Consider the following 72,089-nt stretch of genomic DNA (forward strand, 5'->3'; position numbering starts at 1 on the left):
TTGTTCCCGCCATTATTACGACCCTCCTGGTGTGTATGTCGCAGTCGTGATGTCCCAAGGGAGTCCGTGAGGAGCCATCATCCAATTGAGGCCAAATTTGATTTGGCTAAAAGGCCGCCATCATTTACATCGCTCCTTGAGTGAGGAATCACAAAGATGTATCGACGCCGATACGAGCGCCGTTGTGTGCTCATTTACGCGGCCGTTAGCGCATTGCTACTCAAATGGCAGCTTTGACACAAACTAAAATGCTTCTGTCATGTGTCAAAGTGTATGTTACTTCACTGGCTCCGAAATGAGGCCGGACAACCATTGAGCAAAGACAAATCATTATAACTACACAATGTAACAAACATAAAAAGTTTGTGTGACTTTTGTGAAATTGTATTTTAAAGCCTGAATGACAAATAAATTAAATGGATTCTACATCACAGTGCAATCCGCAGAAAATTATTAGTAGAAAATGCAACTGGAAATTTGTTGTAAATTAAGGGATGATGTCATGGCAAAGCCATAATGACATCATATTAACCGACGGGTACAACGTGTATTTATACTTACAATCAAAGCAAACATGGTGAAGCTGCATTTAGCTGTTATGCTGCACCCAAATGGAAGAAGCTGCCAACTGAAGTCTACATATATAAATATAAATATAAATTGAAAGATATGAAAGCAGCTTTCAGAGAATGCTGATATTTTAGTTTGGGTGTTTAAAACAATTTACTCTTTGCCATGACTCATTTAATCCAAATGTTTGTTAGCTTTGTGTTTTTGCCGCTGTCTGTCTTGGCCTTAAGAGGTTCTTAATCTCGACGAGACTAACCTGGCTTAATAAAATGAACATTTTCATTTTGGTGCAGAATAATTTCAAATATCATCGAAAATATGTGAAATTATATACATTAATAAATAACAACAAAATTTGTCATACATATAATTTGAATAATAATTTGAACAATGCTAAATAATAAATACATCATTTCCCTGGCTCATCTGTACAGCTGGACCCATTTTTGAAAAAACACATAACCTTTTCAAAAAGAAAAAGTTACATCTTTAAAAAAAAAAAAAAAAAAAAAAATTGGGTCGGGCTAAATTAATTAAAAGTAAAGGGCACATTAATTTTTATGTACGCCGCTCTGGCTGTCATGCTCTGCACTGCTAAAGGCGAGTTGTGTCACGTTTGTGTGTTACCGGCTATGACAGTGCAAGACCTTTAGGTGGCATGGTATCTTAGAATAAAACTGCACAGTGGACTGGAACGGAAGAACATCAATGAAATGGTCCAAATGAAGGAAATTTAGTCCTAATAACCCTAATCATAATGGGGCTGTAACCCAATATTTGTCATGTCTGGAGTCACACAAGGGTTAAGTTTGAGTTCATGACCTTTTAAGGTGGGTTCATGACCGTGAGGTCAAGTGTCTGTTTTGAACTGATGTAACCAGCATCTAGTTTCAACTGGTTTTAGGCTATGTGATGTCAATCTTTACCTTTACCTGGTCAACAGCCAATCAGATAATTCCATTTCAGTCCTGTTACCCACATGTCTAGCTACAACCAATCAGATCGATTCCTTGTCTAAATAAGCTTTCTTAGTGTGTGTCTTTGTCGGATTACTACTTTTGTTCCCACTGTCTCTCTGTGCAACTCTCTTCATTTCTCGTCTAGTCAAGTTTGTTCGACGCCTCTCGATGTGAATAAATAGTTAGAACCTTATTTGTTTCTGCGCTTTGGGATCCAACCCCAGCACATAACAATACTAACCGCCAAACATCAACCCGAACCTTACCCAACTCAGTCTTAACCCTATCTTAAGGTGGGGTAACATACTCAGTATTTTCTGGTCAGTCCATTCTTTTTGTGATCAGAGGTCAGAATCCTCCACACCCTCCGCCATAATTAGCCAATTCACAGGGTGCATCTAGACAGCAACAGCTGGCACAGACTAATGAATAGTTTAAAAATGAACTTTGCGTAAGATGAATGGCGTTTCTGCGGGAAACAAAGAGCAAAACACCTGCCAGGACCTGCGACTCAGGCCCTCGTACGTTACGAGCTCTTGATGAGCGCTGCCATCTTTGATTTACGCCGCCGCCAACTCATCCTCTTTTTAAGCTCGGCTCGCTCCTCTCGATCCCCCCATCAACCTTCACGCCGCGATTCTGCTTTTGAAAACGACTCGAGTCATTCGCTGCATTTAATTACCTTGCAAGTTCTTATTAGACGCCACTTAGGCCATCGCTCTCTTGGCGCGTTTTGATTTTTTTTTTTTTGGGCACATAGATCCTGTTAAGTCACTTAATCCGTCTGAGTAGAACAGAGGAATCTATTAATTCTGAAAAGTGCCTTCTGAAAGAGTATTCCTGTGCAGGAAAAGGTCATCGAGAAGGGTAACCTGTCCAAGATGGTGTCAAGATATCACATCCAACGGACCTTTGTCTACGTTTGTATCCCAGGGGATGATTGGGATGAACTGCAAAAACCTGGTTTGGGTTCATTTAAAGAATTTATTAGATCCCGACCGACATTGAGGTTTTTTTGTTTGTTTGTTTTGTTTTGTTTTTTTAGGCCCATGCAAATTTGGATTTTTGGCAGAATAGAACAACAAAAGATATGAATTAAGGCAGAACACCTATATTATAATCGTTAAGTTTATGTATTTATTAGGGATGTAACAATAACGGCAATATCGTGATATCGCGATATTAAAACTGTCACAATATATCGTCGTCGTCATGTCACAATATTAAAAGCAACACGTCTATGAAAAAAGTCTGGTTGATTTCCATTTGTGCATTTCTAGCACCCTCTGGTGGCTAGTTTTTTAGTGCAGTTGAATTTTCACGAGGCATGTTTTGGTCCTTCCATGTTTAAAATCCATGCTAATCATCAAATGAAGGTGAACGTAACATGCTTGTAAACCGAGTTAATATTTGGAGGAATGTATGTGCATTAGCAAGTATGTGCCTCAATATTAAGTCTTATTAGAAATTGTAGGTTGTTTATATGCATTGCTTTACAATGCACAACATTGTGGTTTTCTTTTTTTAGTATGAGCCCTTTTTTTTTTTTTTTTGAAATACAATATTGTGACCTTTTCTTGTATCAACAACCTCCTAAACAATATTGTGAGAATTATCATATCGTGACCTTCATATCGTGATGATATCGTATTGTGATGTTAGAATATCGTTACATTACTAGTATTTATAACAGAGAAAAATCAACAAAAATCTGATGATTTTATTTTTTATTTCTTTTACATTTTTTGGGAGGACTATTTGAATCTTGAATCTTAGTCTTAGGTTGCATAGGTTATAATGGGTTAATGTCTAAAAAAAATAATAAAAAATTGTCACCAAAAAATGCTGATTTTTTGTAGATTAGAAGAGTTATCGGTTATCGTTTTATTATGTTATGAGTTGTACAAAACTTAGAAATTCAATCCAGTTTTTATATGTGCTCATGAGAACAAGCACTGTAGAAAATGTATTTTGTTTTGCTTTGTTTTTTTTTATTAAGATGACATATTCTAAAGTTTACCTACTACGCAAAACATGGTGTTTATGTCGCAAAATAACCCTAATCTCAACCCTTCCCCTGAATCCCAACCTCACTCCCAGTTACGCATAACAACTTCAATTTCGAGGTTCCATGTACAAATGTGTGGTTCAAAACATTGTTTACAATTCTGTTCAACCCCTTCACCTGTGCTTTACTTTTTAAAAGGTAATAGCTTTTTGCTTTTTCCAATTGTTGACTTTGGGAGTGTTAGTTTGCCGCGTGTCGGTTTGTTTGGCTCTCAGACAGGAACTTTTAAAAGCAACCAAGAGTGCTCGGGGTTGAAGAAGGTGCACACAAGATTGCAGGCAGTTTGACAAACTTCAAACTTTGGGTCAAATTTCTTCATCATTCCCATATCGACAGGATGTGTGGCATAACAATCACGTTTGTGGAATATCACTAATATTAAAACATTGTATCTATATACAGAAGATGTCATGATGTCATATGGCGATGGTCAGCATGCTAGTCAAAACATTAAAAGGATACTTCACTTATTTAGCCCATTATAGCAATGAAAAGTTAATATTTTGTCCCCAGCTGTTTGACTGTATTTTGACTGATTTTGCAAGGCCTACAGAATATTGTGTTCTATTGCTATAAAAACATGGACCTACCAAAAGAAAGATTATATTCTCTTCATTCACCAGGAAGAAAAATACATTTGTATCTGTTTCAGTTTTGCAGCAATTAGCATTAGAATATAGCTAAGTTCCACCAATATTCACATTCCTGGTGAAAACACTGACAAAAAGAGCTTGTTGATACATGGCTGATCTCTTATAATCTGCTGCCACCCGCTGGACATTTTTTTTTTTAAATAACTAGCATTGCTTTAAGTCACCTCTTCATGTCAGAAACTGCATCAAAGCCTTCTGTATGCTCTTGCATTAACAAAACAAAACAAACATTTAAACGTGTTTTTTTTGGGGGGGGGGGCGGGGGGAGAAGGACAAAGTATTAAGAAAACTGTTTTACACGTTTTTGGGATTGAATGAGTTCATTTGATACTTTCATCATTATTCACGTACAATTAGTACCTTTTAAAAACATATTTTGCAACTTGCTGTCGACTGAAAATGATATCACAAGGGCTCCAGTAACCAATCATAGCTCACCTGTTTTCTCGGTTTGGACATGTGACATTCACATGTGTTTTTAAAGGTACTAATTGTATGTGAAAAATAATCAAAGTATCAAATTAATTATAGACAAAATATTCATGTTTGACTGCCAAAAATGGCTAAATAAGTAAAGTATCCCTTTAATGTTACACGTGCCATATTTGGTTATGTGAAGCATAGTTTATTCATATAATACTTTTCAAATTACTCTTTAAAGTACAGACTAGCAATCCACAAAAGGGAATTAAAACACAGTAAGATTTTGAAGTCATATTTAGCTTAAATGGACACGTGTTTTTCACATCGCCGCGATGTTATGCAGGGCATGTGTCATAACAATCACATTCTTGCATAGTCATGACAATCACTCCCAGAGCTACGTGAGGTTAAAAAAAAAATAATAATTAAAAAAAAACATGAACCGTTGTGGAACATCTGTGTGTAACCGAATGATCAGATCAGTCACTGTTATTCTACTGTACATGGCATAACAATCACATCTCATCACAACACAATAGATCACTTTAACAGCAGCCACGTGACGAATCAATGCAAAAAAAAAAAGAAAAATGCTGTCTGGTTTTGTTTATACCAAATAACAACATGGGGAAAAGTCGCACTGTGCAGCCTGGACGGACTGTTTTGTAAAATGGGCTGATCTTTTTCTGAGATTGTCGTCGCTTAGGCCATATTGTGCTGAGCAGCCATGACAGAGACGCTTGTGCTGCTCGCCATTGTAACAAAATAACAGCGGTGCAATCTTCCCTTGCTCGTGGTCCGTGGAACATCGCTAAGCCTTAAACAGCAAGCGGCCACGTTTCATCTCTTATCTCCAAACAATGAGAGGGAGCGAGAGAGCGAAATAGAGAGAGACGGAAAGAGCAAACACAAACACCCGAGCTGCTTCTAACCTTTTGGCTGTTTAGGCTAACGCACAAAACCCGCCGTCCGCACCATCCACCCTTAGAGATTGGGATGACTTTGATATTCCCTGGGCACAGGAACCAAGGTGGCGGGATTAAAAGGCTTTTATTGACCGTGACCTTTCACCGGCCATCTTCCCTCAGAGAAATCCCCCCTGCCTCCCGCACCCCAGACCCCCATGTCCATCTCCTTTCACAGAGTGACAGGCCATTCCCACCAAAAATAAAAGGCCAAGTGGGTCAGCTGACACAAAGTCAATACGGGCCTCAAGCTCGGTGTTTGGAAACAGAAGAAACTCTTTTTGCTGCTGTTGTTTATATGGCGGAAACGACAAGAGGCTTTTTGAAGACGAAATGTTGATTAATCTTGGTTAAAGGGGAAGTCAACCGAAAAAAATAAATACAGAAATTTAAAAAAATCACAATAATACATTCTATTGCGTTACTGGAATATGGGTCAAGCAAGCAAAATCCAGCAGTTTTTATCTATATCACAAGGCAGCCATTTTTGCCACTTGCTGTCATGTGAAAATGACAACACAGTTGCTCAGGTCTCAGGTAACCAATCACAGCTCTGCTTGAGAATTCAGGTGAGCTATGATTGGTTGTTGCCCGAGCAACTGTGATGTCAGTCGACAGCAACTGGCAAAAAGGCTGGACTTTGCTTCATAACTCATATTCCACAAAGGTAAAAATAATCAGGATGTTATAATTAGACGAGTGAGATCACATATAACACGTTTTTGTCAAGAAATGTTAAAGGTTGAATTCCCTTTTAAAACTCATTCACTCCCAGCCATTTTCACAGAAGCAATCACGTTCGCTCCCGGCTGTTTTACTGGATTTTGACTGATTTTGCAATGCCCACAGAATATTTTGTTCTATTGCTATAAAAACATGGAACCTATCAAAAGAAAGATTAAAATTTCTTCTTTCATCAGGGGAAAAAAAAGTATATTTCTGTGTTTCTGGTTTGCAGCAATTAGAATTAGAATATAGCTAAGTTTCATTATTATTCACAAATCTATTTAGAATTGTGAGTAATTTAGATTTTTTTCAACATGGCCCTGGTTGATCTCCTTTGCTCTGCTGCCACCTGCTGGCCATTTCTTCTGTATGCTGTAGCATAAAAGAACAAAACAAAAAAAAACGTATAAATATGTCTTTGGGACACTTAAAACATTAAAAAAACAAAAAAACAAAACAAAACATATTTAGAAGTTATTGGGAGCAAATGAGTTAATGACTTTCAGCACACATAATGCCCATTATTTCTGGACGGGGACTATTTTGGAGAAACAGGAAGTTACTGGTTATCTCGTCGTGATGGTAAAATGAAGCTTCATGAAGCACATGAAGCGATATTTTTACTCCTCTAGATGGTGCTCTGAGTTTAAAGATAAAGCCCAGTGCAATGAAAATTGATTACATTTGCAACAGCATCTTTAAAACAAGAGCACCATCTAGTGGAGTAAATAAAATATTGCACGTGTTTCATGAAGCTTCAGTGGAAAATAACTGTTACCGTACATCGCGACTTTTCATTGCCATCTGCTGCCTTGTCTTGTCAGAGCGCACGATTGCAGAAACTGTCACACACCGTGCTTAATCTTTTATTGTAGTCGCCTTGAAAGCGTGTTATCTTTTTGCCTTTGTAATTGCCCATTTGGCCACTAGTATATTTATCTGTCCAGCCCAGCTCTCTCAATCCACTGTGACCAATCTACCTCCACCAGCCACAAAGACTCCCAAGCACCCCCACCCCTCACCCCCCATGCCCTATCATTCCTTTTCATTAAGCCAACTGCAGCTAAATAGCGGCGGCTTTGTTTACAAGGCGACCTCGGCATTCCGCGCACGGAGCCGCCTTTGACTTTGCAGCCAGTCGCCGGTTTATCTCTTCGTTTACGTGCGCGTGCGATGTAGCCACGACTTATTTCCATATCTGCCTTCGCACAGGAGGAGAAGGCGTATCAACCGCATTGACTTTAAAAACGTTGCACTACTCCAAGTCCATGCAATATAAACTAACAGGCAGGCAGCAACAGATTCGGATTTGAGAGAGCAACAGAGGCCATATAATGCCCCAGAGAGCATTTTTAGCCAGGAAAAATCTCATCTAATAATTTCTTAGATTATTTTTTTTTCATTTTTTTTTTTTTAAGTATGTATTATCTGACATGTCATTTTGTATCATTGTGTCATTTTGATTATTTTAATTTTCTTTTATGGAATGTCTGACATTACTCTTCTTTTTCAAAAATTTTGTTGTCAAAGTCATATTTATCAAAAACATCTACCCAGAAAAAACAAAAAAAACAAAAAAAAACAACAGTTCATAGGTGGGTGCTATCTTCTTTTCTTGTGACGACTGTGGCCTAAGAGGACAGTTAAGAAACAGCACCATCTGGTGGTGGTCAGCTGGTCACCACACGCTAAACACACATGCACACGCCCACAGTGCATTTTTGTGCAATGCCAAAAGGCAATGCAAAACATTTCATTCCTCATAAACACATGCACACTTAAAAGGCGCTTGGATTTCAAAACCAAAGCTCCATATGACTCATAACAGAAGTTACGCAAAGAGCCACATGCAGCTTCACCCAGACATTAATGCAAACATGGAAAATGGATGAACAAATTAGATGTCGAGGCTGCTCAGTACAAACATGTCAGCGTATAATTGACAGCAATTAAAAAGACGCAGTTCTGTTTCTTTGCAACAAATTTTCACCCAGTGCATCCTTTTCAGACTTCCACTGTTACAGTCATGTTTACTTGCACATTCATTGGGTACCTCTTTCTCAGGTGTTTGAACAGCCCGCCTTATTTTATTATTGTAAAATTCTCAATCTGCGCATTTTTTCAGGCCTTTGTGCAATCTTGTTTATTTTAACAAATTCTCACCGTTTCATTTCCAGGCTTTTTGAAGTTTCCCCACACTTCAACAGCTTTGTGAAAAAGAATGACAATATATCCATAAAGTCATAATCACTTTATTCATGTCATTTTTATTTAAAAAACAAAAAACAAAAAACATTGTGCATTTGGTCAGTGCCCTCATTGAGAGTTGGTCCCAATTCTTCAAAATGGAGGGAGAAAATAGTAGATATCATACACTTGTACAACAAAAGATACAGACATTACATACAAAGGTTGGGAAATATGGTGAAGATACATTGATCCTGCAATTCTTCTATGATACATATTGAGACAGGATGTGATGATGTCAGCAGCAGCACGATTGAACTTCATATAGACAGTTAAAACAAAAGTAGGAAATCAAACGGTTTCATTTTAAAACATTAAGAACGATAATAGTGAGTCATCGCTTCTCCATATATTGCACAAATACTCAAGTGGCGATTTGTACTGGCCCTTTATGATCCACATTCACACACAGAACACACAAAAACATGCAAATAGGAGGGGCGGAGCCTCATAGCTGCATTGAGGAAAAATCCAACCAATCAAGACAGTCCAATGAATTTTTTTTTTTTCCAATGACTTAGTAGTTGTTTTTGTTTTTTTTGTTTCTTTTTTTTTGGGGGGGGGGGGGGATATTTAAAAATGGAAAAGTATAACGGTTTTTCAAGGGAAGACAACTTTTTTTTTTTCCCTTGAAAACAAACTTTCTTTTTCAAGCAACAACAAACGAGTGACTTTCTTTTTTTTGGATAAATAATATGATAAAATTATTTTTCCAAGATAAAGCAACAAATATGACTTTCCTTTGTGTTTCGCATAAAACAAAACAAAAAATAAATAAATTTGTGGGGGAATAACAAGCAGTTTAGGTTTGGTTTGTCGCATAAACAAATACTTGGACTTTTGTTTGTTTTTCAGGTAGGAAAGCATGACTTGTTTGTTTTTAAGATACAATTTTCCCCTTTTAAAAATAAATTCGTTTTTTTTTTTTCTATTAATTTTTCTGCAAAAATAACTTTTCTTTCAAATTGGGAAAAAAAAATCAACTGAATTTGCTATTTTTCAAAAAAAAAAAAAAAAAAAAGTATATTTTGTCTTGTCTGTTCTTGAAAGAAAACATGATTTTTGTTGTTGTTGTTTTTTAACATAGAAGTACAGGAAAAACATCGGAGAAGCGTGCTTTTCATTGGAGAGATGATTAATTGGACACAAAATTCAGTGTTGTTATGGAAACTACCGATCAGATCATAGATTAGGGACCGTGAATTGTTGAAAGAAACCAGCTGGAAATCACTGCTTACATCCATTAAATGAACACATTAAAATCATGTAACAGTAATAGGCAGTGATAACTTATTTTTTCTTTTTTACATTGCCTGCAATTATGCATTTTTTTTTTTTGTACTACAGGAATTGTGAGAGGTTTAACATACATTTACACCAATCCGGTTCGCAGCTTCTGTCCAGCAGTTGACTTTGAGGCAACGTCAATGTTCTGTCCTTGTGCTATAATGACAATGCTACATTTCCTAACGTTGTCTAACAGTTTGCTACCTTCGGAGCATCCAGACTCCTTCAGTCTTTGTTTTTTTGTTTTTCGGCAGGAAATGCTAAATTCAGAACTGTTAGTGGTGGCAACGGAGAATATGACAGTCTTGGGTGAATATTCTTCGCAATGCTAACTGACGTTTGCTAACTCTTTGGATGCAGTTAGTTTATTTTCCACGTCTGGCTTTTCGCTTCATCTCTCGTCCCCCGGAAAGCTAATCAAAGAGTTTACAGTTAGCATCCAATCTGTCATAAAGGGCAACAGAAAATATGAAGACATTTGCGTCTTTCACAGTGTTTGAGATATTTTGCTACCTGTTTATATGCAGCTATCTAACGTTTTCAAATCTGTCTTTACGTCATATCACTTTTCCCCTGATAAGCTAATGCAGAGCTGTTATCGTTTGGTGTCAAATTTATTGAAAAGAACGGCAGGAAATACAGATACTGATACCTCTTTCAGTGACAATTGTAGATGTTGAACTCAACTAGCTAGATTTTTTTTGTCTCCCCATTAGCTAATATAAGAGCAGTTTGTGCTTAATGTCACATTTGACAAAGGGAACTATGGAGGCATACACAAATACCTCTTTCAGGAAGCAGAGGTGGCAAATCCAAGTACAGAAAGTAAAAAAAACTGCCACAGTTTAGCTTTAGCCCCTTGTGCTAGCTAGCTAGTAGCTAGCTCCCTAGTAGAAAACCGAGCACTTGCGGAGCTAGCTCGGGTTTTTACTTTTTGGACCTGGATTTGCAACCTGTGCCAGGGAGTTTTGAAAACCTTTGGCTAACTGTTTTGACGCAGCCAGCTAGCTTTTTTTCCCCACATTTGTCTTTTTAGCCTACTTCTTTTCCTACAGAATAGCCAATATAAGATCTATACTTCTTTCTGGAAGCATTTGAAACATTTTGCTAACTTTTTGGACACAGTAGAAAAGCATGTTTAGAGTTTGTCTCTTCAACCAACATCTCAAACATAATAGCATAACAGCATTATAATTAGCATCAAAATTGTTTTAACGGTTCACTGTGACTCTAGAGGCACACTTTTAGGGAGCATATTGCAAGTACAGTTACACTAACTGATAGGATGCAGCTAGTAAAAGTATTTTTTTTTCCATGTTGGTCTTTTCACGATCTCCCATCTAGGTGTTCGTTGTTGTTAGCATCAAAGAAGTCATGGAAGATGACGGCAAATCCGGAGACAGAAAACGGTTTCAGGGTTTCGCTAACCGTTTGGACGCAGCCAGCTAGCCTTTTTCCCGCACGCTATTTGCTCCATCTCCCGCCGTCCCGACTTTGATTGCGCCGGCGATCGCAACCGTCACAATTGGTGGAGGAATGCGGTGAATTTCCTGCTGGCTCTCAGGGGGGGACAGGGTTTGTTTTTCCTGTTGCTGTGAGCCAATTTGTTTTTCTTTTCCTCTTGCCCTCTTTAACTTCCTGTCTGGAAGCCGCACTTTAAAAGGCTGACCGCAGAGGTGAGCGTCACACGCCATCCATTAGACACCGCCTCCAACCGACAATGCAAACAGCACGACTGCATCAATTCCAGGCTTGTATGTCAAAGATGGCCAGTTTTAATTCTAAAAAAATAATAAAAGGGGATGATCTCTTAAATGGGGGACATAAACTTTAAGAGGTGGGGCGATAATGTCTCTGCTGGTGGTGGTGGTCCGCTCGCCCTAATCTCACGCCATGCTGCTGGTGGGGGTGCTCTGGGTGCTTCCGATGCTCGCGTTAGCGCTGCTGTTCTCCGAGGCAGAGGGGTTCGATGACATGGGCTGCTGCTTGGCTCCCGTGCAGGGACAGCCGGAAGACAGAGAGGAGGCCATGTCTAGTCCGGTCGGGTAGCCTGAATCGAGCAGAACGACGTTATAACCTCGGCCAAGCATGGAAAATGTGGGAGTGTTCATAAATGCTGTTAACGTAAAGAACAGGAAACAGTGTTCCCTGTATACTGGTGATTCATGCAAATTCATCTATTTGGGGATATTTCTGGAGAACCTATCCTCCATTATGCACTGAAAAAATACAAAATAAATCGCATGCTGTTTTTGTGCTCGGACCAAAGCCAGGAAACTATTTTGAAATGAGGGTAGTAGCTTTATTTAGTCAGGCCATCGCCCCTCATAATAGAATAGAAACCATTTAGTGGCAATCTTTAGGCACCTTTCAGGATGGCGTCAATTACGTTAGTGAATAATTTCTCCATTCGCAGCAGAACCTGGTCCCTATCCTCCGTGAATAGCAGTGGAACAACATATGACTGGTTGGCTGATTAATAAAATGCTACAACAACAAACGCAAATCCATTATGTATTTTTGATGTACTAGTAGCACAAACACCAGAACAAGTACAACGCTTTAATATGGTCACTATGGTAACGGTCATGAATGATGTAACACAAAAATTGGGTTAATTTGCAGATATACTGTAACGATACACGTGAGGCCACATTTTTATTTAACTCATTAGCTCCCAAAAACGTATAAATACGTCATATTTTAAATGTTTTAAGTGTCCCAAAGACGTATTTATAAATTTTTTGTTTTTTTATGCCAGAGCATAGAGAAGGCTTTTATGCAGTCTCTCTACTGTAGAAAATGGTTGAGTGGCAGCAGAGTATAAGAGATCAACCAGGCCATGTTAAAACTCCCACAGTTTTCCCACAGTTCTAAGCAGAAAAACGATGAAACTTAGCCATGTTCTATTGCTAATTGCTGCACAGTGGAAACGGATAGGAATATACTTTTTTTTATCTGATAATAGAAGAGACTCTAATCTCTCTATTGGTATGTTCCATATTTTTATAGCTATAGAACATAATATTTCACGGGCTTTGAAAAATTAGTCAAAATCCAGGAAAACACTTAAGTGAAAATGGTTGGGAGTGAATGAGTTAACCACATAAGCCGTGTCCTCCTGAAATGTACCAACGTGAGGCACTGCAGAACAAGTATAAAGTTCATGAATAACTCACCAGAACGCTAAATCAAGAGCCGCTCAATCCACATTTCAAGTAGTTCGCTTGCTATTTTCTGTGAATGCAACTTCCTCTTTCTTCTTGGTCATAGGCTCTTGTGTTGTCTCATCACTGGGCCTTTTCCCCATTGCAAAGAAACTTTCCACGTAAGTACTCATTTTTCTAGTTTGTGGATTTAGCCCAATCTAAAGTGGCCCACAGACCACTGGTTGAGAACCAAAGTATTGCTTGCTAACAAAAGGTTATTTCAGTTAACTAAAATCAACGACATACAGGGTTTTTGCATCCATCCATCTTCTTCAGACTAAGTTAAATTGTACACCTTTTTTTAAGACCTATTTCAACCATTATTAGAAAAATTTTAGACCAACTTTGTTTCAGCACTTTGTCCCCTCTCATACGACATGAACATTAAATTAACACTTCCTGTAGTATCTACAAAATAAAAGTAGATACATATTCCAGACAGCTTTATTGTGACAGCAGCAGTACATGCAGCTGTCCACATATGACATTTTCGCCTGTCAAAATCGCATGTTTATTTTCTCAGAATGGACGGAGCAGATGTAAATTTTTAGACTAGGGTAAATCAAATTTTAGACCTGGGATGAAAATATGGGTGTGTTTTTTTTTTTTAAAAGACATTTAAGTTTCTGAATTTCAGACTTTTTAAGACTTTTTTTGTAAGACCCCACGGGAACTCTGGACATAACTAAAACTAAAATTCAACAATGCATCTTTGTTAATAAAATAAACTAAAAATGAATAAAAAACAAAAAACAAAACGAAAACTAAAACTAACAATAATATCCTTAGTTTTCGTCTTTGGTAATTAATTTACATTCGCCTTCTAAATCTGATTTAAGGAAATTTATTTACATTTTTAAAAACAAAAACTAATACTAAAACTAACTAAAATTAAGCATTTTTGAACTAATAATAACTAACAGAGCGGTCCTGAAAACTAAAACTTAAAAAAAAAAAAAAAAAAAAAAAAAAAAAAAAACTATTATGAAAATTTAAAAACTATAATAACCCGAGCTAACATATAAGCAAACAAGCGAACACTCTCTCCACAAGTCAAACAAACTATTTATGTATTGTTATGGTTATGAAACATAGACCTACCTGTTTTAATTTTGATAAACCACAGCGCTCCAATTAGTAAGACTCCTATCAGGAAGCCTCCGAAGGCGATGCCCAGGATGGCGGGGAGGCCAAAATCAAAGCAGGGAGTGTCTGAAACATACAAGAAAAAAAAAAAGAAAAGAAGACATGATGCAACCTTCAACAATGACAGCACTGAACCTTTCCCCACATGTCTTCTGCTCGATTGGTACACACAGTAGTCAACTATGTTGACAGTCGCAGTGAACACCCTGGAGGCAAAATGTGGCAAACATGATGTCAGGCTGCCAAAGTGAGTTTTATTCCAGCTGCTTCAATGCAGCTGAATGGATTCACACAACCCGAGAAGACTAAATTGGGAAAGTCAGACTAAATTAGCCTGGATGCAATACAGACTTTGCTATTGAGAGTATGTATTGGTTGGTGCGTCAAGCTTCTTTTTTTTTTTCTTTTTTTTTTCCTCCATTGTCAACTACTGGCCCGGCATGTGCAGTCTTTGAAATAGTTATTGTTGACCTGTGTGGAAAAAGGATCTTTATGACAATGTTGAAATCTACAGGTAAAGCTTCCCGCAAACCACATTACGGAATATTTGTTCTCAGTTTGAATAAGAATCATCAAAGAACCTACACACCAGCTAGTGACCAAAACAGTGGCTTCCTGTGGATGCTTGATGTTACTGCACCCAGGGAGACGAGTCAGGAGAAAGGAAATCGTACCAAATTGGGCCACAGTGACATCAATCGTCTGGAAATTGGTCGCTGGTGTCAGTTGGTGCACTTTGGTTGCAAAGCTGAACAAACAGCAGCAGGAAGCAGGAGCAGGTGGAAAAGGATGACGAGACAGCGGGCCAGCACAGTCACGCCAACGACAGCATTTCTTTGCCGTCTCTGTGTATGTGTGTGTATGTGTAACAATATTTTTTCGGGGAAAACAATACGACGGCTTCATTTTTTGTGGGAAAACAAAACAAATAGTTTGCTTTTGTTAACAGCTATAATATTTCATTAGTTTTTAGAAAAACTACTGGACTTGTTTCTCTTAGTTTTCAGGGAAAAATAGTTTTTCCTGAAAACAAAACAAAACACTTATTTGTTTTCTGAAAAACAGTAAGTACATGATTTTTTTGGTGGGAGTGGGACTCCAAGAAGAGGATTTCTTTGGCTTTTTTTATTTTTATTTTTTTTTAAATAAAACAAAACGATGAATTTTTATCACTTTTAAGAAAAACTACCAAAAAAATGAAAAAATATAGATAGTTTATTAAAGAGCTTAATTTTGTTATTCTACCAGTTGTTATTCGTTGAGAGGGAAAAAAAACACTTATTTTATTAAATCTAAATTTATTAAAGTATTGCTTTAGATTTTTTTTTTTTCTGGGGTCGGGACAACTACGATGTCTGTTTTCAGAAAATCTTTAAGTATCACATAGTGCTTATTTAGAAAAATACCTGACTTTTGACATGTTTTTAAGTAAAAAATAAATAAATAAAAATATCATAAAAAAAGAAAAATTATGTTTTTTTTCTAATAAAAAGACAGATTTCAGTATGTCGTTTAAAAAAAATGAAGAAAAAAATGCTATTTTCTTAGCTGTCACGCAGGCATTGCATTTTTTAAGGCTTTTTTTTTAATTATTATTTAAAAAAATGGCTGTAATACATGGAAAGTATGGAGGAACAGAATTTCCAAGTAAGTTGTAAAACAAGTGGCTGTGCCTGTATTTGGATTAATTAAACAAATATAATTAAGATACTGAAATTAATATTCTACAAAAATAACAAAATTGTTCTAAATCCTTGCGAAACCACTGTGGTATGTGCCCCATAGGAAAGAAGATAAGGGGGAAAAGCAAAAAAAAAAAAAAACCCTGCAGTTTCCCCTCCTTTTAATCAACCTGCACTTCCTCGCGTGATTCCACCGCTGGAATCATCCAAGTGTTTCTGCGTGCTTGAGTAATGGCCATCCAATGGGTCGACAATAGCTGGAGGCCCAGCGCCTGTGTTTGGACAGCGGCGCAGTCAAAAAACCCCGTGGAAAACACAAAGAGCTACGGGCCGCGTCCCCTGAGGGCCGTTACTTGTGATTGTGGCCACAAGGTCAAGCTGCAGTCCTTCCTCGAGGACGAGCCCCCCGCCCCCCTCGGCTCCGCACCCTCTTGCAAGGCGGCATCCTGAGTTCACTGCTATGACAACCGCCTGCACGCCATTTCTGCCGCACACAAAGAAACAATAGCTACCCAAACTACATCCAGCAGTGAGGACACAGAGCGAGAAGACCACATTGACCATTTGGGAACAAAATAGTTGACTATTCCTTCAGTTCTGTCGCAACAGCTAAAAGAGTGTATTTCTACACTGTACTGGTGTTATGTAAAAATGGAGAAATGTGAAAAAAATAAAGAAAGCAAATTTTTACAATTGCAAGAATAATAATAATTATTATTATTATTATTTAAAAAAAATATGTATTGGTATTTTGCAGTTTTTGAAGAGTGAACATTAGAAAAAGTAATAGTATTTTTTTCTTTTTTACCATGGGGAAAAAGATGAATAATTACATTATATTTATGAATAATTTCAAATAGATAATACTAATATTTGATCCATTCAGAAAAAAATTAAAAAGTAAAGTTTAAATGTCAAAATAAAAAGAAACAAATTGAATAATAAAATATATCATTAGGATTTAAATTATTTGAAATTAGTTTGTAAATGTAAAATATTCAATATATATATATATATATATATATATATATATATAAAGATAAAAAAAAATAACAAGCAGCACCCCTAATGCTTGCTTCATATCAATCCCATAATAAACTGTTTGCAAAAAAGAGTTTTGACAATGTAAAAATAAAACAAACAATACAAACACAATATTTCTTTTTTACGTAATTAAATGAGTGTAGTTTAAAAAAATAAATGATTATAATGGAGAAATGAAGAGAAGCGGTAAAGAGTGAGGCTAAGTTGCACAATTCCCCGTCACATAAAGACACATGGATGCCCACATGTCCGCGTCTCCTGGAACGCCAACTGGAGCAAAATATCATCTTTGATAATGTGTAATGAAAGCAGCGAGTAGAACAAATGTTGGAGATCAAGCTGAACTCACTGAGTGTTTGTTGACAAGGCTGGGTGACCTCCAAGTTCCTTTTCACTCGTCCTCCGTCGCCACATTTCTGGTGAGCAGCAAAAGGCAAACATTTCACCAAGTTGCTCGGCGTTTGAGCCTTTAATGAGCCCAAATCCTGCCCTGGCATCCTCCATGTTCGCCAGTTATTTATCAGACGGTGGGTGATGCGATACATTTCTCACTCGATTTAATGAGCTGTCACGTCCTTTGCGTTGCTTGTGGTTCTAAAAAGTGGAGCGTGTTTTGAGTCGTTACCTCGCTGTAGCACAGTTTGACAGAACATTCCAGGTCCCAAGTGGCGGAGCTGAGCTCCTGTAGCTGATCCAAGGAGAAGCTCAGTCGTGTGCTGTTGGGGCACGAATTCGAGGAGCAGAACTCTGGAATGAAGCGGAGCTCCTGCACTACCGGACAGGAGCCCTTGGAGCGCACGACGCAGCTCATCACTTTGATTGTCAGGACAATGTCGCCCAGAGTGTGCCCCGAAATCTGACAAAACATCAATAAAATAAAAGATCCTTATGAAACTAAACAAGGGAACCATCTCATAATTCTTACTCTAAATTAATTACAATTCCGCACTCCTCTGGGTGCCATTGTAGCTCTTATTGCAACCTACAACTTCATTCAGACTGTCTGGGACGTGTTGTTATTCCTACCTCGGCATAGATTTTCTTGTCGCACTGCACCTTGGTATTGAGGTCCAGGGGTGAGCGGTAATCAGGCGACGTGTAAAGCTGCATCAGCAGAGGCATCTGATGAGGCTCCGCCGTGGTTGACAGCACGGCTTCTGTTACAGTTTCTGTCACTGAAGCACAAAGAAAGAATGCATAACACATTATATTCATAAAAAAGCAGTCCATTTACCATTTACGGGACCAAATGTTGCTAGTTTCTCCTTTGTATGGGGTAGACAAAAACTTAACCTGAAGGGCGTTGACAAAACCGCATTAGACTTGTAATAAATTTTCATTTAAAAAAAAAAAAAAAAGGCACGACTCTCCAAATGTCATTGATTTAACACTATTCCAGTGGGTTTTCTGCACTAAAAAAAAAAACCTTCAAAATATTAGGTACAGTACATATTATCGAGGTATCAACGTGCTAACTAACCAAATAAATTAGCTCTCAAGGTATTGAGCTACTTTGTTAGCTTGTTGGTTGGTTTATTTTTTCTGTTAGTTCATTCAGTAATTTAGCTAGCAAGCTAGGTAGCCTGTTCGGTCGTTTATACATTACAGTACTTTCCTTAGTTGGTTAGTCAGTTAGCTAGTTAGCTGGCAGGCTAATTCCCTAGTTTATTTATTGTCAGTTACCTTGTACAGTTGAAGTGAGGCATTTTTCAATTATGACCATATTTTTCAATTTGTATGCAATTTTATTTTTTTTCCAGCTAAGTGCATTCCATTCAGATTTCTGAGCAACCTAGAAATGTATGCACAACTAAGTGGCGTGACTCATTGAAGTCTGAAGTAGGCTGTAAATCATGCGAGTTTTGCTAAGAAATTCATTCGGAAAATAGAACACACTACAAATATGAAAATGCCTTCCCGTAACTGATGGGCCTTCACCAGTGAGACCTGTGTGCCGCTCCGCATAACACGCTATACTTTCTGCAGACTACTGGTGATCTGAAAACTTCATTGTGGCCCAGACTGTGCGAGTCACTTTCATGTATTTGGCAACTGACATACAAGTGAATAACTACAAATGACTCAATATCTAACTCACCATTGCACCATTACGATGTAGTGGGAGTTCTGCTATTCCACTCCAACAGATTTGAAGTGGAATAACTCCTCACAGGTGAAAAAACGTCCGCAGGCACTTATTTTTGGCAACTAATATGAAAAATATTATGATGTGTGTGTGGTATAGACACAATATGGCAATTGGGCAACCAATGTGTGTCGGTGAGCGTTACGCGCCAGGCGTGTATCGCACCACCAGCATGAGTTTGCTGTCGTCCTGACACAAAATGGGCCATCTGAAGTTTCACCTTCATGGGGCGCTGTGGGGACTGCAACCTACGCGTTATATGAATTGCGTATTCCGCTTACCTGCCGGGCTGTCTCGACCGAGCACCAGTAACAACTGGGAGCCCTCGGGCCTCATTTCGGTGTAGCTGGTGAAGGCGTCAGCCTTAAAATAATCCAGAGCCTTCCCCTGCACGTCCTCGGCCCGGTCGCTGCTCAGCTCAAACATGGGCTGAATTCTGTGGGCCATGGCAGGCAGCACAATCTCATTGTTGGACTGGAGAGGTGTGGAGGACAGGCCCAGTGAATTAGTCATGACACTGGGACAGGTAGTGTAAATAATGCAAGGTGGCGAGACCTACGCAGAACTTGGTGTGCTGAGGGTTGAGGAAAGTCCACGTGGTGCCCCGGGGACCCCTCAGGAACACGCTGGACTTCTTTGTGTCCACGCGAACTGACAAGTTGCTGAAACACCAACAATGAAAGATTGAAGACATTTACTGTACACTTCAGGAGGCGCAGAGCAATATATTATTTTGACAGCTACCGAATATTGGCGTCCTCTGGGATATTGATGATATGAAGCTCCGGTGTGGCGTCCTCGTTGGTGGCAGGGGGGCCGCGCACTCTCTGTTTCTCCGGCTCCGGTGGTGGGGAGCAGGACATGAATGAAGATGTCAAGGGTGCGGTTTCAATCTTCATGAAGTGCTTCTCTGAAGAATCTTCGTTTTGGAGGATGCATTCTTGAGAACCACCTTTTATTCCTGCGCAAGTAGCTTGTTTTGAAATTCATGTGCACTTACTGACATTGCAACAAGCAAAAACGACCAGACAAGAAAAATAATAATGTTCACTTTTTGATTGACACCCAGAAGGGTTTTCTTATGGGTGGTATTTTATTTTTGAAGTAGCCTGGTCAGAACCATCAAAAAGCCCAAAATGTGTTTTTTTTCCTTTTTTTTTTTTTTTTCAAATAGCTGTCTTATTATTAAAGTGTTAACTAATTCATTAATCACAAAAGAATTATCGCATTAATCATGTATTAACGCAGATTAATCAGAATATTAATTTTGATCTGTTAAAGATAGCACAGGTTGTGTTTGAGCAATAAATATAACCACATGCATTAAAGTAAAGCCTAAAGTAAAGTATTTTTTTTTCTCCATTTTAAGTTACGCAAGTAATTAACTGATTAGAAAAAAAGGAGCATGAGCGTGTGCAGCAGATCAAAAAGTTTGAAGACGTCCTCATAACATTAAATGTCGGGAGAAAAAAAATAACACATAACAGATGCCCTTTAAATTTGGCAGGTAAAAAATGTTGATTTAAAAAAAGCCTTTTTAATTCAGCGATTAATCGTAATTAATCACAAAAAAAATCTAAGATTTTAAAAATTTAATCGTTTGACAGCTCTAATATTTATATATTAATACAATTTTTCCGGACGTGTTTAAGAAGAGCCACTGTATATTGTGTACACTGTATATTATGTACACACGTGGACAATTGTTGGTACCTCACTATTAACAGAAGAAAAAGCCACAGTGGTCACAGAAATAATTTGAATCTGAGAAAAGTAATAATGAATGAAAATTTGATGAAAATTTACCACTAAATATCACACATTGCTTTTTGAATTGAGGGTCAACAAAATTATGTAAATAAAATAAATAAATAAAAACTCATGAAACAGGCATGTACAAAAATGATGGTACCCTTAACTTAATATTTGGTTGCACAACCTTTTGAGGTATTCACTGCAAACAAATTATTTCTGCAACTTTTTGCAAGCAGTGCCTGTATGAAAATCACTTTTTTTTTTTTGCAAACACAAATGTACATTATGCGCATAATAAACAGCTTTTAACAGCAACCTCAGTCTCGAGGAGGTGAGAGTGTCAGCTACTACAAAGATTCCAATAATCACTTACATCTCCTTTAAGATTCAGTCAGACTGTCTAGGAACGAAGGCATTGAGAATTTTAATGCCCACAGCTGCTTATTATGTATTTTCCTGTTGCTACCATGCATGGCATGAATTCTGAACCTCTCTCGCTCTCTCTGGGGGAACTTGAATTTTCTACTCTACCCAGCATTCAAATGCACACACACAAGACAGCAACAGCACCAACAACACCCACACACAGGTCATGGAACATTAGAACTTGTCGCTGCTGCTTGAATTTTCCAAATCCTTATGAAATATAAATCAAAATCACTGTATAGCTAAAGAAAACCCAATAGATGGGATGAGTATAGAATAGCATACCAGTAATTTGGAATATGTGCTTTTCTTAAAAAATATATTTTAAAAAAGCAAGTGGAAGTTAAAATAAGATTACAGGAGTTGCACTAATGACTGTAAATCCCCAAAACCTTGAGTAGGTAAAAATCAGATTATAGCGAAGAAAAAAAAAAAAGTTAGCCCCTAAGTCAAGTTAAAATAAGGCTACTGTTGTGTGGAGATTAAAATGCGATGTAGCAGAATGAATCTTCATTATAAAGGCCAATTATTTGAGAACATGTTTTTTTCCCCCGAGATGTTTCCACACACAAGAATCTACGGTATTTGTTGCAAGGAATATAACAACTACATTAATCATCTAATAGAAAGATCATATTTTTCACTGCGTTTAAAGGGATTACACTACAGTACTTTAAACTCTTCCAAAAGTTAACTATAGGCATATAATGATTAAATGTTACCTTTGACACCATGGCGATGACATTTTTTTATGAAATTTTACGTGTTTTGCTGGTTAGATTTGTAACGCAGAAGCAAAACGGCCAGTTGACGGTTGACGTCTCCCCTTCTGATTGATGCGCCAATTCTTCAATAAACATTTGAAACAAAACTGCTCCTTGTTGCAAGAAATCATGGAGGAGGAGGAGAGGAGAGAGAAGATGAGAAAGGAAAGAAGGGGGTGGAGGGTGTTGAACGCTGGGCTGGTTTCAAACCTGGCGCAGACACTAACCATTACACTAGTCGTTCAGTTAGGTTGAACAATGCAAAAAGTCTTGTAGTTTACACAAGTGTCAGCCAGAAGACATTTTAAGACAGCCAATTGTCATTGCACTTTGGCATTGCAAATGTGAAGGAAAATTGATTACTTTGAATTCATTTGGACAGAATGTTTACTGATAAAGGCTACTTTTGTCACTATCCCATGGAGGTCTCAGAGAAAGTGGGCGTGCGTTTAGTCCGCAGAGGCGGTGCGGGGGTGGGTCCACACTTTATGATGTCATAAAGTGAGCCCTCGCTTGTTTTCTCAGGTTGGGAGGGGCTGGTGTTGGACAGCAGGAAGACACCACTGATGTCATATTTTTGGTGAGGAATTAGCATTTTAACACGGCTAAAAGCTCCAAAAAGTTGATTTCTCACGTTGCTGTCCCTTTAAATCGAGGTGGGGAATCATGTAAGGTGATGTAGTGGAGGGGGAAAAAAGGGCAATGTAGTGGAGGGGGAAAAAATGGAAGTGGATGAAAAAGCAGCCGCCAGCATCACCAGCATCCACCTTGATCCGTGTCGGATCTCTTCTGTGGCTCAACGCGCCTTAAGGAGGATTTGTTGTGGAAATGATTGTGTTCACACGTGTGAGGGCAATCCAGTTCTCTTCGCTTTTTATTCACCTTGCTGTAATGGGAAAACGACACACTCACTACGACTGGCGTACTCACCTTCTGTGGGCCTGAAGAGCAGCAGTTTCAGATTTTCCACAGTGGTGAAGGAAGTGACGCCTCCGAACTTGCGCGTGGCCCACCTCACCAGTTCCTCATCCTCACCGGGGAAGTCGACGGCGTGGACGTTGTTGTGATGCTCGTTGGTGTGCAAGAGCATTGTAGAGGTGTTACTTTTCTGGAAGGTGAATATGAGATACGTGATTTATTTATTTTTTTTTAATGGCAAAAACTCAAACAGCTCTATGAGCATCTAAGGCAGCTGTGGGAAAACTCCTGCAGTCAAGGGACAGTTTATTTACAGATGAGGTAATAATAAGAAATCAGAGAATGTGAAAGAGAAAGTTTGGCTATTTTGAGGGGCTTTTGGCAGACATGGTTCAATGTGAACTTTAATAGATACATAGTATTTTTTACTGTTTTTACCATGTAATATTACTGCCTTTTATGAACAATTTAATGCATAAATGTTAATTTTTTTCTTCTTTAGACTCAATTCAATGAGACCAATCAACAAAATTGATCAAGACAAAATCAACCGAATCTCAATGTTTGATTTGTCGATTATTATGCCCATCCATTATTACTGAATGACGTGTGACGAAAAAACCTCGTGTTTTGATTGCAAAAACAATAGCAAGAATGCTGAGGTCATAGTTGAAAGCCAAAGAACAGGCAGCGGAGTGTCACCATTGTTTCTATTTCTATTTGCCTCCAGCATTCCCAGACTTCTTTCCATATCAAATATGTTTGTCTGCCCCTCTCTCATTCACTTATTCCTCGCCTCCGCCCAGCTCTCCTTCGCGTCTATTCTCCCGTTAGAAAAGACGTGTTTATTATGGTTAAGCGTCCACGGGCCCGGTTGCACAACCCCCTTTGGAGCCAAGGTCTTTCCTTCGCTTCCTGACTGGGGCCAGGAAATGGGACCTTTTTTAGCTTTGTGCGTCACCATGGCCGGCTGGAATCTTTCTCCATACAAGGTATAAATATATACATACAGGCCGCGGACGAGACACTGCTACTTCCACGTCTGACCCGATGGGAAATAATGGACTTTCTCTCTACATGAGAGTGGCTGTGTATGCATGAACACGTTTATGCAAAGAGATCTACACAATAAATAATGAATATGTTGGCCATTAATAACCTTTGGATTTGAGAATAATTCATATAATATGTATGCAACAAACTTATCAGTAAATGCAACGAAAGCATTCCTCATCTAAGAATAATAATAATAATAATAATAATAATAATAATAATAATAAAAAAAATAAAATAAAATGGAATGGCCCCTCATAGGGAAAAGCTCCTCCCCCATTACATTGTTTTCTGTAGTATAACAAGTTCATTGTACTCTGAAATGTACTTTTTCATATAATCACTTTTTACTTGCAATATTACAACTACTATTACAAGGCAGTAATCACTTGATTAAAAAGAAGCAAAAATAAACAGTGGGCTTGGCGCCACCACGCGTTACAGGAGCCGTGCGCTTCCACGGCATCAAAATCATTCACCACCAAAAACGAAAAAGCGCTACACATGCACACAAAAACTAAGACTCGCCACCCAATGGCACGGTGCCACACTGCCGATTATTACGCCTTATATCTCGTCATCATATTTATTTTATCCTATGGGACCTCAGGGTTGTATATTGCGCCATGCCATGTGGAAATGCGTGCTAGTATATTTGGATATTTGTATCCTTGAATTTTGAGGATCGGAAAATTCATTGAATCCTTTAAAATTAAAGTACAAATCTATATTTTACAAGTGAATAATGAAATGCGTGTATTTTTTCATATTTTTCGTTTTACAGTAAACTTCAATTGGGGTTTCATTTAACAGCTCAAAAGACACAGAGATGGCGGTTACAACGCAAGCAGCATGAGGCAACCACGCGTCGCATTTTGATGATGTAATCGCCTTGGCAGCCGGATTGTCAGATAAATGGCCTTTCCCTCCGGATTAAGGCTTGTTTACGGTGTCCTTGTAACAAGAGAATATTAACTGCATTCAAAACGGTTCATTGGCTCCAGAATGAGCTCGTTCCACAGACGGCACGATCTTTATATTTAAGACACAAAGTGACTTCTTTGTTTTTGGGTGGGGGACAGACAGAGCACAAATGATAACCCGGTCAGCACTTGATCCCGAAAGGAGCAAAAAGTGCTGACTCTCCCAAATGACTTATCTTTTTGGGGCTTTTGTGTCAGTGCAAGTCACAGAGGTCGCACGTACACTCTCACACAGCTGCTTATTCGAGTGCTTCGCACAGAAAAAGAAAGTGCGCTGAAAGGCGAGGCAGCCTGCAGGGAGTCATTGGTTCTTGCACCAAAAATAGTACGTATGACGGGAAATCTACCAAAAATAAAAATGGGGAACTCCAGTCATGCTGGAATTCTAAAGAAGTGAATGTTTTTAAATAATGACACCCCAGCGTATTTCAGCCTTAGATTTGAATGAGTGTGAGATACCGTATTAAAGGTTGGTGCTGTGTAAAAGGATCTCAGGGCAGTTTAAAACGAACACTGGTGAGAACCCCTTCTCTAAATTAGTCTGTTTCATAAAAAGTAGGAATTAAGTCCAGTTTTGTATCATGCCCGCTACATATATTTGAAAGCCAGTTGAACACCAATCCGTGCTACACATTCAGCACAGTGTGAAATATGCATTTGCCACTTGCTTGGACCAAAGTGCGGTGTTAATGTCCCGGCGTTAGCTGCGAGGGTGACCCTGAGCCAATCTGTCACAGCCGTGTCCTCTGATGCAGAGCAGCTGCCGTTTTCTCTGACACTGCACTTTAACAATATTATCCCCCAGTGATGCGGCTCATCCCTCAAAACGAAAACAAACGTTTGAACAAAACATCCCGGGGAAACGTTGTCCAGACCCTTCAGTGAGCCACGATAACAGTCATGCTATCACACCGCTGTCAGCATATCTGACAGACATGACATTTGTTCCAGAATACGCAACCTTTTTCAATGGAAAGCTGCTTTTGTAATGTGAAAAATAAATAAATAAATAAATGAAGCTGATATGTTGAACTTCCACGGTTGTGGCAATATTTTCTACATTACAGGTAACCATTGCTTTATCGTGGTTCATCTTTCACAGCCCCACTTTAACAGACATTTTTAAACCTTTTTTTTTTTTTTTATGTGTTTTTACATTTGCGCAGCACCATGTTTTGTTGCAACATGTTGAGTAGTACTGACATCTACTTGAAAAGACGCAGTGCAGTTAACAGCAAGAAAGAGCGAGAGAGAAAGGGACACAAACAAACATATACCAGTAGTTTTAAAAAAATGTAAGAAAAAAAATTTCTTCTGCTGGCCTTATTTTAGTTGGTTTCTCATTCAATGAATTTACTTTTTTATAGGGTGTCAGGTGATTAAAATTTTTAATGGTAATTATTCACATGACTTCAAATAGTAAACTCATGATTAATTGCAAATTTTATATCTGTTCTAAATGTACAATGAATTTTTTTTTCTAAGTTTCCATACTCTTGTTAACATAAAAGTGGAAAAAAATTTAAACATATAAATATGGCTGCATATTTTAGTCATTGATACAGTAATTTCATAATAATTCATAAAATTAAGTTAAAATTAAAAAGATTTACTGTAGTAGAAACAAAAAATTATATATTTTTAATTGTAAAATACAACTTGACCACAGTGTCTACAAATATATGCATTATTTATTATTAAACTTATTACTGCTAAATTTTATTGTGGACGTGTCTGCTGTGTTGCAACTGGAATTCCCCCAGTACAGGCTTTCCAAATAAGGGGTGAACCCTAATCGTGTCGTTAAAAGAACTATAAATGAACTCAAAATTAACACACTAAATTAGACACCCCTAAATTTTAAATTCAATTTTGTCGCTCTATAAAAGTTTCTTCTTCGCCACTGCAGCTTCACCAAATGCAGCATCCCCCACCACCTCCAAGTCAAAAAAAAGTTTTGTGTGTGTGTGTGTGTGTGAATTTCCACAAAATGTATGTTTCCTGGACAACTTATTTTTATTATCTATGATGCAGACAGTTTGACCCCAGATGAATTCTATTATTATTCATTTTTGGACGATAAATCTGACCAAACTATGTGTCAGGCCTTCCAAGGGTAAAATGGATCTTTAAAACAATTCTTGATTGCTAATGTTTATGCAAGAGGCAAGAGCTTCAAATCTAAATCCTGCTTTCAGGCTGCGTCGTTGATCGGGGCCGACACCAGTAGCAGGATATGAGGTGGCAAAAAGCACATTTGTCAATCAAGAAAACACTTAGCGGTGCAGACAAAGTTCAAGTCCACAAAAGAAAAGTGCTACGTGTGCAATAGTGGAGGAAAGTACAACAGTGCTACACGACAGCACAGGGACTTAGAGCTGCTTCGCGGGCCAACAAACTTTGGATAAAGCGCTGCAATGAACAGTTGGGCTGGCAACCGGAACTTTATTATGACGGGGATAAACTAGGATGCTGTTTTTGCCATCGCTAACTTACTTGCAGTGAGTTAGTTAGGAACGTAACATATGACAATTTTGATATTGTGAAAATATTGTTCAGATATTGCACTGACCAAAAATAAATTTTTGATGATACAAGGTGTAGGAGCTATATTACCTGTTATATTTTTGGATTATCCCTGTAATCTGCCTCTATACAAGGTATGATTTTGTTGTAAAATTACTACTTGGAAAAAAAAATATTATTACAACTTCTTAAAAGATCATCTTGTTCTTTTTATTACATATTGAAAAGTTATAAGACAAACAGTTATTGTCACAAGATTCAAGAAAATCTTGTAACATTAGAACTTTAGCCTAAATATGACTTTTCCAGTAAAAACATTTTATTTTAAATGAAGAAAATTTTCTTAGTGTAAACATGACCATTATGTGCATAAAATTACAAACTTGCTCTGTTAAAAACACAACTTCTCCCAATAAAATTAGAGCTTTATTCATCTAAAAAAAAAAGGTATACAACTATTTATTAAATTGTATTTTTAAAAATAAATATATGTAAAAATTATCAATTATTTAAAAAAAAAAAAAAGTAGAATATTTATCATTAAAAAAAAAAATCTCAAGTGTGTATGCAGAATTAACTTCTTATTAAAGTCTGCTTGCATTAGGTTTGAGTGAGGCAGTGATCCACCAGATTCAGGAAACGTGTGGTCGTTATTGTCCAGGTTATGTTACGCTTTTTAATCATAATTTATTACACTGTAGCATTACAAACCAAAACAAAAAACGCTACTCACATAAATGTTGACACCAGCGTTGATCCTGTAGAGACCATAGGCCGTGTCCTGTGATGTGATGATCAAGTTCATGGGTCTGGCCTCGGTCATCTCCAGAGAGAACATCTTGGCGTCCTGATAGAGAATTGAACGCAGTTAACATTAATGAAAAAAAAAAAAAAAAAAAAAATAGTCATTGTGCACCTTGTTGTATCACCATGAATAATTAAGCTGAGCAGGATCGAGCAATGCGTGACTTTTATATGAAAATGTTCCACTGCTTAAGCATAAGAATGAGATAATAACCCGTAATGCTTATATGAGAGCGTCATAATACGGTGCTAACAGTTCTGTTGCGGGGGAGGTTTGGCAGTAGATGAAAAGGCGCCCCGTGATTAGGGAAAGACGTTCCAGCGAAGCGGCGTAAATATTTCCCCCCCGCGCTGTCAAAGCGTCCCGATGAGAGTTACGGAGGAGCCAAGTAATGAGGCTCGCCGAGTGTACGCCGTGTTGCACAAACAAAACACAACCTTGTGGGATGGCACACCATCTTCTCAGGGATCAATACGATGAATAGGCCGGCAAAACATACAGTGGTGATGTGACGTTTTAAGGACACTTTACACATTTTCACAAAATGCAAGTAATGCGTTTCCTCAAACAAACGCCTACCTGTTCCTCAATGAGGAAAAACTATAATGATAGACAGTTCATGAATGTTATTGTTCACACAATGACTTGAAAGAGAGACGATAAGTGCTGCTAAGATGAGTGAACTTCCTTTCAAACCGACAAAATCTATCAAAGCAGTATCCGATAAATGAACGACTAACGATTATCATTCCAAGCGACAATGACATTACTTTAATGCAACTGTTGCTAACTAGCTATGAATACAAAATATGTTCTAAAATAAAAGTCAAAAACATAGACCATGGATAAGAACAAGTGCCTGTACTTTGCACTTTCATAGGATTAATGCTAATTATAATAATAATCCTCTCGCCAGTTACTCATAAAAATGGCCACCGAAACAAAACAATACTTGGCCAGATGTATGTGTGCGCAATATAGTTGCATATAATTCAAGCAACAGCGCCTCTCACCAATGGTTCCTGATACTCATCATCATCATCATGCAACATAGAAATAAACGGAATGACTACAAATTGTCCCCAGAGTCAAAAAAAAAAAAAAAAAAAAAAGTCTACATGTTCAATGCTCTATGCAACCACTGCTGTCATCAACTGGAAATAATACACATATTAAAAAAAGACACAAAAAGCACCAGCATAATGTACTGCTTTATGTAGGTAATGAATTCAACAGCTCCTTTGACCAGTTACTCATGGTAACCTTGCACAATCGAAATAAACTAGAAATAATCCACAGAGTCAAAAAATAAATAAATTCTTACATGCTTGCTCACGTGTGTAATGCACTATCACATATATAATGCAATAGCTCCTCTTGTCAGTTATGCGTAAATTACCCACCTGTTATACAACAGAAATAAACCACAAGGTAAACAAAAAGTCCAATCCACACAGTCACATGGAAATAAATAGAAATAGAAATAATCCACAGAATCAAAACAACAAAATTTCAAAACCTATTGCCCCTGTTGCCAGTTATTCATGATAACACAATCATACACAATTGAAATAAAAAAACTAGACCAAAGAGAACAAAAAACATGGCATGCTGAGTCATGCACAATAAATACAGTATGAATGCTCCTATCGCAGTTATAACCAAAACTAGACCAGAAATAATCCACAAAGTGTAAATTGTCTGTGACAATTTGAATCTATAGTGTGATATTGTTAATGTAGCAGAACTTTAGTGATACTCATACATTGCACATGGGATCCAAATTGTAATCAAGCCAATTCCCTCCTCTCCTCCCGCATCCTGACAGCTTTGACTCAATTAACAAGGCTTCTAATTGGCTTGGAGGAGTGAGACGCTCGTTTGAAGTGTTAAAAATAACTTCCAGCTGCAGTCGAATTTGACTTACACTTCTTTGCCTATTGCGTAATCAGCTAAGGGTGTGACAGCGATGCAATGTCAACATGTCTCCGGAACAAACGGCGTGCCAGTCAGTCTCTCGTTGCGGACGCTAACAAGGTAAAATGTGCTTGCTATTTTTAACATTGTTATACCGTGCAGAAATTGTCAAACACAAACGAGAAGTGGAGAGGTGCTCTTTGCTGCAGTTTAGGGCTACATGGTTCTGCAACATTGACATAATGTCCAAATCAGATGTAGATGATGTCACGTTTTTTTTGCAAAGGATGTTTTCCCCAAATACTGCTGGCTGGGGTCATTTGTTTACTCAACAGCAGGTGAGGGCGGTGTGAAGAGATTCTGAATTGTCTTAAAGTACCATAAATCAGGTCTTTCATAAATGTAAGAAAATACTTTTATATTCATCCATTTTTCTTTACCGCTTATTCCTCACAAATGTCAATAAAAACAGAATACAAAAAAATTGGCCCTTAAAATTCTCTTCTTTTAATTTATGGGGAAAAGATATTTCAATAATCAATTTGAAAAGGAAAATCGATTCAATATCGATTATTCATTTTTTTTTAATAAATATGGATGGATACAACACTGTGGCGCGACTGCACCTCAGCGTCTACTGGAACAGTAGTCACCGTTAACGACACCATTTTGAGCCATCATTAATATTGCAGAGCAAAGTCATTTCCAACCTCTTGCAGTATAAATATGGTTGCACACAACATTGTGGAGCGATCACAGGTCAGTCAACAGTACTTTCTCTAAATAGGATACGGTAATATTGTGGCGATGCGGTAAATGATGAGATGACTGAGGTGAGTTATGACATTTGACTCTCCACAACTACACTGACTATTTACACAAAAAGCAGCAATTGTATTTAATACAGAACTCGCTTAGGAAGTTTTTTGTAGTCTAAACCTGGACGACCACAACATTGTGGTAGTCTACAGAAAGTCAAATTGCCATTAAAGATGTTGTCTCTATACAAGCTTAAGACCACAGTTAATAATGTGCAATGCTTACAATGAGAAATTGTTTTGCCTCTGCTGGCGCTGCTGAACAAGAGTTCAAAGAGTTCAGCAGTGTTTGATGTCCACTGAACAATACTTTTTTTTTTTTTTCGGTTAGAAAATGGATACATCTATTTGGGGGAGGAGTTATACACACACACACACACACACACACACAATACGCACTTTAAGGTGGCAGTAACTTAAGATTTGTAGTTTTGAATCGGCCCTAATGAGCATTTGTGTGTCACACTACCAATCAAAAGTTTAATAGCACGAAGCAAGTGTGTCCTGTAGCGAGCAGTGACGGGAGTCGGAGGCAGAGTGTTGAAGTCCGGAGCCAAAGACCGGCGGTTTATTGATATCAGCTTCTCATCGTTTAACAGCAACAACCACTCACTCTGTGCGAGGCTCACAGACCTACCAACATTTTGTTCTTTTATCCTTTCATCCTTTCATCCCAACAAACTCCCCCTTCGTCCCAACGTTCCGTGGGTGAATTATGTTCTGATCACTACAGTCCAAACTTTTGACTGGTAGTGTTCATTTACACTGTACAAGTTATTGGAAATAAACACAGCACAGGAACATCCCTCCAGTGAGGATTTAATGTTCATAGAAACTCATTTAGGTTGATCTTTTTTTTGTGGGGGGGGTGAGTAAGATTGTTTTCTGGGCTGCGTCCAACAGGGAGACGATGTGCAGGTCTAACGCTAAATTAATTTTCTTTCCACCCGATTTTGAGCGGGATCCAAGAGAATAGTGATGAGCCTGGGCCAAGGAAAATTTGCAGACCTTGTGCTGAACAAATTAAGTCCGAGGAGACATCCGAAAGTAATTGTCCACCAGCGTAAACACAGATGCTTCACATATACAACAAAAATATATTAAACAAAATGAGGAATAGATTTTGCACACTGGCTACTAGATATTGGTCAAATGACTGCAATCTTGCTGGCAATGTTTCAACTAACATGTTTCTTAATGGTCATAAGTGTAGTAAGTTCATTGTTGTTATTTTCATTTTCTGTTTATGGTTATCACATTTTTCTCTTCCTGGGTCAAACTATAGCTATTAAAAGACAATTTATCAACTGTACAGGTAATATTTTAAGTAACATTATAAATGGGCATATCAGCTTAAAAACAAGTTCAACTTTGTTGTTTCATTTCCTGTTCTATTATCATATTTTTAAAGCGAAAGTCAACCCCACCCGCAACTGTGATGTCATCTACAGGTGACAGCAAGTGACAAAATGGCCGCCCCATGAGATGGCTCTAAGCAGCTGGATTTTGCTTCATAATTCCTAATCCACAAATGCAATATTAATCAAAATGTCATGCTAAGGCTAGTGAGGTCACATTTAACATATTATTGTCAAGAAATGTTGAAGTTTGACTTCTCTTTAACCATTCCTGGGTAAAGCTATGGCCATTATAAAACCGTTAACAAATGTATAGGCAATTATTTAAGTACCTTGTAGCTAACTAATTACAGGTATCCTTCAGTGGTGAAATTCAGGGAACTGTGTGGAAATGCTCACAACTCGTCATGACTTTTAAATGTGACTCACTTCCCCATTTGTGAAGGATGATTACTGATGCCGTTTCCAGTTATTCTTTTGTTCTATTCTCAAAAACGCAATTGGCTCCGCTGGTCTTCTCTCAGCCTACTGCCAGCAAGCCTGACTAAACCAGCCCGTGCGGGACATCAGACAAACTCCTCCCTATGAATTCTTCCGGTTTTCGAACTACCACCACCAAAGAAAGAAGAAAAAAAAAATCAATTCTTGCCAATTGGGTGGGGTGTTGTAAATCATTATGAAAACAAAGAGACGGAGAAGGAGGTGAAAATGTGGAGGGCAAAAAGGTCCCGTCTGACTGGAAAGCTTGGCGAGGGATGAAGTTAGTCCACTTTCTTCATTAATAATTGGTTTGTGTTAACCCAAGATAAGTGACTACAACCATTTATTAATATAGTACAGGGAAACCGTTCCATTGTGTCGTGGGGCAGAGTGAGGACAAATCTAATATGAGTCAAAAAGCAGGAGAAAAAAAAAAAGACCAAACTAAATACCGTACTACAATTTTATTCTTGGACATTTTGGTGCGCTAATTTGTTTGATTCATTCATCAAATATAAAATAAAGAAGCGGTAACATTTTTTATTCTGGTGGTGGATTTTCTTCACCCAAACAGCCAAAATCCACACGCTATCCAAATACGAGCATGAAACAGGTGAAGCATGAGTGCTATGTCATTTTTCATGCATGAAATGCTAGACAGCAGCGGATGAATCACACAGGCACCCAAACTAATTTTTTTTGTATCGCAAAATCCACGTTGGTTTGTGGTATTTCATGACACAATTCGCACTAGCCTGCCTTGCTGCTACCTCAAAGATTACATCTTTTTACAACTTGACTGAGTGATTACAAAAAGACGCCGGCGTTATCGTCATGATGAACATATGAGGAGGATGGAAGAAACAGAGAAGCTTATAAGAGAGCAAACAGAAGAAGAGTGAGCATGAACACACTGATAAGGTCGTGACAAATGTCGACTGCGTCGGTGAAATATGGAGTCAGGAACAGCGATAAGAAGGTGTTAAAGATTCCAGAGTTCCTTTTGCTGCTAAGTGAATCGCAGTTCCTTGAAAGACGAAGGGCACTATTGGAGTGCAGTGTCAGGGTGCTGTACCAATACACCAGAATACGATATCAATAACGGCGCTGTGGAATTTTTAACGCAGTATTGTCAAAACCACTTTGGAAGTTTCAGCAAACATCTCTATTGGTTTTCGGGTGCTTCTGTAAATTTTTAATCCTCAGATATTATAGGGGTGCCAATTGAGCTAGCTCCATACAGTAAATGGTACGAGATATTTATTACAAAATAAATAAAGAAATAAAGAAATAAATAAATAAAAAGTGATGGGCAGGTTTATTGATTATGGTAATTAGTTCATTTGTTAGAGCAGGATTTTTATTTATTTTTTTTGTTTGCCGAAGTAATTCAAAGCACTCTGTGTTGACGTGCCCCGCTTACACCAACAACATGGCTATGAACAGGGTGGAGGTAGTTTACAAAAGCAGTCACTGTTGCCAAAATAGCCACTTTGTCAACTATATTTTCAACATGTTTGACCCTTGAAGTTACAAAAAATATACATACAATTTCAGTTCCTGCGAAGAAACAAGAACGTTATTTTTCGTGTGATATTAAGAAGCCTGGTGGAAGGTAATCACATATTGTGCTGAACGTTGGTGACTTCCTGCCCATTTACTTTGGAAAAATTTGCATTATTGACGTTAGAAATGTTTGACCCAAGGTATGTGCTTCAAAGCTGCAAATATTTTACATAGGTCGCCTTGCCTCACCTGTACAACATTACATGAGGGAAAAATACCTTGAGAGAACTGGTGGAGGTGCAACATTATTCTTCAACAAAAGACAACTGATCAGGCAAGCCAGGCAGTTCAGTTCTGATTTTAAATGTTATGTTAAATTATAATCATTGAACATTTTAAAAATGAATTCGTGAAGGAACATTCTTTAGAATTGCAATAACACAAAACAACTAAAAATAAGTATTCCATTTATATTGGTGGAAAATCTCTGCAGCAACAAAGCAAACTCCTAAAGAGGGGAAGCAACAACAACAAAAACTAACATTTGTTTTTTGTATCAAAACAAATAATTTTATCAAAATGACATCATTAACTTTATGCTAGTATATTTTGTGCTTTGTCTTAAACGACAACAAAACACGCCGTCTCTGCAGTTATAAACAGATTTGCTGACAGGACATTTGTGAATGGCAGATCCCATTAGAGCAGAAGATATGGCGAAAATTTATTTTGATGATGACCCACCACCGCTCATTTAGAGGGAGAAACCGGCCTTGACATGCTGTATTGTCCTGTCAGCTGAAGATAATCATCAGGCAGTGATGTCGGACGTGTGACAGAGCGCGGTGCAATGGATATAAATATCAAATAAGCAATGTATGACATCTTGACACTTGGCAGTGATGATGGGTGTGATTGCAAAACTGGCTGCCGCACTTTTATGTGTGGCTAGGAAAGTTAACTTAACTGCAGTTGAGTGGGGATGAAATAATATGTCTATTAAAAAAGGTATGAAAAACAAAGCAACACCTACCATAATCCATAATCTAACATGGAACCCGTTACTCCAAAAGGTGCACTTTTTCCAATAACGACTTTTTTTTTTTTTTTTTTTTTTCCAGCCACATTATGATCAGTTCAACATTCTTACCGTGGCAGCAAAGTTGAGCTTGAGGATGTGGACCTCAGCCTTGTCCTGTCCCACGAAGCTGGTCCAGCAGCCGAGTTGCATTTCCCTCACGTATATCCAGGAATTGTCGCTTACCTCCACGGGATCACACATCGGACGTGAGGCTGGAATACAGTGCAAAGTGTAAGCAGTGGAATGCTGAAAATTGCCATGTGCAATTTCTGCCCGTCACTATATGGCGCTGGCATGGATAGATTACAGACACCAAATGTTTTGTAAATAATCATTTTTGGAACAATTAAGTGAAATTTGATTATTTCCATGAACTCTCAGGGCACCCAAATGTGCCACAGGACAATGAGGGCACTAACCTACCGTTACACAGAAATATAGTCATTTTGTGGAGGAAAAAAACTATGCCATAAATAGAAAGCAATCTAATTAAATTAATAATAATAATAATAATTTATTATTATTATTATTATTATTATTATTATTATTATTATTTTATAAAAAAACATAAGCACGGTGGTAACTGAGCATACATTTTTGTACTATATAACCACCTACTCCTACACCGTGCAAACTACTTTATTGCATGCCAGTTCCTCAGTTAATATTATTTGGGGAAAATGTGTATCGACGTCGACCTTGAAGGTTTCATTGCATCTACCACAATTTAATTGTTTGCCCTTAGTAGAGAGGTTTGTGCGCTACTGAGGGCACATTTTTGTTTAACTGATAAATTGAGCTCAGGTATATACATCAAACTCATGGGTCAAAACAGTTTGAACTCATTGTAGTCGCTGTGTGAGCACCCCTCAGTGTGCGACTCGTTTAAAAACGAATCATCTATGACGCGTTTATCAAACATGTCAGGATAAGCAGCCACAGTCATCCATCAATCTACTTGTTTAACCCCAGAGGGACCCGTGTCTCTGGAGGAGGAATCAATCTGGACCGACCCGTCTGGTCATGGATGAGGCGTGGAGGGGTTAAATGAATGCTGTGACCTGGGCAGCACATGTCCATGCTATTATGTTACACAGGCAGTTACGCTGTCAACACGCAACATGCTCTCCTCTGACCAGCGGCAGGAGAGGTAAAATATCCCCAAGAGAATGTCCTGTTTCTTCAAAACAAAACGCATTGAGAAAAAGCAGTGATAAGATCACTTGAGTGTTCAAAGCCAATCAGGATCAGTACTTCTTTCCTGAGCCAGGTCCCATGAAAAGGGTATGACTCTCGACTTAGAGAACTACTGTACTACCGTGAGGTATGCAAGTGATTCTCCTCAGTTTGGGTCTGGGACTCTCCCTCAAGTTATCTTCTCTCTGATTGTTCTGAATGACTACTTCAATATCTCGTATTAGTTATCGAGTAAAGCAGTGTTGCGACAGTCTCATTAGTCATTACTTTAATGATTAACTGCTTTAAAAACTAACTTAGTTACTTTACTTATTACTTGCTTTAATTAAAGTTAAGTAATTTAGCAGATACTGACCACTGCTTAAAATAAAAATGACACCTGCCTTGCCACTTAATTGGAGTTTGTTTTTAACAGTGATGTTAAAGAACAAAGTTTGGTTTTTATTAGAAATCAAATAAAGACAGCAACCGTTTTGACTTACCAATAATGATTTTAATTAAATAAATAAAAAATAATAATAATAATGAGGCTTTTCAGGATTTCACAAAAATTTGATAGTTGTTTTTAATTAATAAAATAAGATTTAAAAAAAACAGCTTGTCTAGACTTCACTTAATACATGTTTTAATTTCTAAAATGAAGGTACAACTTGTTTAATTGAACTTTTTTAAATGATTAATGTTGTGAAGGCAAAAACTAAACTTTTATAATATACGTTGTTTATAAATATAACTATATAATTAAATTTGGGGGTGTCTCAGTTACACAATCTGGTGTGACTGAATGCATACAGCCCTGTGATTCCATTTTTTTGTGGTGATTGGGGCACAGTGTAAATAAAGCTATGTACGTAACACTGTTGACTGTACAATAAACCTTAACATTTTTATTTAAAAAAAACATGACTTTACCTGCTTCCATCTTGCAAACATGCAAACATCGCTTTTTATGGACACGCGAGTCTCAATGCACTGAATATGATGTCACTCCCTCAGACGGCAATGTTAGTTTGAATACTCACAATGCATTTCACCATGCTCAATATCAGATTCCGTATTTTATGTGTTTTATAATTTATAGATGTTTGTTTATGAGTACAATGGTGTTAGGAATCAGGCGCTTTTCTGTTTTATTATTCATTAGTTTGACATGATTGCACCATGGGTGAGAACAGTCTGAAGTTCATTTAAGTCTTGTCAATTCTTTTTGACTGGCGCCTCTTCCAGCCGGTTAACCTGTAGTAGTAAAAGGTGCTACACTTTCAAGGGCTGATGATACTTACATTTTGAAACAAATATATTTATCAAAGTAACTATTGTCTGTTTACTGGACTAGAAATAGCAATGTGTTACTGTAGTCGCTAATTGAAAATGCACACAATCCGGAGTAACGCGTTTCTAGGTTATTGGCAGGTAAATGGCATTACTGGAGTTGGAGAGTGATGATGAATACAACGGGTGTGCACCACTGACATGGCATGGTCAGAAGAGCTGTTGCATCATGTTGACTTTTTATGTAGACTACAATGAGATTGCAATGGTTTCGTAGACGCTGACAAGTTTAAAGCTATCCTTGTCATAAAATACAAGAGCAAAGTCCAGCTAAAGCCGCTTCTAACATGCTTTGATTTGAACAGAAAGAGGCATGAAGGGCAGTTATGTCATTCGTGGAACAACTTCTTCACGCCTTCCCGGTCTGTACTGCAAGCTTGTCTTTGTCCATCCCCATCACGCCATCCCTCCCCTCACCCTGGAGGTCAAGGCCAGCTTCCTGTTATTCTGCCTCTCTGCGTTCATGTCTCTAGCTCAATAGCCACCGCGGTCATAAAAGCATTTTTCTCTTGTTCTGCTGTGACGGAATCAACTTTCCATGACAGTCACCCCAAGAGGTCTCACTCATAAATCGTGTTGATTGCAGATTGCATTTGTAAGTGTGTGTGCGGGCATGTGTCACATTTTTACAAGGCGCCATAGGATATGAACAACATTCATTTTGCCCTTGTGACCCAGGAAATGCCAATGGCCTCGCTAAGCGGTTTGCTGGTAAATGAGGTATGGAGGACTATTCCATTCCGTGTCCTCTTTATCCACTTATATCAGCCGCCTCCATTTCCCATTTCATAAGAGGGGGGGGGGGGGGAATGTTTACGGCAGCTTGCTTATTTCCAGTTTGATGTTTGGGCTATAGCAGGGGGCGAACAGACGACAAATTAACCGAATTCCACCAATTCATGTCTCGGCGTATCAGCGATACGGACAAGTGAGCGAACGATTTGAGGGGTGATTGTGTTTTTTTTAAAAACCAGGTCCACAAAATAGCTGTTAAGTAAGCCCATGGGACATTCGTGTTTGGCACAGCTTTCACGATGAAGGATGCCAAGGACCAGAGATAAACCTTTGTGTTCATGTCGTACTTTTTTAATACACAAGTTTGAGCAAATGGCCAGGGATGTGGTTTTACAATAACAGTACACAATAACCTTTAGCTCAGTGGCTCAGATCTCTGACTCTCAAGAAATAACGGTTTTCTTTGGGAAATCCAGAAAAGGACTGTTTGTGTTGTACTTCTTCCAGGCCGAAGAGCACACAATTCCTTTAGCTAATGACTTCATTGCCACCCTCCAACTACTCTTGGGAAAAACTGTTTGCATTGAAGATCCAGAGAAAAACCTTGTTCAAGTGAAAAGCGTTGTGGCTCTAAAAGAAGAGTATACAATACATTTTGCTAACAACAACAGCTCTACTCCTCACCATCTGTCGGAATACATTTTTCTTCAGAGATAAATGTTTTATGAGAAAACCATTATCTAATGACATCAGCTCTACTCTCCAACTCTTCTCAAAATAACTGTTTTCTGGGCAATATCCGGAGATTAAAATTTGCGTTGATGGCGCACTTGGCCTGATGACCTGCTTCGTGGCTTTTACGAGAAAAGTACATAATAGATTTAGCAAAGGACTGACTCTCACAGACGCAGGTTAGCACATGTGACAAGCTTTGTTGCTTTTACAAGGACAGCGCCATAATACCTTCAGCTAACCACATTGGCTTCACTCTCCAACTTCTCTCAGAATCATGCTTATCTCGGAAAGAGTGCTTCACTGAAGGGCTTCTGGTTTGATTGGCAGTCATCTAAAAAGATGCTTGCTAACTTTTCATGTATGGGTGCAATAGACGGCCACTGCAAACATTGCAAAGTAGGGCATCATTTTTTTATTTTGTTTGGGGCAGCACAAACACCAGTTACTGCTTAGATTTTCCAATAACTATATATATAAATATTGTTTCTACAGCACATCTCTCGAGCTCCCACTCATTTTCTACACTTCCTGCAACAACTCACCTCCCACCAGATTTCACAGTGCAACTTCTCCTTGAGCGAGGCTTTCCGTTTGACAGATTTATTCGGGAAAGGATCCCTGCGGAGACTGACTTGCATCTGACAAGATAAAACATCAGTGCACGTCGGCGGCAAAAAAACAACCGCTGTTCAGGAGGATGCAGACAAATGCCCCCATTGCAACGGTTGCCGGTGTTTTTCACACCATGTCGGACTTACATGGCCCCATGGTGGTTTTAAAATGCAGGAATTGGTTTATTTGCTGTATTTGCTGCAAGGTATCAATGCTTTATCATTATTTATCATTGACTCTTTCAGATTATTTCTCGCCTAACTGAACCATTTGCATGCTCCGATGGAAAGTCAAAGCTAGCACCTTAAGTGTAAAACTGTAGGCTGTAACACTTAAGACCCGTAGGTGTCAATATCTCATTTCAAACTGTGGCAGACTGTCAGACTGTCGTAAACAACCTGCATTCTACGCTGCCAATAAGACTTGAAATCGGCCGAGGTTCAAAGTGACACTTCTAATCAGACTTTAAATGAGCTTTACTTTGCACAGCCATGAACATCATTATGATTTGTATAGCTACTACATTTGAATAGCTACTGTGTACCACTGTGTTCAGTTCTACACTTGTTTCTTTAACAATGTAAAGACTAGGAAGCCAACATAATCATCTTGCCTGTAATGGACTGTCCATGTGAGTCTATTTCCCTCAGGGAGTATTCCTCTCATTTGTTTCCAGGATTAAATGAAAACACTCTTATTATTCCGAAGGCCGAGCCGGGCCTCCTTAAATGAAAGCTCACCGTCCGCGTAGGACCAATATAATTATGCGGAGTGCACTCGAGCTGCACTAAGGGCTACCGGTGACTGTGTTTGGGCGTTCCTGGAGACTTTGAGGTGATTTATCTTCTTTGGGGATCAATGCAGTCCAACATAGAGCTGGCTGCTGGCTGGTTGGCATCCTGTAGTTCGAATTATTCCCTTTTGCTCCACAGAAGCACCTAAATCCCTGACAAAAAGTGTCTCGACTTGTCTGACTTAGCATACATACAGCACAAACCATGACTAAAATATGCATTTCGGCCAGATGGGTAGAATTATGCAATGCTTTAAGAAAAAATAGTTATTAAGCAGCACTATCAAAGCTAGTGATGCATTGCCGGGTGTACTGTATTTGTGCACCGTATTATTCTAACTGCCCATAATCCTCCCTTTAGAGTAACACATTGCTCAACGCTCTGTTAAACATCAGGGCGATAAAGAAAATTTTATCTGTCGAGGTTCAACCTGAATAAAGGAAACTGAAGGGAGTTGTTATTTTTGTGGGAGAGGAGTGAAAGTGAAGATACCCATATTAGAAATGTTGGAGGAGTTCTTCACTAAATTCCAGTTGCGGATTACAAACTACTAAAAACTACAATTCACCAATACTTAACGATTAATCTTTGAAACTGAAGTCCAAACAAAAAACGTTAATGTCAAGACTACACGCAAATTGGGAAAAATCTGTAAATTGACGTCCCCCACAAAAGATTTATGATAAACTATACTACAGTTGCAACAATTAATCGACAACTAATCGATCAAATTAATCAATAATTTGTCAGGCGCCTCAGTCTCATTGTAAAAGTGAATAAAATGCTTTAGTTTGGGGAAAGAATCACATCGAGAAAGGGGAGGGGCCAAAGTTTTTTAGTATTAGCTATGGCGGGAAAAGGTGAACGTCAAGGCTACAACACACCATATAGCCCCCCCCTACCCACATACACACACATCGACACACAGACACACGTACAAGCACACACGCATACACCTATTGTCCCAGCGTTTCCGCAGCTGCAGATTGAGGCCTGACCATCCACAGGAAGGTAAACAAGCTCTTATCAGTACTCTGCAGGGGCATGCACTGTCCCTTGGCCTCTCACCCCTGTGCTTGCTACACACCACCACACAAGCTTCCTGAGCATCTTACTTCCTCAACCACCTGAAATGCTATCCATAAAAACACACGCAAGACGGTGATTAGTGGTGTCAAAGTTTTGACAGCTTAAAAAGGCCGCGAGCCAAACGGGTGCTCCAGCCAGGCCACGCTTGGAAAGGAAGCCAGGACGTGATCGCGGAGCCTGGAGACAGCCTGTCTTCACACTAGCGCTGTTTACACCTCGGGGAGCCATTCGTCCGTCGCCTCATCGTTGTCGGAAGCCGGCGGAACAGCGAGTACAGCCGTGGCGTATGGAAGGTCTATGGCTCGCTTCCTCTGTGCTCGCTTTATGCCCGTAATGAGACGTTCCATATTCAAGCAGGCATGTTTGCGTCTACGCTGTGCTCTATCACTTTTATGTCCACGCTCATACTGTATCGTATATAAGGCATTACCGCAAATTTAATTACTCAACTACAAAATGGGGAGATGTTTATTTTTAATAATATACAACAGGTATAGGTGCCGTTTGCCCATATGTGCCCTGTAAGTATGCAGAAAAGTGTCAAGAACCAAACAACACAAACATGGGCGTAAACAAGGTACCCATATGCAACATACAGCAAGACTGAAAACTTTAATTCACTGTTGAGATTCTTTATGTGTAGTTCCTCTACTTTAATGTCCATAAGTGAACAAGAATGTCGACAAACTGAAATAATTGTACTGACTCCTCTACTACTACTTTTTTTTTCCTGATGGTAAAAGGATGAATCTATTTCGGGGGAAATGTTAATAGAGGGATTTCAGTTTCTACAGCGCCGACGTAACCCAAATTTGTACACAAGTCAGAATGTGTGACTGACCTACATTGAAACAGTAGTAAAGTCATAACTATATTAAATATGTGTTGTAAATACTTAGGCATCATGCCATATACTGGGACTGGTGTTTGTCTTAAGTTGTTGACGTACCCTGAAACAAAGTTGGCAATTTGCATTTTTATTACAGCCCATATATTGCATTTATGTTTTTCCTCATAACGTTGACAGACCTCATAAACATAACATCACATTATCATCATATCACTACATATATACACAACTAATATTAATACCAGATGTAAAATAATTTGCTCAATTTAGTTTAAAAAGGGATTTAATCACCAAAAATTGTGTATTCCTCAACATTATTAAAAGTAAAGAAGACTATTTGCAATTTTGGTACGGATTTTAGTTAGAAACACAAAGTAGACAAATAATTTATGCAAACGGTAAAATGAAGTGCCGGTCTGGCCCCTGGGCCTTGAGGTTGACATCTGTGTTTTAGAGCACTTTTTTCTTCCCCCTCTAGTGTGGCATATAAAATACGACTGCTTTCAACACAACTGGCAAAGAAAAGTGAGCTTGTGTGTATAAGGTCATACCTCTGTCACTGGGTCCCAAAAAAAAAAAAAAAAAAAAAAAAAAAAACTTTACTGAGATGCTGATATTAACTGTGAAGGTAGAAAATTGTCAGGTCGACGTCATTACCCTCATACAGGTTGTACAAGCGGTGATACGGGGGGCTTATGTTTACTATATCTATACAGTGAGCTTAACCAAGTGCTAATAAGTGAAGCAAACTGAATCAAATGACTCCTGAAAATGTAGAGCACTCAAAACAATTATCTAGTTATCAAAATACCTATTGACTAGCTAATACTAGATAATTACACAGCGTCGTAAGTCGATAACGTGGACAAAAGACCCTTCTACCAAGGTAATTACGGCTACCTAGTAGCACGACCTGAGACGTGCATTTGGAGAGAGGCGCTTAATTGCGGCGTGGCATCTTTTCCAATGAAGTCCAATATTTGAGGCTATGCGGTACTATAGCTCCCTGGTATCACCAAAGATTGATTGTGTAACATAATCATTCATCTGCGTGTTAGATGAACACAAAGACTAAATTAAAAAGTTCCATGCTAATTAAGCGCAACTGAAAGCGGAGACAAATGCCACCGTGTCTGTTTCCAATCGCTGGAGATTGATGTAGCTGCAACAACCGATGCATCATCCCCAACAAGCCAAGATTAGCTTGTTGTTGTGCTTTTTTTTTTTTTTTTTCCATTTTTGACTGATTCTTTCCAGCGGATATGGATGACTTCCAAATTTGAAGGCAGGAACGGAACGAAGGCTGCGATATTTGAATAAAGACGCAAGCCAAGTGGAAACAACAAGGGGAAATGCACAGTGCTTATGAGACGAGAGAGGTTATCACTCTCAGATAGCTCGTTTAATACTCCCGCAACACATTACGAGCTAATTAAAATGTTGCAGCAGTTAGGAGTTTGACTTCCAGTGATGAGGAAAAGTTGGAAATGTTAACGACATCAAGGTTTCCGTATCAGCAGAATCTTAAACGGATTTGCGAGGCAGCTTTCAACCCAAGCCAAACGCAAATGCTACAAAGGTTGTTTGAGTCTAAACCAAACCAAAGGTTCGAGCCAAAGGGAAAATTTAAGAGTTCAAATTGCCATCATCATGAGTGAAGTTACGTGAGACATTTGCATCTGGAAGATGAAGAGGCACAACATCAATCTGTGATTGTGTGCATATAAATAGCAAAGTTAGGCCTGACCACCAATTCATCGAAAAATTAAACAAGTAAGGTTTATCTGCCTTATTTCTGACAATCTGTCCATGAATGATAATTTATGTAATATCACCCGTACAATTTCTCCACCCATCACATCAACTTGACTGGCCGAAACGGTTTTCAAGCAGCAGATCCATTATACTAACTGGCAAAGTGTAATTTAGCTAATTGGTGATGAAGTGCTGCCTCCATGAGTGAAAATACAATACAACATTTCTGAGTGTTCACTGTATGGAGTGGCACCATTCCTTTGACAGAACAGCAGAGTGATTTGAAATATAACGTGATTCTTTATCCTTTGTGCATTTTGACGTCCACATTTTATTAAGATACCTGGGAACATTGTTTTGTTTTTACCTGCATAATATTCAATCATAGTTTTGTCTGATTATAAAAATCTCACTAATGTCTTTCTGGGACGTAAATAAAACACCATTTGTTTTAATCCACTCAGGATTTTCTTATTGCGTCATCACGCGCACATACACATTGTCACACACAGTTATGAAGATGTGATAAGAGATCTCAGGTCTATAAATACAGATTGAGCGGCATGGCACCTGAATCAACAGGAAGACTACCCGCCCAGTGCTCGAATCAAGAGGCTTGCAAACACCTCTTTGGGAATGAGCCTGTTCACAATCTCTCACGAGGATTTAAAATTTCAAAAAAAAAAAAAAAAAAGTCTAGGATTAGGAACATGAACAAGAATGTTGCTCTGTAGTTTTACACTTGATCGCGGTTTTCGAGGGCACATTTTGAAGGTCTTAGTCTTGTCGGGGTCTCGACTTCTAAAAGTCTTGGTCTTGCCTGGCCAGACTTTGGATTTTTGATCAAGACCAGCACTGATCTGGTATTCTTTAAGTTCATTGATGTTATGATAAGGTATAAGAGCAAATACTTTCAAATCAACCAAAACACAATACTCGTATTGTCTGCAATACTTTATGATGTTAGTTTAGAAGTACAAAAAGAAAAGAAAAAGAAAAAAAAAAAAAACGTAAATTTTATACTGTGTTCCGGATGCAACGATTATTTAGACAAATCCAAAGTCTCAATGCTAAATGATTTGGGCGAAGCATATAAAAAATTAAAAAAAATCACAGCACAGTACATCTGCGTAGAGATCATTTTATTCGTGATTAATCTGCCGGGTACATTTAAAGCGCTTACGCTCACCCGCATAGCATTACCCTCATTAATTCACGTCCCGAGTGAATGATTGAGTGAAATTAAGATAAGACTCATCCTTGACGACAAATGAGCTAGCCAGAGCCTTCCACTCTTTTGAGTACTTTAGGTCACTGGTCGGTCAAGACAACCAATGACTTTGCACCCTCAAAAAATCCATCCAAATGTACGTACTTCCTGCGAGAGCCTTTGGGTCTGCCCGTGGGCACAAACGGTCAAGAGATAACAGCGCATAAAATGCCCGGTCTTATCAGCGCAGACAGCAGGCATGTTGACATGGGCACAAGTGGTCGCCATGCTGACGAGGCATTTATCTCGATGACGACTAATGAGCCGTTCAGGCCAAACTGCAGAATAAGAGCACTGGGCCAGACGTCACAATGAGATCCAACGTTTATAGTATTATTTTGAATAGCCCCTCCGTGTGCGTGTGTTGGAAAGCAGGTAACTGTTAAACGCTTCATATGCACGAAACCTTGCCGTTCAACATACCACACAAAAAGAGTGTTTTGCATTTTCTTTGTGCCTTTTCTTGAAAAACTCACTCCAGAAGATTGACTACCGTAGTTTAAAAAACACAAAGATACCAATTTCAGAGACTCATATGCCATCATTATACACATTGCCACATGTCATCAAAGGTTAAAGCAGGTTATGATTATCGGGGTGATTTTGAGCATTTTTCTTTATTAATAAAGTTTAAAAAAAAAAAAAAAAAAAAAAAAAGGTCCAATTAGCTGATGCCTGTATAAGACTATCCTGACTGACCATCTTGTGGTGCGGGAGTATTACAGATTTTTTTTTTTATGATTATTATTATTCTCCCTGGTCTGCTGGGAACATGGTCAGGCTGACAATCGTCGTTTAATATTTATGATGGCAAATCTTTATGCGTGTGTTCACATTGAGTTGGTGTAAGACATGGACTCTGTGATTATGATTTGAAGCACAACAGCCAATTAGGAAGCGACCTGAAGCTTGTGTTGTTATTGGAAACAAAAACAAAAGCAACTAGTTGTGTTGAATGATCGTTTATCACGTCTCACAATTCCCGAGTAAAAATAACGAGGTGAATAGTTTGCTACCACACTGTAGTAACCAGATAAACCATAAATTAGCTTCTTCTATCACTTCTTTTTTGTATTTTCCAGCAGTCTTGATGTCATGTGGCACAATGCCGCCTCACAGAGGTCAGTCTTGGTACTACAACACACATCTGTTTTTGGTCAGCGACTGTGATTGTCTATGGCAATATTGTTGTATGTTGTGTTGGTCATCTGGAGAATTCCACACACATACAAAAAAAACACATTAAGAAAATAAGCGATTATTGGTCAAAAATCTTTTTGAAAAACCAAAATAAAAATAAAAAACACTTGCGGAATGAAATTAAATTGCAATTCATTGTATGTATTGTATTGTATTAATTATGATTATAATTCTGTTGGACTACCTAAATAAAATTGTCTACTCGCCGCTGTGCGAGCTAACACTCTCAGCAGCTTTTGAAACCAGTTTTGACAATTTGGTTCAAATGTGTCCCCATCAGGTCTTCAGAAGCACACGCAATTCTTTTTCTCATTTGTGAGCGCTAATAATAGCCAAGTAGCATTAATGCTAGCCACGCAATGGCTAACAGCTATCGTCTTCGGTCCTTCTTTTTTTTTTTTTTTTTTTTTTTAACCATTTTATTGCTGGTTTATGCACCATTGGTTCTGTGAACATTCGTTAGGTCCACCAGGAGCTTGATTGGCGACGGGCCTTTTGTGACCCATTTTGGTCAATTTTGGCACTCAAAATTCAGCATAAATAAAATAAAAATAAATGATACTATGTTTATTGCGATAGTTAGTGGGAAAAATATATCATCTGGAAAAATCTGTTATCGTGATAGGCCTAACTATGTCTAATATTTATTCCATAATTTTTCTATATTAATATTTGATGACTTTTGTTCATTTCAAGATATTTTTTTTGTTTTTCTTCCCTAACCAATAATTTTGTCCATGAAGTTAGTATTTCTGGCCGGTCAAGAGTAAGCGATTATACATGAAGAATAGAGAAGATTGGCACAGGAGCCTTCTTTGCAGTGCACGGGGAGTTGAAAGAGAGGAAAAGCAAGGCAGGCAGAAATGGATTGTTATTTGGGAGGGGCAAAACACTGAAGGAGATTGAAATCGGTCTGGGCCAGCGACAAGTGGTCGCGTCTGTCTCCCTGCCACCCAGTCTGACGGCCGCCCGGGGCTGGCTCACGCCGCATTAAAACACAGGAAGTGGCCTGTTTTGACTCGCCACGCCACTTTTTCGCATGACATCGGCCTCCTTTCGTCTGAGAAAACCCTCTCGTGTCTCATCATCGCTTTTTATAGTTCCACTTTGTAAAACATAACAGCTTCACATCCAATATACTCAGCAAAAAGGGAAGCCTCCACTTCCTGGATGTCTTATGGTTACTGCTCTCTCAATTTGTACGATCTATTTCCCTATAAAGTCGTTTTAACCACCCCTCCCTTTTTCTCCAGGCGCTGGATAATTCGCTTTTGTAGTTTTCCTTCAGCCCGTGGAGGGATACTCCAGGGTGGGCACGACCACAGCAGGAGGTCCACAAGCTCCAAATGGGATGTTAGCTACAGTACAATAGCATATTCTGCACCATTTCCCTTCTGACAAAATGCTCCGTAGAACTCAATAAATCCTACATTTTAGAATCAATACCTCAGGTCGGTGCAACGACAACTATGTAAATTTAAACTGAAAGTGTCAGTCAAATCTGTGTATCATTAGAAAGAAGAAAATTCCGTCGATTGCGTGGAATTGATTGTTGACTCGCGTCTTGAAGCAATCGATGCAAAATGTGCCGCTTTATTTGGCTGCAAACCCAATCCGACTTGTTATTAATGGAGTTTACACTGGTCAACATTTTAGAAAATGTTTTAATCAGCAATATAACTTTTCTAGACATTTATTTTGCGCTATAAAAATAATAAAAATGCAGCTTGCTCAGAAAAAGTAGTGAAATAGAAGAAAGAAAAATCATTTTAAATTTTAATTCTATGGGGGAAAAATCATTTATGATAACGCCATTTCAAGAAATAATCATCATAAAAAAATTCTCTTCACTCTGTGAATTTGACAGTTGATTGACAAACTTGGAGTGCACTACTTGGCCAACAAAGGTACTGATAAAGAAAAAAAAAAAAAAAAAAAAAAAAAAAAAAAAAAAGTAAAATTAGGGGAAAATAATTTATTAATAACATAAAATTTAAGAAAATTCTTAATTATTTGAAAACATTCAATGAAATGATGAAAGTATAGTTATTATAAAGTAGGGATAGACCGATTATCTGCCGGGCCGATTATCGGTGCCGATATTTGGCAGTTTCACAAATATCGGTATCGGCCTTTTGACCAATCTGACGGCCAATAAAGCGGATATTTTGAACACATTATGATAATTTTTCACCTTCTGCAAAAATCTTTTGAAACTTTTTATGAATCCTGTTGAAAACCCCAAATTTGCTACGTTTACATTCATTTTTTGCACAGTGAAATACAGGAACTTTTCATTCATGGATCTATTTCAATTTCCACTTTATAAATAATGATGCTGACACTGGGAATTCCCTACAAAAAGTAAATAAAAAAAAAAATGTTGAAACTCCCTGCATTTTTTTAAAATATATTTTTTAAACAAAGCTGTCAATATTGTTTAAAATTAAAAGAAAAAGTACTTTTTAATTTTTACACTAATATTTTCTCTTCTACAGCAAATAAATATCGGCTTGAAATATCGGTTATCGTTCTCCTTGACTACTAATAATCGGTATCAGTATCGACCTTGAAAAAGCCATATCGGTCTATCACTATTATAAAGTGCTCAAGTTATGAATGAGACATAAACATTTATGTTCAGATAAAGTGGCAATATTACCAGAATAAGAAAAGTCATACAAAACTAGAGTAACTGCAACAGAGTGGAGTTTTACAAATATATGTTTAAAACACAAACTTAAATGTGTTTACAGTCAAAGAATGTGCAAAAAAAAAAAAAAAAAAAAAAAAAAAAAAAGTTCAAATAATTAAAGTAACTTATTCACTGCCATTGACGGAAAAAGACGTCAAATGATGCATTTTTGCTGGGCTGGCAGTGAATGTGCTAATGGGTTCCGATGGGTTTTGAAGGCTTGGGGTTTCAATATGACTCAGTGGTTATATTTTAATGAAAGCAGGGTATTCAATTGAGTGTCTCAAACCCAATGTTTTGTTCACATATTTAAAACTAAATTCTCTAATTGATTTCCATGGGCTGATAGATGTGATGTGATTGATGGAATTCTGAAGTCTTCTAGTTAAAATATGATGCAGTAGCCTACTACTCATTATTTTATTATTTTTCATGTTATTTTATGTTTTTATTAGGATGGATGGATGATAGATAGATAGATAGATAGATAGATAGATAGATAGAAACTCAAACATAATGTTTTCATCACATACATTATTTGAGACTACAATCGCTCACCCATTGTTATGTGTGGGTGGACGGGATTTTGCAAGTTTGGAGTTAAAACATAATGTACTGTACGAATTACCGTATATTTTAATGAAGGTAGGCCATTAAGTTAAGTGCCTCAATGATAAACAGTATTTTTATTTATTTATTATACATATTTAAAGCGACCATCCCTCACCGACAGCTGATTGATGTGATTTTGCAGGGTTGTAGTTTATTAAATATACGGCACATAGATAGAATTAAATCGTATATTTTGATGAAGGTGGGATATTAAATCAAGAGACTCACCCGAGACAACCATAGCAAGGCAAAGAGAACTGAGCAACTTCATGATGCACTCCGTTTGACGTTTCCAGGAATTTGGATTTGCAGAATTTCGGGGATCTCCTGGAGCTGGACAGGTCAGTTAAATTAACTCTCAGTGCCTGGAAAAGACGAGATTTTGATAGAAATTTTGAAGGACAAAAAAAAACAACAATGGGCTTTATTTACAACAGTAATATTCCGAGGAAATTCAGGGACGAAGAAATATATAATTTTATTACAAAATGAGTCGATTGCACAACTCACACGACAGCTGCACAAAAACAAAGCAGATATCAGGATTTTGCACAATCACCTGGCATCTTCTCCCCGGCTTCCTTGATGCACAATCGGAAACTGGAGGGTTATCGTCTCTAGACTCTGTACTGGGAATGTTTCAGGAAGCGCTTATACGCAAGGCTTTTTGCTTTAAATAAAATCACAATGCGGGATCAGATAAGGAGCAGTAGGCTGACTCCTGTTATGTGATTCACATTGAAGGGGGAAAGGAAGAGTCTTTGTAAACTGTTTGTTCAACTAACTTGTGGAAAACCCAAAGGGGAGTGGGGGGGGCAGCAAAAGTGAGATTGGGCCGTCAAGTGAAAGTTGCGAAAGTGTTGATGATGTTGGCATGTTAGCAACGAGTCCAAGGTTAATATTTATCAATAATACGGCGTTGATATCAAATAAAACCGAATTTGGATGAAATTCAAATTAGAAAGTTAGCGAATATTAGGAAATGCTGGAGGTAAAACTGGAATAAGTTAAATGTGACGAAAGTGGCGTTAAGAGTTCTATTTACAAAAACGAGCTTCAACATGTTAACGAATATGGAAAAACACTCGAATTTGGTCAAAAGGGCTTCATAAAGTTAACAAAGGTAAAACTGTTTTTTTTATAAACGTACCTTCTCAAAGAGGCGTGCGGCGAGTTAAAGGGAAGCGACGGGGGTTTTAGTCCACGCGTAGAGGATGCGGCTTCACTCAGCGTTGTGAGCGAGTCAGACTTGTCCAAAAGTTTGGTCGCTCATCTGGGCGGTGCACTTGGAAGTTGCTACGCCCCCCACGGAGCCTCCCCTGCCGCCGAATATAAACTCAAATGCGGTTGCCCCACAAACTGGTCACACATCCACGCCGCTTCTTCTGTTACTCCAAACAATCCTAAAATGTACCATAAATGTGCTTAATTTAGGTGAATATGAAATAAAATAATATTTCCTGAAATCAGACTCTGTTGCTTGAAATGTGCCTGCGAAAAACAGCTATAGCATCTCCGTTTAACTTAAAAAACAGATTAGTAGCTAAAATCTTTTCTTAAAAATTTAATGAGATTCTAGTGTCAATTTGAATGTCAATTAAAAAAAAAAAATAATAATATTAAACGCTAGAGTAACTGCAACAAATATATGTTTAAAACGCCAACTTAAATGTGTTTACAATAAAAGCATATGCAAAAAAGAATGTATACTACTTGACTCATTGAGCCATTTTAAGCAGTGAAAAGTTAACATTTTGTCTATAATTAATGTGGTAACTTCATTATTTTCATGCACAATTAATACCTTTAAAAAGTAATTTTTCTACTTGCTGTCAACTGATGATGACATCACCTGTGCTGAGGAAATAGGTAACGACCAATCATGGCTCAGTTTACTGACCAAACCCAGAAAACAGGTGAGCCATGATTGGCCGTCACCTACTTCCTCAGTACAGGTGATGTCATCGTCAGTCGACAGCAAGTAGAAAAAATACTTTTTAAAGGTATTAATTGTATATAAAAAATAATAAACTTATCAAATTAATTCTTGATGAAATATTAACCTTTCACTGCTGAAAATTGTTCAATGTCAAGTATCCCTTTAAGTACAAAGTCGCATACTCTGCTACTTGAAAGTTAACAGCTAAAATTAGCTACCAACTTTTTAAGCGTATAACATTAAAGGGGAAAAAAAGGTAGCTATTAACTAAGTTGTGAGAAGTGTGTTGAAATTTGAATGGAGAGTTTGCTAACAGATAGTCACAGGCAGAAACAATACAATAGGCCTACATCGTTTTAACCATGTAAAAGCATTTGCATTGTGGAAATATCATAAATGCCCGGATGTTTGGAATTGTCCATACATGTTAAAACCTTTGAATCACATTAACTCATTCACTGCCAATGACAACTATAGACGTCAAAAATCCAAGCAAACAGCCAGTGTTAATTTTGAAAAAAAATAATAATAATAATAATTAAATTAAATTAAAATTTTAATTAAAAAAAAAAAGAAATTTCAATTTAGTTTTAGTTATAGTCTTCTGACTAAATATAATTAAAGCCTTAGTCATAACTTAGTCACCTGATTGTATTTGAGTTTTAATCCAACCTTTAGTCGACAAAAATAAGGAGCAATTTTAGTCGACTAAATTCTGGAGGTCGAGACCCAGTTTGTGGTCTCAGTAAGACCAAGACCGATCACTGCACGATGGTAGCACTTAGCAATGAAATTGTTGTCATTGTTGTTATTAATAACAATGGGTATTACTAACTATGAATGAAAACAATGAATAAATAAAACTAAATTCAAATTTCTTGTCAAAATTTGCACTGGCTGTTTGCTTGGATTTTTGACGTCTATAGTCGTCATTGGCAGTGAATGAGTTAAACGTTAAGTGGCAAAATCCACACGTTTTTGTCTATCTCATGGGGTGGCCATTTTGCCACTGTTGACTGAAAATGACATCACATTTGCTCATGGCTCAGGTAACGACCAATCGTGACTCAGCTTGCTAATGTCACTTTACCAAATTCACAAAAAAAGGTGAGCCATGATTGGTTGTTATCCGAGCACTGAGCAGCTGTGAAGTCACTTTCAGTCGACGATTTGCAAAATGGCCGCCACCAGAGATAGGTAAAAACGGGCGGATTTTGCTGTTTTTGTTTTTAATTAGGCTAGGGTGTTAGCTTTACCTCCAGTAGGCTTACAATTCACATCTGAAGCAAAAATTAAAACAAAACATTTTTCTTACCCGTTTTGTTTTTGTCAATGAATGTAGTGTGTGCAGGAGGATGACTTGACTCATTGTGTTAGTCGAGATAGGATGTTGTGTCTACTTACAGTCCCCCCCCCCTCACCCTCACCAGTCTGTTTCTGTTTCTGTTAAATGTCATTGTAATGGGAAATGTACCGGAGCAGACTGCCATGTGTGATCAGATAATCATGTCTTGGTGAAGCAGCATGCGGTTCATTGTTTGAGGTTATTCCCGTACATTCTGTTCCAAGTAACCACAAACAATTGTACGTTTGTTATCATGACGCGGCTCCAGAAGTGTGTGTACTGTATATTGCAATAATGTGGTATCCGCCTTAATTAAGGTGGAAATCAGCATTGGGCATCAGCCCTTGTAGACTTTTGCTTGTATGCACATGCGTAGTTTGCTTACACTGCTTCCATTTTTCTCCACCACCCCCCTCCCCTAGCCCACCCCAATATTTCAATAACAGGAAACAATCGGCCGACATCTTTCATCGCAGCTTGACGTCGGTTCCCGCACGGTGCCACCGGGTCTCTGCGGTGCCAGCCGGGCCCGCCACCACGCCACAGGGCATTGAAGGTGAGGGGCAGGGGGTGGCGAGTGCGAGTGTGAGCCAGCTGACTCGTTTCCTTGCGGTCCTCTGAGGGAACATCTGACGCATGCGGGGCTTGACTGCGCATTCTAATAACAGCCGATACAAAATGGAGAGAAATTGCATCTTATTGGGCCTCTGTCAGACATGTATGCCTTTCGTTATTGATCTTAAAATAGCCACAAGAGGGCAGCCAATAGTGGTATCGGCAACCTCCACAAATACCAATACTTTAAAATACAGCTTGTCTCGGCACTGGTACTGGAAATTTCAGTCTTTGTTGAAAATGAATTGAAATGACAAATTATACAGCTTAAATGTTTACTTCACTATATAAGTTGGGGACTGAATAATACACAAGTCAAAGTTTTGAGTTTCCTGAATGACATTCAGCAGGAAAAATAATTCAATAATAATGATTAAATGAATAAAAGTACACTAATATATTAGTGGTTAGTGTGCACAAATAATGTAATTATATACAACATTCATTATAATGTATGTTAACCTTTTAAACATGTCAAATTATAAAAAATAAAATAAAAAAAACTCTCTCTGAGTAAAATTTACTTGTTTTTAGCACTTCTAAAATTAAACACATTAACTGAGTAAATGTTTTTAATTTAATTTGAAATATATTACAAAATTTGCTCTAAACACAGAAGAAAACAAGTCGCACATTAAAATATACCTAATGTTTTTAATTAACTGTGAATACTTGAAAAAAAAAATAGTAAATATATTTTATGAAACTAAGGTAATATCTACAAGGGCAAAAAAATATATATTTTTTTCAGTTCAGGAATGTTCACGGTACAGTTTGATATAAACACCATTGATATTATATCATCATCATATGATAATGCTATATGAACAACTGAAGATGAAAATTAATCCCCGGCTCATGGGTATGACATTGGCATTAACACAGCTAAAGTGGTTTGCCCAGATGGTCAACCCAGAGGGTTGATAATGTTTGTGCTGTTGTTATGGTCCATCTTGTCCGGCTCTCAACATCGAAAATGACGGCTTGCCCTTTTTCTGTAAAGCGCTTTGTGACAGCTAAGGCTGTTTGAAAGAGCTATTTAAATAAAGATGACTTGACTTAATAAATAAATGTCTGAATTTAATTCAATTCTGTATTATATTTAAATGTTTTTATATCAAGGTGAAAAAATAAATTAATTTTGCTTCAAATATTGCTATGTCAAGGTGAGTCGATTTTGCTTCAGATTATGTATTAATATTGCATTACATTGAAAATTTAAAATACATTTTGTATGTATCAAGGTACAGGGTGAATTACTTTTAAAATCAACTTTTTTCAAGGTGGAAAAACTCTTAATTTTGCTTGAAATTGCATATTAAACTAAATCTGTTATATTGAAAACATGACCAATTTAATTTAACATTTAGTACAAAACTTTTTTTGACAACTTAAAAATGCATAAAAATTAAAATATTTTAGCTTGTTTATATTTTATCGCCGTAATTATAATTTCGCTTTATGGTAGAAACAAAAATATTATATAGTGCCACAAGGGGGCGTTAAAGCACGGGTGACGATGAAGCCGGTCTCCGTTTTACAGTTAAATTTGCATGTCTGGAATGCTCTCAATGTGTCATCCACGTGCAACACTTCCTACCCCATTGTCAATTTTAGCGGCGTACGTGATTTATCGCATGGCCCCCTTGTCTTTTGTCCACATATTTACTTTTTTTTTTTTTTTAAATCAGCGGCATTCCACGCATGACTTTAGTTGTGAAAGTGCTTACAGACGTCTTTTCTTGTCTGGACTTTCCGACAAGGATGCATCCTGTGCACACCCCACACACAGAGATTTCTTTCCTCCTCCTCATCCCGACAGTCTCCTTGGAGGATAGTCCGGATACCTGCTGGAAGTGTGCGTGTTATGAACTGTTGACTTGATGGCAAAGTTGCAGCAACAAACACAAACCGTGATGTCCGACATCCTGTTGTGTCTCTGATATTTCTGAAGAGGAGCACTTCCTGTTCCCTTGAGTCATTTGAAGACTTGATGCCACAAGGAACCATAAATCATATTGTGGAAAAATGACCATTTACAGCCTCCTCTGGCATACTACCAAGATCATAGGGCAACCAAACTGCAGTAAAACACAAAGAAGTAATCAAAGCTACACTTGCAAAATCAAGACGAAATGGTCGCCTTTGTAAATATTGAAAAACCTTCAAATGTATGATCATTTTCCAAGCAAATCGAGTAGGTAAAATCTCTTAACACAGCCCGTACTATGGATATCAATAATGTGTGCACCCCGCTTAAATATTAAACTACAAAGCCATCAATCACCTTACAGATTTTATTAGACTTTTGCACTTTATGTACATAATGGTTTATTAATGATGGAAACCTGCTAATAGGAATATTCTTTTGATTATACTTTTTTATCATACAGTGGAAAGAGGAAGACAGCCCTGAAAATGTTGAGCTTTCCAGAAATATATGCCATAGTTAAGAAAATGATTCATTAACTCATTCAACCCCAGAAACATATACATTTTTTTTTATATACTTTGTCCTTTACTCTCAATACGTTTTTGTTTGTTTTCGATGTTTTTTTTTTATGCTGTAGCATACAGAAGGCTTTGTGATGTAGCTTCTGATCTGAAGAGGTGGCTTAAAGCAATGGTAGCTATTACAAAAACGGCCAGCAGGTGGCAGCAGAATATCAAGAGATCAACCAGGGCCATGTTGCAACAAGCTCTTTTTCCCAGTGTTTTCAACAAGTTTGGGAATAATGATGAAACTTTACTATATTATAATACAAATTGCTGCAAAACGGAAACAGATACAAACGTAGTTTTTCCTGATGAAAGAAGAGACTGTTATCTTTCTTTTGGTAGGTTCCATGTTTTCATAGCAATAGAACACAATATTCTGTGGGCCATGCAAAATCAGTCAAAATCCAGTAAAACAGCCGGGAGCGAAGGGGCTTGCTTCAATGAAAATACCTGGAAGTGAATGAGTTAACAAGAGGAATGAATGTCTATCTAATTAGCATATTAGCTAATAGAAGAAAAGCACCTATTGGGCCACCTTAAATGGTGAACAATTTGAAGTTTAACTTTGAATTAGTGTTGACTTATTACTTTGTTGCTAATTTCAGGTTTGGAGGCACATGAGTGTGTAAACGTGTTCTGTTATTATATCTGCCAAGGAAGTTTTTGTTTGTGAGAAGAACTGACTTGTTGATAGCATTTCTACTCATCATATTTCCACACTGTCACACTTCCAGTGAAATTTCACATTCTTACCTCTTTCCTTCCAATCTATTGACACTTGGAGGTGGTATCAAAGTTGGAGTGAGTTTAAGCCCCCTTTACACTGCCAGTAAAGTGAGACAAGTTTATTCTCTTCTCTTGCTTCTTTGGTTGCACCTACTTACAACGAAGGTGGAGAACCGTCAAACTAAACAAGAAGATTCAAACCCAAAACCTCAAAGCTGTGATACAGGTGAGCTAAGCCCACTGGTGGTGGCAATGTCGATAATAGGACTGTTAAATGTTGGCGGACGTAACAAGAAAGGCAAAGCAACCAACAAGAGTGTTGTTATTGGGTTTTTTTTGCTTTGTTTTGTTTTGTTTACTACAGTGCATCAATAGCTTTGGCAACCTGGCTGAAGACCTCCTCCACCGGAAGTTCAGAGTCCACCTAGGTAGGGTGAGAAAATGATGTCATCAGACAGTCAGAATATTACAGCGGTAACCAGGTTAAATTAGGGTAAATTGTAGAATTTGTTAGCCTTTTGTGTTCCCCTATGATGCTTCATTTGTGTAATATCTAAATATGGTTGACCTGTTTTCATGTGAAATGTCTATTTTTTTTTTTGTATTATACTATCCTTAAAATGTACAAAGATTTTGTCAGGTATCTATCTATGCAAGATATGTTTTTGAATGTAAATTTGTGTTGAACTTTGTCAATAAAAGATTAATAAAAAAAATAAATAAATAAAAAAAATTTTAAAAAAAAGAAACCTCCTTCCAGTGTGTACTTTGGCCACCAGAGGGCAGTATAACATATATGATACGCAGTACATGAATTCTCTGATCCACGAACATCTTACAATGACGCAGCACAATTAAGTTGCAATAATATATATTTTTTGAAGAGCATAAATAATATTTGAGTATGAGTATTTTTAAACACTTTGTATGTGTCTTTTGTTGCGCTGTTTGTATTCCAATATCAGTTGTTTAAATGTTTATAACTACCACCTATTCACATTTTTTTTCTTTAGCATTACGCTAGCGAACTTTAGCAAGACCAATTTTTGTGGTATAATAAACAACTTGAGCAAGCATTATTCCTTATGCACCCTCATCTGCTTCTTCTCAGCACTTTCTTAGAACCCAGACTAAATAAAAACTCACCTATATAGTTTTTGCTTGTAAAAACTTGCGGGCACTCATAAGTCAAGGGACCATTGCGCTAACATACTGACCTTCCTGACGATGCCTCGCTTCTCGTAGAAGGCGATGACGGGCTCGGTGGCCTTGTAGTAGAGGTCCAGTCGCTTCTTGATGGTCTCCTCGTTGTCGTCCGAGCGGCCGCTGGTCTCGCCGCGCTTCAGCAGCCTCTTGACCATGGTCTCGGACCTGGCGTCCACGTACAGCAGCAGGCACGGTTTGCCGATCTGGGACCGCACAGGATGTCACCGAGGTTTGTATGCTGCTGTTTTTGTTAGCAAAATCAGTTCTCAAGTTTTTTTTTTTACCTTCTTCTCAAACTCCTCGCCCTGCTTCAGCTCGCGGGGGTAGCCGTCGATGAGGAAGCCCTTGGACACATCGGCCTTGGCGATCATGGCGTCCTTGATCATGTCCAGCACTGTGTCCTGAACACACAACAGCACGTTCACAAAAAGTCCAACGTTTTTTTTGATAAGATGGAAGGTGTGCTCCTCTCACCAGTGGCACCAGCTCTCCCTTCTGCATGATGGCGTGCAGCTGCTTGCCCCTCTCGGAGCCCGAGTCCACCTCGGCGCGGAGCAGGTCTCCGGACGACAGGTGGGTGAAGCCATACTTTTTCACCACCATCGCGCACTGGGTGCCCTTGCCGGACCCGGGCCCGCCTGGAAATGACAGCGTGTTTAAAAATGTGTGCGCGAGCCAAAATTCACACGCGTGCATTATACTTACCAACCACAAAGATGATTTTAGCGTCTTTTATCTTGTCTGGAAATGGAAGAAAAAAAAAAGTTGAAAAAAAGATTTTATTATGAATATATATATATATATATATATATATATATTTTTTTATCACAATACACAATCACAGTAGTGGTCTAATATATTTCTAAAATAATTACAAAAAAATAATTACTAGGGAAAAGAAGGCTGTTACATGAATGCAACCAGTAAAAAAAAATAGTAAAAGTACATTTTAAGATTTTGAAAATATGTAAACAAAAACGCTCCCAATGGCACCATTAGCTTTCTAAAATACATCAAGAAAAGGCAGTTTATGGGTGCATGAATGCAATAAAATATCTAAATGGATGTGTGTCACAACTAATGTCAAGAGTATAACATAATAGTAAAATATCTAAATAAATAATACTGTATATATATATATATATATATACAGGGGAAAAAAATCTGAATAGTTAAGTGTTCCAACCCATGGGAGGATGCTAATAAACATTTTTAAAATTAAAGATTTCTTATTGATGTCAAGAAAAAAAAAAATAGAAAAAAAGGCTGTTCATTGGTGCTTAAAAATAAACATAAAATGAATGCTACTGACCATGTCGATTGGAAAAGACTTGCGAGGTGCATAAATTCCCCATGTCTGTAACATTCTCTTACGATTGTGTTGGATTGGTTACCATGTCAACGGCTGGTCACTATGTAAAACTAAACAGCAAATACTTTTTTTTTTTTTTTTTTTTGCAACGCACATAAATTGGGGTAGATTTTAGCTTTATTTTCCCACGAGTTCAATATTGTTTATAATAAAAATGTGAGTTTTAGATTATACTCGATCGCCGTATTTTCCAAAATGGCCACAAGATGTCGGCAGATGTCTCAAAAACAAACAAGCCGGTACTTTCCACTCATCGCCATATAAGGACAACAACAACACTTCCACGCGTCATAAAGAGTGACAACAACATTAGGTCATTAGATTAGACGTTTAGGGCGTCATTTACCTGCCATTGTGTTGACTTCAGCTCTTCAACTCCTTTTCAACTAAAAAAAAACAAAAAACAAAAGAACTTATTGGCACGTCAACTAAGGAAATGAAATACACATGACTGGAAGTCGTGCACTTGGTCTTGTGAAATTTGAAGGATCGTGTTGTGTCGATTTCCAAGACCCAAATGCAAAAACTAAATAATGTCTTATATTTGGACAGGAACTCTCGTTCATTTGTGCGCTCTTCAATCCAAATGAATCCAATCTAAATAGCCCAGCAAACCCATTGTTTTGCTCGTTCTGCTGGTTTTTGTCCCCCCCAGAAGACTTTGAAGAATGAGGAAGGAGGAGGGCCAACATTGATTGACAAGTCCAATCCTGCCCAATGAGCATGAGTTTTTATGACATTCAGTATTTATACTTTTTGCCAGCATTAATGGCACCACGACTTTTCCAAATATGATAAATATAGTGACTCTTAATATTATTTAAAAATCCATAAATAAATTATACACAATATTTTTTTTTAATCAAAGCTGTCAGTTGTATTTTTCTAAAATTAATAATACATTAATACAATTTGTCACCAACAGTGACTCCATTGTTCTTCCAAATAAAATTAAAACAAAAATAATTGGCACCAGAAATGTTGACCATATTTTTCTAAAATAAAATAATTATAAAAAAAAAAAAAAAAAAAAAAAAAAAAAAAACTATAAAGAAAAATAATGACAGTAATAGTGAAACGTTTTTCAAATATTTTTCAAACTGACACCAGTACAGGTTATTAGCTTTCCATTATTTTTCTAAAATATTAATTTTTAAAAATTGCATTTTGCCACCAATAGTGACTTCCGGATCTTTCTAAAATAAAAACTATTTAAAAAAAAAAAAAAAAAAAAAAAAAAAAAACATGTTTACAGCAGTAGTGCCTTTTAATTTTCTAAATTAAACATAAACATAAAGGAAGAAAAAAGTAAAAACTATATTTAATTTTGTCTGGTTCAATACAGAATGGTCTCATAACAATTTTTTTTGTTTTTTAATACTTTTGCATTTATTTTAGAAAACCTGATCTACCTCCAAAACACGGCAACAAGACAAAAATGCATTATTGGCAATGACAAATGGCAAAGACATTATGCAAATATGAAGGGCGTCATGATCATGTCCATCAAGTCAAACGTTTTGAAAATGATCAAATTATAAATATGAGCACTGCAAATTACAGTGGAAAAACTTCAAAGGTTAGCTTGTCGCTAGCTATCCTCGTCAGTTGTCTAGGGTGTCCATTTTTATGCCTGCGCACGTTGACCCCGTGGCGCGCTAAAGGTCACTCGGAGGCCTGCGTCTGAGTCAAGCACCTTGCCTATTTGGGAACGGACCTTTTATAGCATGTCAGACATGTTCACATCTGATTCTGATTGCAAAAAGAAGAAAAAAATCCTTATAATCAAAGTGCATCTTTCTTCGGCTAAATATTTGCATGTCTAAAAGCTACAAGGCACCTTAAAGTCATCCTGTCACCTCAATAATGTCCTAATCCTATTTTTTAACTCTCTAAAAAAAGAGCAGGTCGCAGCTGTTTGGTGAAGGGATAGTGTGTCAGGCGGGCGAGGACTTCATTGACTCCCAAGGCGCGTAAAAGGCGAGAGGCGCATTCCGCCTTCGGTTGCTGTGGAGAGGTGCTCTTGTGATTCAACGGGGCCGAGTACTTGCTGGCCCTTTAAGGCAGGCTGGCAGGCGGCGTGGAGGACCCTTTGACGTCAGTGCGGTGGGCGACCTGTTCGCCGGTGGAGATCATGTCAGTGCACGCAGCCTGGCTTCCACAAAACCCACTCGCGGAAATCAATAGGCTGCTGTCAAATTGCCATTACCGACATGTTTAATTATACAACAGATGGATGCTAATGGACGCAGATGGGAAACATGTTTCAGAATGGTGCATTGCACATACTGACATTGTTACTGAACATCCAAACATCAATTCGGTTATGGAATACATTAAGTCAAACCTGCCTTCACTCTAGTGTTTTCTGGGATTTCACTTGATTTACTGATTTTTTTTTTCCCCCCTGCGTCAACCTTGCGTTCTTCTTGCATCCTTAACCCCTAGGACAAAGTCAACCTTGCCTTCACTTTTGTCCTTCCTGGACCTGGTTTTGAATGACAGATGTCCAGGTGCTCACTTCTTTGTCATGTCCATACCCTGTGAGCAGAAATTGAAGTCGCACCTGCCTCCTCCTTGCCTGCACCTCACCTATAACACAATTGAAATCACTGTGCCTTCACTTTTGTCCTTCCTGGTCTTGGTTTTCAATGCCAGATGTCCAGGTACTCACCAGCCTTCTCCCATGTCTGTACCTCCTGAGTAGAAGTTGAATTCCAACCTGCCTCCTATTTGCCTGCACCTCCACCTTACAACACAAAGGTGAAGTCAACCGTGCCTTCACTTTTGTCCTTGTGGGATACCATTTTGAATGACAGAAAATGAGCCATCTTTCCCCTTCCTACACTTAATTTCTTTGACAAAGTCAACACTGCCTTCACTTTTGTTCCTCCTCGACATCATCATCAATGACAAAAATTGTTGGAGTCATCAACTTTGTTTCACCTAAGCAGAAGTTGAAGTCACCATTGATTTATTTAAAAATATTTCCTGCTTTCACCTTTTTCCTTCCTTCCAGCCGTTGAAGTGCTCTTTATGCTTATTTCTTCCTCACCTCCTTGTGATCAAATTAGAAGTCACTCCTGCCTTCATCTTGCCTTTACTTCCAATCGAAGTCATTTCTTTAATGACATGCCTACTTTCTGTGATAAGTGTTGAAATCTACCATGTCTTTTTGCTCGCTGACAAAAAACTGAAGTCAATTCGGCCTTTACTTTGGGCCTTTCCTAGAAATCCCCACTATGGCGAAATGCCAAACTCGAGCCAACTCCACCTGCTTATAGTTAATGCGTCCTTCTTCCTATCTGTAAATATTGTGTGACAAAGTTGAAGTCAATCGTTTTTTCACTTTTTCCTCTAATAGCTTGAGTGAGAGAAGTTGAAGGCCACTGTGAGAAAAGATGGCGTGAACTTTGCCATCATTTTCTTGCTTTCTTTGAATTTCTCACTGAAATTAAGATGAAGTCAACCCTGCCTTCACGTTGGTCCTTCCTGTTCCTCGGACAGAAGTTTGCTTACCTAGCCTAAGCCCCAAACAGAAGTTGAAGTCAAGCATTTTCTTTTTTTCCTTCCCATGCACCTTCTCGCTGTGATGTCATCACCCCTGTCTAATGGTTTCTCCCGTTTGTACCTCTGCTGTGACGGAACTTGAAATCAACTGTATTTTTGTCCTCCTGCACCTGAACCTGTCTCATTTTTCTTGCCAGCACCTGACGTCAACTCTGCCTTCTTGTTTATCTTGCATGCATCTCCTCCGACTCAGTGAAATATGTCAAACTGGCTGCACCTCCTCAGTGTGACATTCACATCAAATCCACCCTCCCCTTCTCGTTTGACAAAGATGACGTCACCCCCTCTGCCTTCTCGTTCTCCTTCATCGTGTGCATCCTCAGTACTAACCTGTCCCTTGTCTCTAGATCTCCCGGTGCGAGGGGCTGGCCGCCGACCCTGTCGATCTCCCCACCAGCGAGCGAGCGAGTGTGCACGGTTCCTGCTGAACGGCAGCCCTCCCTCCCCCACGCGACGCCTTTTTATAGCACGGCTGAGCCTGCGCCGTCTGCCTGCACTGCATTCTGGGTAAGAGGGCAGCAGAGCAGATAAGGAGGGGAGGGGGAATGAGTTGATGGTCGGAAGGAGGCAGGGATGAAATTACAGAGGGGAAGGCTGAATGTGGAAGACCCTTTTACACCGCCTGGGAAAAAAAGGCAATTGTATGACTTTGCTCTTTCTCTTTTGCACGCCTCTGTGGCCAAAACGTCCTATGTCACAATTTGTTGTTAAATAAATAAATAAATAATAATGTGTACTTCCTGTTTTTGATGTTCACCAATGGTTTGAAAAATTACAAAACTAGTTTACCCAATTACTGTTTATTAAGCAATTACTGTTGTTCATTTAGGGAACTGGCATTAAAATACAACTAAACAACATTTAAGCAACATCACATGAGAGGGATTGATGTATCGACTGTACTCACCAACCTTTGGTCATTGTTTGCCAATGTACAACTTAGCAGATGTCTTATTATGATTAAATACTAAAGATAAATTGCTTCCATGAATGACTATAAAAACTAATAATTACTGTTAAGAGGCTCAAATGAGAGGATTTGAAACATTTGAAAAAATAAAAAAAGGCTTTAACATAGTGGTTCAAGTAATTGTTGACGTGCAATTGGCTGCAACCAGTCCAGGGTGTACCCCGCCTACTGCCCAGAGGCAGCTGAGATAGGCTCCAGCCCCCCCCCCCCCCCCGCGACCCTTGTGAGGAATAAGCGATCAAGAAAACGGATGGAAGTAATTGTTGATTAATTTGTTAATCATTTTTTACACCTCTAGTTGAGAGCAACAGATTCTAAATGCAATTAGCACACTTGAAATTAACTCGATACCTTTTATCCGCTCCTTGCAAATGGGATGAGGGAATCACACCCACCTGGCCATGGAACAGGTGATTGTCTCATTACTTCTAGTGGGCGGGACTTATCCATACTTGAGTAATTCCTACAAGGGGTGTCAACATTAGGGCATTCATTTGGAGTTTTATTTAAATTAAAGTTCCTATAAATTACCTCAACACAAATCAATATCACACTAATTTATATTTATTATATATTTAATAAGTACACTTGATTGGACCCTACTACTAAGCTAGAAAACTTGACCATTAGTTCTATTCAAAGTGAATAGCTGCAACCGAAGACACCACAATCGCGAGTGGAGGTGGTGGGGGGTTCGTTGAAGCTTAGTAAACAAAAGCCATGGGACTGAAATAAAATCTGTGTTTGTGTGAACCGTTCACATTCCAATCGCAGGGAAGCAGGTTTTGTTAAGAGGCCTTTTGTGCTTCGTTCTAGCAAACATTGTGGAATGTCGTCTATTCAATGCAGTATCTTTATATATTTCTAATTTTGCAACCATATTAGCTGCTGAGTCAAGCAGAAAACCAATAAGTGTATAACAAGCACAGGCTCACAGTAAACTTATGGAACATTTTTATTAAAAGCACGGTGGACTTACTCGCACCCCCCCAAATGGAACATAAATACAAAATATATTTATATACTGTCTATATACAAATTATGGCAGTGACAAATGGAAGCGTACCTGGTAAGTTAAATCACAAGAAACTGCAGCTCCCAATTTTTTTTTCTCTCTTCAGTCATATTTTGAGGTACAAAAATGAGGTATGCACCACCTTTGTATATATTATATATATATTACAAACACATAGAAAAAGAAAAAGCCTAGCAGATCATATTAAACATTTTCGTACCATTACACTTATCACATTACTCACCACTTCAAAACGTCTTTAGCTGACATTTCTGCATGACAAGGAGTTTCTTCTCCAAACTTCTCACAGCCCTTCTTTGCGTAATTATCTAACAAAAAATGCAGAGTTTCAAAATGGGTCAAGTGCAATATCACTACAGTATTACTCTTACTGTGGACAGGGGGAAACCAGTAATACTCCCAAATACATTGAATTGCAGAGGTAATAACAGGGCTTTGACCACATGGGTGCAGTATTTCAACCGCATTACTGTGGCCTGGATATCACCTTTCATAATACTATAATGTACTGTACTTTTTGCCCGGTAATCTCACTCACTGGTTGATGTGTTATGAATATTAAGCATCATATGCTTTCACATTTTACCACTGCATAGTATTAACTACAGTAATACCATCACTGAACATCAGTGACACCAGTCTTGTATGGATGCTTATTAAAGCAACAATAATTCAAGCTTTTTGTTTTCTTTTTTTTTTTTTTAAAAAGATGATTTGGCATGTATCTTAGCACATAAACTTGTTTTTCACAAAAACAAATGCTCGTCGCAGGGCTCGTAGACAAACTAGCCTTCACACTTACAGTCCCACAATTTAGTCTTCAATGAACCAAACATGCATGTTTTTGTAATGTGGGAGGAAGTGGGAGAACATGCAAACCCCACACAGGAAGTCCAGAGATCTCAAACTGTGAAGCAGATGTGCAAACCACTCACCACTACCACTATGCTGCCCACAAAATAAAAATGGAGGGGGGGGAATGTATAGTACCTAACTGATAAAACGTGTTACTACTCCATAAATCTGCTTTTAGATTTCAGTGCAAAATCATTGAGCGCAATAATTAAAATGATTCCTAATGAGTTACAAGTACAATCTTGAGTCTGGGAAAATAAAATGCTGATTAAGGCATCAGATCTGAGTTCACATGTTATATTAAGAGTGATGGCGGTCAAATATTTAGAAATTCCATGATCGTGCAAAACTGCGAAAAAAAAATTCCCATTATATTTAAACATATAAATCAAATGGCACCACCTGTTGCACTTGGACATTTTTGCTAGGGAGCGGCCTGTCTTGACGTGCATTTGTCTTGGGGACATGAGGGGAGACCCTAGCTGGGGAACCCGCCGGGCGGCTCGGGATCGGGCGACTCCTCTCCTGGGCTGTCCTGCTCGTCGGTGGACAGGTGGACGCGCTGCTCATCCATGCGCTTGGCCTGCACCCGCTGGATTAAACTGAAAAAGTCATCATCCGGCACCGTGGGGGCATGGGGGCCAGCTTCAGGCGGGGAACACCGCTGGTCGTCGATCCGAGAGGACTGCAGTCACACAAAAATATTAAATATTCAACATATTTGTATAGCGAGCAGCAGGGTTATAATAGTTTTGGAATTTCAATGAAAATGAGTTTTTATTTCATTTTGACTTTTCTTTTTTTAATTAGTTCATTTTAGTTTCAGAGCGAGTTTGTTAGTTTTTTTAGATTTAGTTTTTTTAATGCTTCATTTTAGAGTAGTAGTTTTTATTAGGTTTAGTTTTTTGGGTATTTCTTGCAAAATTAAAAAAAAAAATAATAATTCAACATACATTTTTTTTTTAAATATATTGAAGATTTATAATATGTCAAAGTTAATGTTTTTGGAATTATGTTTTTATCTGTTTCAGAAGCTGAGATATCAACTTAGCATTATTATTATTTGTACATTGACAATATTGTTGAATTTCCAGGAAAACTTCAGGTTTTCGGGGGAGGTTCTCAGGTCACCCACAGGTTTTAGAGAGGCATGTTTTGGCAAGCGCTTTAGGCCTTAATGTGTTAAAAGAAATGGACACTTGTCCCAAGACTTTAGTGCACAGAATATTTTACCTGGCACTTGATGAGCATGTTGAAGAAGTCGTCGCCGGGTTCCTGCTCACCCTCCCCCACCAAGTGTCCCAAGTTGTTCTGTGTGATCCTGAGACCCGGAAGGTTCCCCACGTTGACGCGCTGATCATCCAGGCGGCGACTTTGAGTGCTGGCGATCAAATCGAACAGCTCCTCCGTCTGGGGGGAGGTGGTCACTGCGGGATCTTTGGGGAAGAGGGATGAGGCGAGTCAGTTTCAAAAATGGCTTACTGAGGGAATATCAAGCAACTGACCAATCATGTCACTCAGGGCAGCGCCTTGGCCGTCGCCGTTGTGTGGTTCATCGAGGCGGCAGCGCTGATCGTCCATGCGGCTGCTTTGGAACTTGCTGAGCAGGTCGAAAAAGCAGTCCTCATCGGAAGGGTCACGGCCAAGTTTCTAACACACACAGACACAGACAAGCAAGGTCAGCCATTTTAGGAAGCACCTAAGCTGCCCATGAGACAAGTGAACAGGATGTCCATTATAATTACGCATGATGAGGATTTTCCCATTGAGTAGTATGGGGAAGTAATTTGATGGAATCACAAGAGACCTCCATTAGTCCAACGTGACAGTGTCTCCTTTCATGTGTCCATATGGCTACATTTCTACCATCCGTTTTAGACACTTAGTTCATTTTTAGTACAAAAAAAATCAAACAATCAGATAAACGGTCTTCTTTCTGGCACTGATAAACTACCCTAGAGCAAAACTTTCAAAAAATTTTCATGGTCCTCCAAACGTTCCAAGCTCCAGGGAAAGTGCCTTTGAAAGGCCAAAAGAAAAAGACACTGACATTTTAATATTTTTTTTCCACTATCAACCCAGCAAATGGAAAATATATGTTTTAACCCCCCCCCCCACACACACACACACACTGGACCATACCCCTACTGAACAGATGTAAGGCAAATTTTTCATTTAAAATAGGGACAATGATGCGTGTGTGGGTTTTTGGGTTTTAATTGAACCAATGAACACAACAGTACATATTTGACTACTCAAATGCATAGATAAAAGATCCACTCCGCAACTACAGAGGCAAACAAAGCAAAAAATAATAAAAAATAGGAGGAGCCGCCCCTCTCCTCCGCTCAACGCAACGTGGGGCGACACGTTATTTTGTGTTTGGTTTGGAGCTAGCCTTTGGCGTTGAATATACTTTTTTTTTTTTGGAGGACACATTTGCTTACTACTCATGCATATCAAACAAACTTCTTATGAAAACCAAACAAACAAAATCGCTATTTACATACTTTTGAGGTGAGTGTTGTAGTGGCGACTTATGTTGAAATCTTTCATGGCTGATATTGTCTCTAAGCAAACCAGGCAGATAAGTTTGTGTTTAAATTCGCTGAACTTAATAATCTGCTTCCTATTTTACCTGAAAGACACAATTTTCTTGAGCTACCAGCTCTATACTTCTATAGTACAATCATGGCTTTGGAGGTGCTCTTAAGCAATATCTGCCATCTAGTGGTGAAAGCAGTTATTACAACATCCAACTGCAGTAAACGTCTCCTTTCAAAAATGAATCGAGAGACACTCAGTGTGCGGGCGTGGGCCAGTTGCCAAGCCCTAAACTAGATTGAGCAAGATAAGGTTGTGAATTTGTGATGTTTTTTTTTACACACTTGAATTGCATAAATGATTCTTTCCAGCTGAAACTTGTGACAAAACTCAGACACAAGCAAGATGTAGACGATATCTATAAAAGCACGGGATTGTTTTCCCTTGGCGGCAGTCAGCACCATGCTAGACAATTAGGTTTCTCATTAAAACACATACTCGGCCACTAAAAGTTTCAAAAGATCACTGCAGCTAACTGCTCAGGAAATAATACAGTTTTCAGGATTTGCGCTTAAAATAAAAGTTGAGGTCTCTTAACGCCTCATGGCGTACTGTGAAGTAGGTCAGCAGAAGTTCACTTGACAAAACGACACATTGTGCTTCATTTGCATTTTAACTTTTTAACAATGTAGCTAGAAAGAACAGCACGTAAAGATATGCGTGTGTGAAGGCTAATTTTGTTCATAAAAACATGAATGAAACAACTCACCGGCTGCTGTGCTTCCTCTTCGCAACTCGTCCTCTGTCATTCCTCTCCCCTTACGTCCCCCCCAACCACCTTACATCCCTCAAAGCCCCTCTCCTCCCCAATTGCGTCCTCCTATTGCAGCCAACTCTGCTTTCATGCCCACACTCCCTCCCTCCCTCTCGCACTCTCTCACTCTCTTCTGCGAGCCGTTTTTGTGCCATTCAGCCACTGTGGGAAAACAAGTCATTATGGGAAGGGCTGGCGGTGGGGAGAGGGTGGGAAGCGCTTCTGTGATCAAGGTCACATTATCAGAGTGCTGGTTGGGGGGAGGGACGACTACGGGTGCGAGGGCGCAGTTATGAGTAGATTGCATGCCAACGTTCGCAACACTTGGCCAACTAGAGGCAACAATGTCAAGCGAGCATTGTTTCCATGCCAACGCTAATATAATGAATTAGGTGTAATCAATACTGACGTACTTTTATTTGTTTTAAGAATTTTATTGCAATTAATTCAGACCTAGAGGTGGCTGATCTTGAAAATATAGACTAGCACAATTTTTTTTAATCATAAAAATCAAGATTTTCTTTTATTAATATGAAATACAAATTAGACATGAAATAATGGTATTGGATTAATGAGCTACACTTATTTTTTTGTGAAAATGAACATGGTAATAAATACATTTTAAATAAAAAAAAGTTGTAAGAAAAATGGAAATTATAACGCAGCCAAGTATGTGAGCTACTTGATCACACTGATTGGCTGTCAAAAAGGGGCCGGCCACAGCAGATGCATGGCTGTCCTTCAGTCAGTGGCAGAAAATGAGCTGATGGTGAAATTGTAATGAAATGCTTTGCGTCATAATCAGAAGATTCCACAGAAACGACAGATCGTCCGCCCTGTATATCGTCAAATGATTTAAGATCGTCATATCGCCCACCCCAATTCAAACCAAGTCATTTGCCACCTTAATGGGCTACCATTGAAATCAAAGAAGAAAGTTAAAAAAAATAATAATTAGGACATAGGTACAAAAACTATCTACCTATTTTGCCTTTGAAGACAATATTGGACACTTGTCTAAAAGCGAACACCTCCATGTTTATAAACAACTGACACTCATTTCTACTGGCATGTTGTGTTTAAAGCAAGTGTTGCTGTCTGACAATTATTTTATACATTACACCAATCAATCAGCTCGAAGGAAAAATCAGATGAGTACTTGTCCACCGTAGGTGACCTATTATATCATGCTGAGCAAGCTCATGGGAAATTAAAGGAATCTCCAATTAAACCTGGCTAATTGTGTCTCTCATATAAGGAAATGAGACCTGATGACACACTGGACAGGCAGTAAAATTGAACGTCTAATTTAAAGACAAACACAACTGCAATGCAAATGTAATCTCCTTGAGGAACGAGACTGAGTTGTCTACTCGTCTACTCACCGGTACCGGAGGCGAAACTTGCAGATTGATGTCATCGGCATCCACGGGAGAGTGCAACCATGGCCTTTCGTCCGACGACCGGCTGTCAGGATAGCCTTTCCTTTTTCCCATCTGTGAGGTCTGACTCTTCGACCTCCTGGGTATGCTTTCGGCCTCGTCGTGGCCCTCACCATCCTAAGGAAAACAAGTCGGTCAGATGCCAAGAGGGATGACTTACGACGTCGTCTACAAGCAGTTTGACCTTATATGAAGACAACTTCCACAGCTCCACGCTGTCCATGCTGTTCCTCTTCGTGAATTTGGGCCTTGCTCCTTGAGAAACCGGAAAGACGACATCATGAGACAACGCGGAGCAGGTTGCCAGCGGTCACAGCTTTTATAATCCAAATGAACAAAAGTCTGTTTGATGTTCAAATGCCATGGAGAAAACAAGACAACTTGTGAACGTGAATTTTCAGCTGACAGGAGTAAGAAAAAAAATTGGGTCACATGCACATGACTGCCATTTGAGGAAAAGCAATGAATCGGATAGCTTTATATCCAAATCAGGTCTCAAAATCAAATGAAGTGAACAAAAGCCAAACCAACTAAAGCTTTTATGTCACCTTGCATCTCAAACTCTGAACTAGATGGTGAAAGGTCAGCATCGCTAACACCCAAAGCCTCCATCAGCTGCTCCACATTCATCCTGGCTGTCAGTTCGCCATTCCTGTCCCCAATCTGTCATATGCAAACAGAGGTAAAAATTCATGTTGGAATTAAAATGTGTTTTCATGGGAAAAAAACTCACTTCTTTCGAGATCTCCAGATGTTTCCGGGCAT

The 72,089-nt window shown here is 38.4% G+C and overlaps 3 protein-coding genes across 7 annotated transcripts in view; all 3 read right to left on the reverse strand.

Annotated features, from left to right (window-relative positions):
- Positions 1-9,181: 9,181 nt before the first annotated feature.
- On the reverse strand, positions 9,182-51,689 carry eng (endoglin). Of its 3 annotated transcripts, none has more exons than XM_077498092.1 (13): positions 51,542-51,689; positions 50,620-50,756; positions 35,585-35,727; positions 28,284-28,397; positions 23,001-23,178; positions 19,870-20,086; positions 19,685-19,787; positions 19,407-19,599; positions 18,006-18,154; positions 17,605-17,835; positions 17,329-17,395; positions 14,209-14,319; positions 9,182-11,948 (listed from the first exon to the last, which is right to left on the reverse strand). In XM_077498092.1, exons 2-13 carry the CDS (start codon positions 50,660-50,662, stop codon positions 11,785-11,787), a joined length of 1,713 nt encoding a protein of 570 aa, XP_077354218.1. In that variant the 5' UTR covers positions 50,663-50,756; positions 51,542-51,689; the 3' UTR covers positions 9,182-11,784. The 3 variants fall into 3 exon arrangements, with proteins under 3 accessions (XP_077354218.1, XP_077354220.1, XP_077354219.1); XM_077498094.1 differs by having other exon boundaries at positions 50,620-50,724; positions 51,542-51,688; XM_077498093.1 differs by lacking the exon at positions 51,542-51,689 and adding an exon at positions 50,951-51,063.
- Positions 51,690-56,573: 4,884 nt separating this feature from the next.
- Positions 56,574-64,160, reverse strand: ak1 (adenylate kinase 1). Of its 2 annotated transcripts, XM_077496964.1 has the most exons (7): positions 63,994-64,160; positions 60,440-60,479; positions 59,427-59,462; positions 59,196-59,359; positions 59,006-59,122; positions 58,733-58,924; positions 56,574-57,939 (listed from the first exon to the last, which is right to left on the reverse strand). In XM_077496964.1, exons 2-7 carry the CDS (start codon positions 60,444-60,446, stop codon positions 57,874-57,876), a joined length of 582 nt encoding a protein of 193 aa, XP_077353090.1. In that variant the 5' UTR covers positions 60,447-60,479; positions 63,994-64,160; the 3' UTR covers positions 56,574-57,873. The 2 variants fall into 2 exon arrangements, with proteins under 2 accessions (XP_077353090.1, XP_077353089.1); XM_077496963.1 differs by lacking the exons at positions 60,440-60,479; positions 63,994-64,160 and adding an exon at positions 60,034-60,266.
- A 1,410-nt stretch (positions 64,161-65,570) lies between these two features.
- gpsm1b (G protein signaling modulator 1b) overlaps positions 65,571-72,089 on the reverse strand; it is a 14,746-nt gene continuing 8,227 nt past the window's right edge. For both annotated transcript variants that reach the window (XM_077496962.1, XM_077496961.1), the window contains exons 8-14: positions 72,058-72,089; positions 71,873-71,987; positions 71,509-71,579; positions 71,268-71,441; positions 68,030-68,174; positions 67,758-67,960; positions 65,571-67,209 (exon numbers count right to left, since the gene is read on the reverse strand). The exon at positions 72,058-72,089 is cut by the window's right edge and continues 77 nt beyond it. In XM_077496962.1, coding sequence (XP_077353088.1) covers positions 67,003-67,209; positions 67,758-67,960; positions 68,030-68,174; positions 71,268-71,441; positions 71,509-71,579; positions 71,873-71,987; positions 72,058-72,089 — 947 coding nt within the window. In that variant the 3' untranslated portion in view covers positions 65,571-67,002. The remainder of the gene's footprint in view (positions 67,210-67,757; positions 67,961-68,029; positions 68,175-71,267; positions 71,442-71,508; positions 71,580-71,872; positions 71,988-72,057) is intronic.

Source organism: Festucalex cinctus, chromosome 15 (assembly GCF_051991245.1).
Source record: "Festucalex cinctus isolate MCC-2025b chromosome 15, RoL_Fcin_1.0, whole genome shotgun sequence".
NCBI classification, from domain to species: Eukaryota; Metazoa; Chordata; class Actinopteri; order Syngnathiformes; family Syngnathidae; genus Festucalex; species Festucalex cinctus.

Coding starts and splice junctions, on each gene's coding strand:
- eng (XM_077498092.1), bottom strand. CDS start 50,662: ATGAAGTTGCTCAGTTCTCTTTGCCTTGCTATGGTTGTCTCGG. Junction 28,398..35,584: donor AGCTCAACTTTGCTGCCACG/GTAAGAATGTTG, acceptor ATTCTCTATCAG/GACGCCAAGATGTTCTCTCT. Junction 19,788..19,869: donor CCAGAGGACGCCAATATTCG/GTAGCTGTCAAA, acceptor TTGGTGTTTCAG/CAACTTGTCAGTTCGCGTGG.
- ak1 (XM_077496963.1), bottom strand. CDS start 60,076: ATGGGGAATTTATGCACCTCGCAAGTCTTTTCCAATCGACATG. Junction 59,463..60,033: donor AGTCTTTTCCAATCGACATG/GTCAGTAGCATT, acceptor TTCCATTTCCAG/ACAAGATAAAAGACGCTAAA. Junction 58,925..59,005: donor GCGAGGAGTTTGAGAAGAAG/GTAAAAAAAAAA, acceptor GTGCGGTCCCAG/ATCGGCAAACCGTGCCTGCT.